The sequence below is a fragment of the Heptranchias perlo genome, chromosome 9 (genome assembly GCF_035084215.1).
Source record: "Heptranchias perlo isolate sHepPer1 chromosome 9, sHepPer1.hap1, whole genome shotgun sequence".
Classification (NCBI taxonomy): Eukaryota; Metazoa; Chordata; class Chondrichthyes; order Hexanchiformes; family Hexanchidae; genus Heptranchias; species Heptranchias perlo.
Window position 1 is genome coordinate 71506547 of NC_090333.1, and position 72089 is coordinate 71578635.

General features: G+C 44.4%; 1 long non-coding RNA gene across 1 annotated transcript; it reads left to right on the forward strand.

Moving 5' to 3' along the window:
- Positions 1-9235: 9235 nt before the first annotated feature.
- On the forward strand, positions 9236-44278 carry LOC137325066 (uncharacterized). Its single transcript, XR_010963800.1, has 3 exons — positions 9236-9609; positions 41552-41668; positions 44001-44278. It is a non-coding gene; the product is annotated as an uncharacterized lncRNA (long non-coding RNA).
- The last annotated feature ends 27811 nt before the right edge of the window (positions 44279-72089 follow it).

A 72089-nucleotide genomic window follows, 5' to 3' on the forward strand; every position in this document is an offset into this window, starting at 1 on the left:
TCCCAGAGTACCAGCCCCACTCCCTCACACTCTGCCCATTCTCCCAGAGTACCACTCCCACTCCCTCAAACTCTCCCCATTCTCCCAGAGTACCAGCCCCACTCCCTCACACTCTCCCCATTCTCCCAGAGTACCACTCCCACTCCCTCACACTCTCCCCATTCTCCCAGAGTACCAGCCCCACTCCCTCACACTCTCCCCATTCTCCCAGAGTACCACTCCCACTCCCTCACACTCTCCCCATTCTCCCAGAGTACCAGCCCCACTCCCTCACACTCTGCCCATTCTCCCAGAGTACCATTCCCACCCTCTCTCACTCTCCCCATTCTCCCAGAGTACCACTCCCACTCGCTCACACTCTGCCCATTCTCCCAGAGTACCAGTCCCACTCCCTCACACTCTGCCCAGACTCCCAGAGTACCAGCCCCACTCCCTCACACTCTCCCCAGCTCTATCACTACCGATTCCACTCTCTCGTACTCTGCCCTGGCTCCCATAAATCCTTGCACCCTTTCCCATCTCCAAACTCAGACTACAGATCAGTGGGCGCCTACTTAATCCATAGGGTTTATAGCACACAGAGTACAATTGATTAAGACAGAATTTTCAGCGCACAGCGTATAGTAAGTTTGAGAGTGGACTAGCCCCATCATTGGCACACTAAAACTGCCAAGTACGAGTGGATAAGCTGGTATAGAAGGACATACTGATAGATTTAGATGACGAGGGGTGGGAAGAGGCTCATGTGGAGCATAAACGCCGGCACAGACCAGTTGGGCCAAATGGACTGATTCTGTGCTGTAGACTAAGTAACTCTACTTAATGCATTGGCACCAGTGCTAATTCCAACCAACATATCTGCATTTGAAACCTCCAGTTCACTGTGTTTCTCGATTACAATAATGAGGCACTGCTGGGTTCTGCAGTACATGCTGATCCAGCACTATCTGGGTACAGATCAAACTTGGTGAGAAGAAGATGTTCTGTGTGCAACAGAGGCACAGGAAACGTCTGTTGTACCTTCGCCCTTACAAATTAATACAGGAGTAAGGAGAGGTAAGTGGGCCATGGGGAATCATATTAAACAGTTGAATGCTGGTTCTAGTCAGTCGTTACAATCTCTGTCCATTTGCAGTGTTCCGGAGAGAGTGCCACGCAATGATATGGAATCTCACAGGGAATACAGGATAACTAGGAGACACCAATTAGTGAGAGGAAATGCGTACTCTGCGGCTAACTGGGAGGGCCGAGGGAATTATCACCAGGTTTCATGCAGCCTTTGCAGGAAGGAGTGATCTGTCTGTCAGGCTGTACGGGCAGAGCTATCTGACTGAAGAGAGCATGTGTGCTGCCAGTGCACAGTAATCACCAGCCATTGTCACTACTGAACAAGGGCTATTCAGAAACAGTGTCGAAGGACGGAAGGCGGGGGTTGGAGGGGGGGTGGGGGAAGATATCCCATGCGTCGGAGAGTTTTGTTCAGCAGAAAGCCCCAGTCTGATTGCTGGCACGCGAGGCAGCCCCACATCTCCCTCCAGTTCCAAATGTCCACACCACAAATTAGCTTTCACCTGACTGTGTAAACTGCTCCCATTGCCTTCACTTCAAGTGGTACTGCTTGGAGAATGGGGAGAGTGTGAGGGAGTGTTTATTTGATCCCCCCTAGACCCTGGTTGCACTGACTCTGAATGCTCTCTATTATTTTGCCCAAGGGGCCAATGTTCAGGTGTGAGCTCGGCATTGAGTGTTGATAAGTTCTTTGACCATGGATGGCACCACAGCTGAGCCTAAAACTGGCCTCAACCAACATCGACCCTTAGTTTCCAGCGCAAATCCCTATTCGGTGACCCCCTACCCTGTTAGAAGTGCAGGTTGGTGTCTCAAGGCTGAATAGCCCACCGACACACACTCCCTGAGCTCACACATGAAGAAGAGACATTTGGCTGAGGTAATAACGGTCGACCAGCACCTCTGGATCTATACCCCAAGCTGAGCTACTGCCTTTGGACGAAGAGCGGAGACATTGGGAAAATATAATAAACTCAGCTTTGTGTTTAAATTTGCATCCGGTCTCACTTCTTATTTGTACGGCTCACCCTCACCGATTCCCTGGTGTGCATGGAACTACCATTGTGTAATGACATTGAACATAGAAGGCAGAAGGTGAACTAGGGGTTGAAACAGTGGTTGTGTTTAAGTTCCTGTTTGTGCTGTGCTCTAATTGTGCATGCTGCTTAATTATTCAGTTCTTGTAATTTTAAATTTCATCAATCTTAACCCGTTTAAATCAAACTGCACATTGCTGGTGATACTTATTCATGGGCATACTTTCCATCTCCCTCTCCTGCCTACCTCCTCCTGGTTAATGAACAGCATGCTACCTTATGTTGTTTTGCACTGCCTCTTTTTCTTAACATGCACGGGATGCATTTTGTAGATTAAAAAGACTAACTGATGTTTTGAACATCCCCTCTCACTGGTGGATTTAACGTCGAAGAACTGAGAATTCCTGTTTCTCGCTGCTAGCCTGAGTAACGAGGGCTGCTTTCTTTCTCGCTGGGAATCTTCTGGGAATAGAAAGCTCCGTGGCCTCACTAACTGTGTATCTTCATATTGTACCTGCCTTTGCGTTAACACTTAATATGGATTTAATTTTTGAATTTCCGAGGCAATCAGAGTCTGCCCCAACTCTCTCCCCCTACCAAAATATTACGCGTTCACATTACAACTTTGGAGAGTTATTTTCAACTCTTGAATTTTGCTGTGATTATCTAACCCGTATGCAGTTCTCACCAAGGCTTTACAGACGACGCAGCAACCATTTTCTGCCTTCGCTCTTTACATATCTCAAGCTTCACTCTTTCGTTAATTGCATTCTGAATTTGAGCCCTCTCAATACAGTTGTAGATTCTTGAACAGTGAAGCCCAGAAGCTGAACACAGGCGCTTTCAAATAAATGTGTCAGCGATTGACAACTTTGTAACCCCAGCGCTGTTATTCTCATTGACTTTACTTGATGGGGAGGGGGAAGAGGATACATAAGGAAATGTAGCACACTGAACCCAAAGTTGGCCAGAGGATTTCTTCAATCATATATTTCATCTAATTTTCTGAAATTTATAAATCTGTGGGGAATGGAGATTAGAAATGAATATTAAATGAGTTATTGTACAACAGCAGTCTGGTGATCAGGGTACACCACCTCTGTAAGGTGATTTAAATACAGGCATGAAATGGTCTGCAATTATTATACCTGTACCCATCTGTCTCATCATCCCACTTGTGGCACGTCAGTACCTGGGGAAAACCCCTCAGACCTCAATACCAGTCCCAGTCTCTGCACCTCACGTGGCAAATCTTACATGCTCCTACCCTCTGTATTCCCAATCCTATGCATTCGAAACCATCGTCATTCCCACTCCCTTGCTCCCCAATCCTCTACAAGAATGGCAAGAGAAGTTAATCCAATTATAGAGTGATGTCTGCATGAAAAGGCAAAGTGAAGGGAGTGAGATGGGAAGAGGAAGGAATGAAAGATGTCTTGAGAGGGGGAGAGGAGAGAGCAAAGAACGCCTGAGAGGGGAAGCAGAGGGAGTGAGGAATTCCTGAGATGAGAAGGAGTGAGGAATTCCTGAATTTCCTATTTAACAGGACAGAGCTGAAAACCTCCATTTGTCCAGATTCCTTGGTCAGTGTTGGGAAAAGGTCTTGGAAAGACAATTGGGCAGAATCCGTGTGAATTAAATTCATGTGAAAAGAAACATTTGTGCTCAACACAGAGGGAAAAGGAAATGACAAACTTGCAGCAAAAGTGGAATCAAACTTGAGTAGATGTCAGAAAATGTTATCTTCGTTTACAGAATTTGCAGCTTTTGCAACTTTCTGGATAATTGAATTTTTCCTTTCAAACATTCACGATTCCCAAGTGTGGAAGTTTGCCCTCTGCTGCAGCTTTTATTATTATTGTAGCTATTGGCACTGCTCATTACTGCAGTGGGAATTACCGACGCTGCATTAAATCGACACCCAGGCAAACCTCATCAGTAATCAGGGCTTTGTTTTCAACCTGGGAGAGGGGGAAAATGAAAGGGATCTCTTCTGCGGACAGGATGGTAATATGCGAGGATCGTGCTGCGTTGGCCTAACCCCTTCAGTACTGCAAAGAACAAAGTAGACACTGCAGGAGACTTCAGGTTTGCAGAGATAAATGCTCTGTGCTGACAGAACAAAGAGCCAACATCTCCACTCTTTTACAAAACTTGAGGCATCTTCCCTTTTTAATGAGCACATCTCCCATGAAAACACTATTGCATCATGGAAAAGATTTGTTGGAACTCCAAGCAAGGGGAAAAAAAGTCAAGGTGCAACCATGGTAGTTCGACTGGTCCATTGCTTATTTCCTAAGAAGATGTGCTAACCTGGTGTTGAGACTGGTAGAATAGTCATTGCTTGCCCCAACGGTTAGGCTAGTAGGACAAATGATTCCCAGCCTGGCTCCTAATGGCCAGGCATTGACAGTGATTGAATATCAGTGCTCGATCCGCAAGGGCAGACCGGCAGCATGAGCAACAGAATGCTAGACTCCTACACACCTGCAGAGTCTGGGAGCACAAAGAGTAGAAGGCTTGACAATTGAAGGCCAGTAGTAAAGACGTTACAATGCACACGTCCGATTTAAAGGGTCACACATTTCAAACCCATAACTGCTGACAAACAATTTCCTCAGTCTGGTGTGGAAGACAAATAAACATTGAGGAAGGATCGGTAAGGTACTTGTTCCATCCAAATAAACACTTTAATTGGAGTGGTAATACTTAGCTGCTTTTATTTCCAGACCCTCTAGAATTTCCTGTCAAAGAATAAAAAAAAATACAAGAGAGACCTTAAAGTGTAATTGCTACAATATGTTTACTCCCATCAGGAGGCAATTTAGTGTTCAGTTAACAACATGCAAGTACGATACACATCACTATCAAACTGAAAGCATCTTCTCTTGTCTCGAAGCTCAGCATACATCAACTATACACTTAATCTCTTGAAATCAAAATTCATAATTTTTCACCGCCTGGATAGGTGAGATATTCATACCTCCACTCTGATTGACAGGTCACTACGTGGATAGGTGAGATATTCACATCTCCACACTGAGTGACAGGACACTACCAGGATAGGTGAGATATTCATACCTCCACTCTGATTGACAGGTCACTACGTGGATAGGTGAGATATTCACATCTCCACACTGAGTGACAGGACACTATGTGGATAGGTGAGATATTCACATCTCCACTCTGAGTGACAGGACACTACCAGGATAGGTGAGATATTCACATCTCCACTCTGAGTGACAGGACACTACCAGGATAGGTGAGATATTCACATCTCCACACTGAGTGACAGGACACTACCAGGATAGGTGAGATATTCACATCTCCACACTGAGTGGCAGGACTCTCCTATCCTGGGAGTGTCCTGCCACTCAGTGTGGAGATGTGAATATGTCTCCTATCCAGGTAGTGTCCTGCCACTCAGTGTGGCGGTGTGAATATCTCACCTATCCTGGTAGTGTCCTGTCACTCAGAGTGGAGATGTGAATATCTCACCTATCCACGTAGTGACCTGTCAATCAGAGTGGAGGTATGAATATCTCCACACTGAGTGGCAGGACACTAACTGGATAGGAGAGATATTCACATCTCCACACTGAGTGACAGGACACTATGTGGAGAGGTGGGATATTCACATCTCCACTCTGAGTGGCAGGACACTACCAGGATAGGTGAGATATTCACATCTCCACACTGAGTGACAGGACACTACCAGGATAGGTGAGATATTCACATCTCCACACTAAGTGACAGGACACTACCAGGATAGGTGAGATATTCACATCTCCACACTGAGTGGCAGGACACTACCAGGATAGGTGAGATATTCACATCTCCAACATTAGGGATAGGACACTACCTGGATAGGTGAGATATTCACATCTCCACACTGAGTGACAGGACACTATGTGGATAGGTGAGATATTCACATCTCCACACTGAGTGACAGGACACTACCAGGATAGGTGGGATATTCACATCTCCACACTGAGTGACAGGACACTACCAGGATAGGTGGGATATTCACATCTCCACACTGAGTGACAGGACACTACCTGGATAGGTGGGATATTCACATCTCCACACTGAGTGACAGGACACTATGTGGATAGGTGAGATATTCACATCTCCACTCTGAGTGACAGGACACTATGTGGAGAGGTGAGATATTCACATCTCCACTCTGAGTGGCAGGACACCTCATGGATAGGTGAGATATTCACATCTCCACTCTGAGTGACAGGACACTATGTGGAGAGGTGAGATAGTCACGTCTCCACACTGAGTGGCAGGACACCTCATGGATAGGAGAGATATTCACATCTCCACTCTGAGTGGCAGGACACTACCTGGATGGGTGAGATATTCACATCTCCACTCTGAGTGACAGGACACTATGTGGATAGGTGAGATATTCACATCTCCACACTGAGTGGTAGGACACTAACTGGATAGGTGAGATATTCACATCTCCACTCTGAGTGACAGGACACTATGTGGAGAGGTGAGATAGTCACGTCTCCACTCTGAGTGGTAGGACACTAACTGGATAGGAGAGATATTCACATCTCCACTCTGAGTGGCAGGACACTACCTGGATAGGTGAGATATTCACATCTCCACACTGAGTGACAGGACACCTCATGGATAGGTGAGATATTCACATCTCCACACTGAGTGACAAGACTCCACGTGGAGAGGTGAGATATTCACATGTCCACACTGAGTGACAGGACACCACATGGATAGGTGAGATATTCACATCTCCAACCTTGGGATATGACACCACGTGGACAGGTGAGATATTCACATCTCCGTACTGAAGCTACATTAGGTAGCCGAGCTTTCTCAATGCACATGCCTGAAGGCAAGATATAACAGTACCGATACACTACCTGTCAATGCCTATAGTTACATACTACTCAAATGGGATAAACACGTCAGTTTTGAGTATCAGTAAAATCTTGGAATGAACTGTCCATGTTTCTGAAAAGACCAATTCTTGATTCTTTGCCTTGTACCTTTGCACTGACTGTCACCTAAACTGAACAGTTCAGGTAGCGACTGGACATGGCTTGGTTTGTCAGCAGCTCAGTAATGTGTCAAGAGTACTGATGTGAAACACTGGACTCTGCAGTGAGTGTAGAGACCTCCACAGTGAACCATGATGGTTTTTGATGATCTTCTTTCACCCCGACTACAATTCCTCCCAGGACTTGCTGATGGAGCTTGCTTGTGGAAATCTCATTTCCATGGTGGATTTAACTGAACATTTCTTTTTTCTCCCAAAAATTAAATAACGCCGGTGCATCATTTACATAAAAAGACTCAGTCCACTCTCAAGAACAAAAACAAATAGCTTGCATTTATATCACACCTTACATGACTTCAGGACTTGCCAATGAAGTAGTTTTTTTTGAAGTGAAGTCACTGTTGTAATATATTATAAAAAGCATTAGATCTCAGTGTAAAAGGCCCAGATTCAATCAACTTGATATCCATAATACCAGGTACATCAGTGTGTGGCAGAACAATAAGCCCACCAAGGGGTTCAGATAGGTATATATAGAGGGTACCTCTCAGTGAATTGTTGGGGCAGAAATAATTTAAGTTCATAATGACTTAATAAAGGCTGGTATACGAGTCCCAAGCACTGTGCAGTGCACTGAAGAGTAAATACTTCAATATATATTTCTTCTGGCTTCATTATGCTGTGGGATTTTGCAGCACAGATTTGATTAGTTGCACCCTTATATATATATATTTATGTAAAATCTTTGTCTGTACTTTTCCTGAATACACTGTGGATACTGCAATACATGATCCTTGAATAATGCATAAGATTAAAACATAACCAATTAGCTTATAATAAAAAAACTGAATATGCCCATTATCAGCAGAACCCACACAGCTGATGCCATTTGTCTTTCATCAATCCCAGCCCAGGTAGGAAATAGCATCTGCCTGTATTTCACTGTTCTCTCTATCTCCTCTTTCTTTCCCTTAGTATTGATTCCCCTCCTTCCCTCCCCTCGCCATGTTCAACAGCTGCATTATCTTTTTTCTGCAGCGAGGGGATTGAATTTATTCTTCTTGCTCGTTGGTTTGTCATGAACTTACAATCTGAGTGTTGAGGAAATCGGTGAGCTGCTGTATCCCTGCCTGTTTTCCTTTCTGATCTCCACTGGGTTTTGGTGAATGGTGCTGGACCCATTGCAGCCAGTGCTGTAAGGTTAAAATGCTAGCGGGGCATGTCCAGGCAGAAAGCTGTGCTTTAACACAATGTGACAGATCACAACTGCAGGAGACCTACTGTCACTTCCAGGCCTCTGGTAAGGTGATACACAATGTCTGCAGCCAGGTTTCTTGATGATAACTGTGCTCTGAGCAAAAGGGCAGATGTCCTGTAAACATGTTTACAGGAGCTTCAGTCTACAGCCTGATTATTTGAAATGAAATGTAATCCTGAAGATGGCCTCAATGTTCGAAGAAGATTGAGCTCTCAATGATTTTGCTTATTTACTGTAAAAACAACTTAATTACAAAGCATGCATGAGGCCTTTTGCTTGGGTCGCCATTTTGTATTTAGCATGGGAGGCGGAGTTAACTCATCAAGGGAGCTCCGCCCACACACAATTCCTCAGAAACCAAACGTGCATCAGTACTGAGATGTCACCCTCTGCTTTCAGAGCTGGATTTGTGTCTCAGTTCGAAAGTGCTAAACTTCCACATTGAATAACGTACATTCAAAACCATTTTAAATAAAGTACATTCATATAGTGTGGTATAGTAGAGAGCCAGACTCCGCCTCTAACCCCCCCGCCATCTGTGTATCTGCACTGTGAGTGTTTGAGGGGTGTTGTAGTGTAGTAGACTCTACCTCTAACCTCTGTAAGACTACAAATATGGAAAATACTGTAAAAACACTGTAAAACTGCAAGACATGAAACAGGCTGTGAGATATGAAACAGTTAACCCCAGGTGCCAGTCAAAGAGACTCCAGCCCATGATCAGTTTCGGAGACTCATTTACATCAAACAATGATCCCCTAGCGATGACACATTAACATCGAGACAATGTATAATCAAACTGAGCCTCTGAGCCATGCTCAGTCTCGGACAAGAACGGAATGCCTTTCATACCTAAACAACGCTCTCATCCAAGGGCCCATCAGAATGAGGAATTCCGCATTGTTCTGATGCTGTGCAGGTAGCAGGGGAGGAGATAAGGAGTCGTTTCTCAACCTCACAGCTCTGCACAACTAAGGAGTTTTGAATCACCGAGATGCCCAGATGAAGAGGTGTGAATGTCAAGCAATCCAACAGATTGATAGCTGAAACCAGGGATGAGGCCCAGGTGGGGGTTTGCATGACTGGAACACTATAGGAAGGTACAACAGCAGCACGTGGAGGCTGCAGTCAGGTGAAGACGGGCGGAGACCAGTCACCTCCAGATCCAGGCCAACAATCAACTTTGGTAATGACCAGCCACGTGAGTGATTGTAAGTTTCAGTCAAATCATAGAAGGGTTTGTACTGGGGTTTTGTTGCTTTAATAAACTAACAAATTTAGGTTGAGCGAAAGCCTTTTTGTCGCATGCAATTTTGTTCTTTTAATTCTGAGGTCCAAGAACTGGTGTAAGGCGGAAGGGAATAGAACACCTTACACCCCCCCTCGATGTATCTGAACTGGAGCAAAAACTGGGAAACAATCAGTTCTTTAGCGGTGTGTCTCCCTCAGCTGGATGAACAAACGGGGCAACAGGTTTCAGTAAACTCTGGGTCCACACAGTCAGCCCAGTGCCCGCACTGGAGAAGCAAGCTCAAGATTAAAGTTTAAAAACCAGAACTACAAGGGTCAGTAGCAGCACGTTTTCAAAATAAATACGTTTTTCACTGATGCCAGAAGATCATCAGCTAAAGCACATGGCAAGTAAAATCAGAACCACCTGGTCGCAGCTCCTTGTAAAGTCCCAGCAGTGACTGCTGTCTCTTCCCAAGGCCTCAACATGTCAGCTCACACCAGCTGCAAATGTAAGACATGCACTGCATTGGCTGCCTGCTGTTTTATTGGATTGAAATGGCCACGGTCACCTCTGCACACGTAGATTATAGAATAACCATTACCAGCTGGGCAAAATGCCATTCAGCAGCAGAATGATGTGACACTGAACCCCACTGCCCTGAGCAGAAGGCATGAAGTGAATGTTTTGCTAATGCGGCTATTAACCTTCAACCTGCAGCTCTGCGCAGCAGCGCAACAGAGGAGCACATTAACCCTTAGCCTGCTGAATAAACTGGACTCCACACAGTTACACAGTGAGCTGTCCTTATGATGCTGAGTAAACAGGAACCTCAAAGTTAAAGAGTGAGTAACCCTTCCTGCTTAATAACCATGAACTTCAGATATTAAGGGATACAGAACCAGGGTGGATGGATGGAGTTAAGATACAGATCAGCCGTAGTCTAATTGAAAGGCGGAACAGGCTCGAGGGGCTGAATGACCTACTCCTGCTCCTATGGTCTTTGATAGCTCCACAGTAAGTAATCCTTATCCTCCCAAATGAACAGACACCAATTGTTCTCATTGAGAAACCAAGATGAATGACCGAGGCCCATAGTGCAGAATACCACCGAGGTTGAAACGAGGTGATAAACAGCAAATAGGGTTTAAGAGACATTAAGCTTGGGGTCCTTGTTCAGCCCCCACCAGGAGGCCAACTGCATTCCCCTTTCCAGCTGCTTTTTCAGGGTGAATCCAGCACCATTCACTCAGTCACCAAGACAGCCTTCGTCCAGCTACATCGCATTGCTCACCTACATCCCCACCTCACCACTGCTGCTGCCTTATCCATGCCCTTGTTACCTCAAGTGTTGATTTGTCAAAAGCAACTCATTCAGAACTCTTCTGCTCATATCCTTATCCAATACCAAACCCTGCACACCTACCGCCCCACCTTGAACTATCTCCATCAGCTCCCCGTCCCAAGCCCATTGACTTCAAAATCCTTCTTCTCATTTTCAACTCCCCTCCACTGAATTGTTCGACCTTACCTCTGGTAATCTCCTCCAGTCCTGCGACCCAGCGTGCAGACTCCATTCTTTTGACTCTGGTCTAACTCTGTGTCCCTCGCATTCATGGGGGAGAAGGGAATAGAGGCACATGGGGGCAGGGTGGTAAGAGGTAATTAGTGTGGGAGAAGGCTCGTGTGGAGTATAAACACCAGTAAAGACCATTTGGGCCAAACGGGCTGCTCCTAGTGCTGTAGGTTCTATGTAATTCTATGTAAATCCCTCCCGCCCTCTGCTCGACCATCAGTGACAGGTCCTTCAGCCAACAAATCTTTTTCCTGAACACCTCTTCCCACTTTCAATAACATCTTCAAGCATGATATTGGTCAATCCTCCCATAACCTCTGTCCCACTACCACTTGCTATCCCCTGACCTCCTGTAAAGCACCTTGGAACATTTGTCATGTCAATGTTTGCTGTGGCTCTGAAAGGAAAGACTGGGAAACGTGAAGAGTTTCACAAGTTTCAGGTCCTTTCAAAGAGAGAGTTAGAGCAAGAGACCTTGCCTTGAGTCTTGATCTTAACACAGAAGGGACGTAGGGAAAAGGAAGAGGATGGAGGATGGTGGACTTGGAGTGTAGAAGGAACAAGAGAGGAAAGTTCAGAGGTCACTGACCACAGTGGTATCGGTAAAATAGAGAAAGGATAGAATGATTGTGGCATAGAGAAGGAAGTTGGAGATTATAGATCAGAGAAGGTTTACCTATCAGATGACATATTTTTCTTGTTTTCTGACCAACAAAATGAGACTTTAATGCCAATTCTGTGCTATGGTCCTATATGAGATTTCAGTGTCAATCAAGGCCAATTTTGTGCTGGGTGCCCATATCTGCTAGGAAACTGGCTGGGACTGCCTAAATCAATTTCAGCCAGCAGAGAGAGGAGATTTCCATCCCATCAGCCTGAGGTGGATTAGAAAGCAGATCTCAGAAAATGAAAGGGCGGTCTGGTAACCCACCACATCACCCAATCCTCAATCTACCTTCCTTTGTGAAGAATCCAAGGTGATTTAAGGGGAATACGTGTATCAAAGGGACACAATCTTAATTTCTATGGAAAGGTCATTGAGACAGTCCCTCATTCATGTTCAGGATATAGCTGAATTGCATTTAAAGCCTTGGGGCTGAGTAGCCCTCCTGATCACAAACAGACATTGGAACAGGAGTAGGCCATTCAGCCCCTTGAGCCTGTTCTGCCTAACTTCTCGCATCTGCATACCTGACTTTCATGCCACCGGCCACTCTCATCCAGTCACCCAATTCACCTGGGACAGACTGGTCTCATCCATTCCCTTGGTTCACACAGGCACAGACAATATCCAGCTGTCTGCTTGGTGCCACAAACCAATTAACTAGAAATAATGGAAATCGATGGATATGATTTATAATGAGGTGCGTATCTCTACAAGGTTTTTCTGTCCTGCATCCATCTGGAACTCAAGATGTCATTGCATTTTTCATTAAATGTCCAAAATAAAGATTAGAATAACTGGTTTAATGTTTTCAGCAATACACATGCACAATGTCTTAGGGATAATGACCCAGAAATTGCTTTAAAAAAGAGGATTGGCTAAAAGACAGAAAACAGAGAGTAAGGATAAACGGATCATTCTCAGGTAGGCAGGCTGTAACTAATGGGGTGCCGCAAGGATCGGTGCTTGGACCTCAGCTATTTACAATCTATATTAATGACTTAGATGAAAGGACGGAGTGTAATGTATCCAAATTTGCTGACGATACAAAGCTAGGTGGGAAGGTAAGCTGTGAGGAGGACCCAAAGAGTCGCAAAGGGATATAGACAGGCATATAGAGTGGCAAGAAGGTGGCAGATGGAGTATAATGTGGGAAAATGTGAGGTTATTCAATTTGGTAGGAAGAATAGAAAAACAGAATATTTTTTAAATGGTGAGAAACTATTAAATGTTGGTGTTCAGAGAGACTTGGGTGTCCTCGTACAAGAAACATAAAAAGTTATCATGCAGGAACAGCAAGCAATTAGGAAAATGAATAGCATGTTGGCCTTTATTGCAAGGGGGTTGGAGTACAAGAGTAGGGAGGTCTTACTATAATTATACAGGGCTTTAGTGATACCACTCCTGGAGTGCTGTGTACAGTCTTGGTCCTTAGCTAAGGAAGGATATACTTACCTTAGAGGCGGTGCAATGAAGATTCACTAGATTAATTCCTGGAATGAGAGTGTTGCCCTATAAAGAGAGGTTGAGTGAATGGATCTATAATCTCCGGAGTTTAGAAGAATGAGAGGTGATCTCATTGAAACATATAAGATTCTGAGAGGGCTTGACAGGGTAGATGCTGAGAGATTGTTTCCCTCGGCTGGAGAGTCTAGAACTAGGGGGCGTAGTCGCAGGATAAGGGGTCGGCCATTCAAGACTGAGATGAGGAAGAATTTCTTCATGCAGAGGGTTGTGAATCTTTGGAATTCTCTACCCCCAGAGGGCTGTGGATGCTGAGTCATTGAGTATATTCAAGACTGAAATCGATAGATTTTTTTGACTCTAGAGGAATCAAGAGATATGGGGATCGGACAGGAAAGTGGAGTTGAGGTTGAAAATCAGCCATGATCTTATTGAGTAGTGGAGCAGGCTCGAGGAGTCGTATGGCCGACTCATGCTCCTATTTCTTATGTTCTTAGAACAGAGAGCTCAACAGCGCTCTCTATTGTTAGTGGTGAAATGGAGGAGCAAATTCTGACGTTCACACATGCACAATGAACTGCAGAAATCCAGAACTTGCTCCTCCTGGTTTGCTGGCGATTTGACAGCTTCGCCTTAAAGGAATGTCGCCGGCTGGAATCAGTGGACTCAATGGACCCGCGCCAACTTGCTCTTCTGCCCAGCTGGAAAGTAGCTAATATCGACACAAAACAGATACGCTTAGAAATACCAGGTCTGAACTAAGTTTTAACAGTGTGATAAGTCTTAATGACTGCCAAACAACTAAAGTTAACTTTTAAAAATGTGGAGTCTCATTACTCCTTATTTTAATAGTTTTTGGACATTTAAAAAATGTTATTTTACTTTTTCCTTCTGCCTCTTATTTAATTTGATTATTTCTCACCCTCTCTTTTTTTCACTGTCGATAACTCTTTTTACAAATGTTTTTAATGTTTCACTTCCTGGATTTAGCATTCCAGCCTGCAGAAACACTTTGCAGCATGTCAAAAATGTAGCACTCTGATTGGTCAAGGGGAGAGTGTGATCCTTTTGCTTCTCCCATGGGTCCCAGCTTCACTGGATCTAACACTGAAGCTCTTCTCCGCTTTCTATTAAAGAGAATGCACCCAGTAAAGACCACGGTATGTTAGTGGGTTAGTATAAATCTATGGAACGACGAACACTGTTGGTCACTGCTCCGAGCAATTTCTGGGTCAATGTCTTTACTGGCTCACATCATCACCCAGTACTGCTGAACAAAGAGGAGCATTTCAAATTGGTTATTGATTCCTTGGGAAAGTAGATTTAGTACAAATTTCCTTGGCTCAAAATAGTTCTTCAAGAGCACTACTATGCACCATTGTAGGAACAAAAGGAATAGCTGCCGTTGTCAAGTGGGAATCAATACAGTGTAACAATTTGGAACATTTCATTGAATGTGGTGGAAATCTGGAACTTTCTCCCCCAAAAAGCTGCTGAGACTAGGTCAAGTGGAAATTTCAAAACTAAAATTGATAGATTTTTGTTAGGCAAGGGTATTAAGAGTTACAGAACCAATGTGGGTAGATGGAGTTAAGATACAGATCAGCCGTGATCTAACTGAATGGCAGAACAGGCTCAAGGGGCTGAATGGCCTACTCCTGTTCCTACGTTCCTATGTATCCACATGTGACTGACTAGAAGGTGCTGTGAAGGCTGGTGAGAGGACAATGCACAACTCGCCAGCAGCCTGAGCAGACACATGCAAATAGACTAAAGACAGAGATGCCACTGTAGTACTATGCAGTGTTTGTATTTGCCATTGTGAAAGCCACAGTAGTGTTTACAAGATGCATTTTATAAGATGTACTGCACCAGTACTCAATTAACATAGACAATGCCTATTCTGGGAATAAACCTATTCGCTACTGAATTGAAATTCCATTCAGGAACAATTTCTGTGAATGCTGCACAGGAAGTTGGGCACGCTGCAATTATTTTTTTTAAAGTTTATCTTGTTGGGATCTCCAGACATTAAAAAGTGAAGATTAGACCAAATGAGGCCAGAAATAATCGAGACAATGGCAGTTTTGGGGGTGGCCTAAAGATTTGCAGTGCATGGTAATGGAGCAACATTTTGGTGCTTGTTTGAACTGGATTCATCAATATTTCAAAGTGAATATCAGGCAAAATGATTGGAGAACACAAATTGTGCTTTTGGTATTCAATACTGAGAAACCAGATTGACAGGATTTAATAACTATGATTGACGTGCTCAGAAGCTATCATGTCAAGCTAATTCCATTATTGAGTGGTATAAGTTTCATGTTAACAATCAATTGGAAGGAGAGCTAATTGTTGGATAGGCAGATAGTTTAAACTTTTGTACACCAAAGACGAGACTTAACAATTGGCAGCAGGTCTCTGATCGATGTCTTAAAATACATCAGAAGTTGACCAAGTTGCATCCATGAAATGACTATTGATGTCTAGAGCTCTGGCATTGGATTGGTGGAAAATAGAACATCCTCGCCGACTGGAATTCAGCCAAATCAGAGACTAAATCTTTTTCAACGTGGGTCCGAGCACCAAATGACTAGTGGGAACTGGGTGACACAGAAAGTAAGGTCAGAATAAGTAGTTGAAGTTATTGTTTAAAGAAAACAAGAAATAGAAATTGGATGTTTTGTTAGAACGATATATAAAAAAGGGGAAAGTAAAACCAGCATTTATACAACACATTATCACATCACTCAAATGACGTCTCAAAGTGCTTCGCATACTGGGAAATGCAGTGGCATGTGTTGGCAAAGGAGGCAGCCATTTTGAACAAAGCAAGATTCTACAAACAGCAATGAGATGAATGGTCAGTCAATGGAGCAAATATTAGTGTCCATTACGCCCCAGAATCAGGCATAGTTGGGCCAAGTCGGATCCTATAAACGTGCGATCAGTCCCGATGGATCTCCGCCCACTTCTCCAGTGAGGCTTGGGGTGAGGAGGGGAAATTACCGCTCTAAATAGGCAGGAACTTCATGTATTTAAATGATGCAGGCATGATGTAATAACACCTCTAACATCATTCTGTGGCTATTAAGCCCACAAAGCACCCGATCGTAATGGCACCCCTATAAAATATATATGGACGTAAGTTTAAAAGGTTCAGTCAGAGGATTTGTTCAGCTGATTCAAGGCCATTTCTGTGCCGCTTTCATTCCTTTACGGTAATTGCTGTTCTGCTTCTCTTTTTCCCATTCCATTAATGTCACCAATGGGAATTCCCCCAACTTATCTTTTTAGAGAGGACTAATGCAGCAACGCCAGACCGTACCAGAGATGTTCTGCACCCACCCATAGAATGTATGACTTTGAGCCTTTCTTATTCAACCGAATTCAAAACATGCTCTCTGACCCAGACACTGTTGAACGCAGCATACTCAAAAAAAATGAATATTGTTCCGAACTCCGGATATGGCAAATTTTGAATTAATAAAATGGCATCACAGCAGTGATTTGGAGAAAAAGTATGGATTAAGACTTTTCACCATGGAGTAAATCATGAGGCCACAATACATGGATATAAACAGCAGCACTGTAAAGGCGGTGGAGAAAGCAAACATGCTGTTAGGGTGTGTCGTAGAAATCAAAACAGAAACGTGCAGCTAAAATACTGTGTATCTCATTAAGATGAGCCCTCGGTGCAACTATGTGTGATGAAAAGCTCAGCAATATTTAATTGGTTTCGTGGGCTCCTGTCTATCAGTTGTAGACGAGATACAAGTAAAAGCTAGTCATCTGACAGGACAGCCTTCTCTCATTGTTAACCTCCAGCCTCCCTCTCTTGTTTCATCAATGGTCCTTGCTCCTCTGAACTTTCCTCCTTGTTCCTCAAAGCTCCAAATACACTGTCCTACACACTCTTGTACCTCCCTGCATTCTCACCATGTTACATTCAAGTCTCATTGAACCATCTCCTACGTTTATCTTCCCCAGCACCTCAAAACTGTGGTACCCTTTCACTTCTTGTCCTACAATCTGCTGGTTAGCTTGGCAGAACGTAACCACCAATTCTCTCTTTCTTCTACTTTTTCCAACCTGCAACATGGGCCGTGCTTGGCCTTCAACCAAGATTTCTCAACATTAAAAAGCCCCGTTTACCACTTCCCCTGTTCTCTTTGTTTTATCGATTGTTCTTTAAATAACGGTCAACACATGATTCTTGATCAGCTCTGTGGAGGGTGACCCTTCCCCTGAGGTAAGGACTCTAGGGTCCTGTAATGGTTGACCTTGGCCTTGTCCAGACTCTTCGTTCTGTTGTCAATCTTGACCCTATGGGGTTCCTGGTAACTGTCTAGAGTGATTGACTTGTCAAAGAGCTGATTCAATCAAAGAAATGTAGGCTCCAAATTCCCAGCCAACACTTCTATGCTTCTGACTATCATTTTAATGAATCATTAAAATACTGACTTGAATAAATAACTTATCATAGTAGGTAGAGCACAGGAGGAGTCCATGTGGCCCATCGTGCCTGTGCCAGCTCTTTGAAAGGGTGATCTATTTAGTCACATTCCCCTGCTCTTGCCCCATAGCCCTGTAAATTTTTTCCCTTCAAGTATTTATACAACTCCATTTTGAAAGTTACTGTTGAATCTGCTTCCTCCACCCTTTCAGGCAGTGCATTCCAGATCATAACAACTCGCTGCGTAAAAGAATGTTTCCTCATGTCGCCTCTGGCTCTTTTGCCGATCACCTTAAATCTGTGTCCTCTGGTTCGCCACCCATCTGCCACTGGAAACAGTTTCTCCTTATTTACTCTGTCAGAACTGTTCATGATTTTGAACACCTCTATCAAATCTCCTCTTAACCTTCTCCGTTGTAAGGAGAACAACCCCAGCTTCTCCAGTCACTCCACATAACTGAAGTCCCTCATCACTGGCACCATTTTAGTAAATCTCCACTGCACCCTCTCTAAGGCCTTGACATCCTTCCTAAAGTGTGGTGCCCAGAATTGAACACAATACTCCAGCTGAGGCATAACCAATGTTTAGCATGTCTTCCTTGCTTTTGTACACCATGCCTCTATTAATAAAGCCCAGGATCCCGTATGCCTTTTTAACAGCCTTCTCAACTTGTCCTGTCACCTTCAAAGATTTGTGTATGTGCACCCCCAGGTCTCTCTGTTCCTGCACTCCCTTTAAAATTGTGCCATTTCGTTTATATTGCCTCTCCTCATTCTTCCTACCAAAATGCATCACTTCACACTTCTTCTCTGCGTTAAATTTCATCTGCCATGTGTCTGCCTATTTCATCAGTCTGTCTGTGTCCTCCTGAAGTCTGTTACTATCCTTCATGTTGTTTACTGCATTTCCGAGTTTCGTGTCATCTGCAAACTTTGAAATTATACACTCTATACCCAAGTCCAGGTCATTCATATATATCAAAAAGAGCAGTTGGGAACTGACCCCTGGGAAACACCACTGTGTACTCCGCTCCAGTCTCAAAAACAACCATTCACCACTACTTTCTGTCCCTTAGACAATTTTGTATCCATGCTACCACTGTCCCTTTAAGCCCATGGGCTTTAATTTTGCTAACATATCTGTTATGTGGTACTTTATCAAATGCCTTTTGAAAGTCTATATACACAAACTCAACCACACTACCCTCATCGACCCTCTCCAATCCTTCATCAAAGAACTCAATCAAGTTAGCTGAACATGATTTTCCTTTAACAAATCCGTGCTGACTTTCATTTATTAGCCCATACTTTTCCAAATGCCAATTTATTTTGTCCCGGATTATTGTCTCTAAAAGTTTCCCCACCACCAATGTTAGGCTGACTGGCCTGTAATTACCAGGTTATCCCTGTCCCTTTTTTTGAACATGGGTGTAGCATTTGCAATCATCCAGTCCTCCAGCACCATCCCCATATCTAGATTGTGGCCAGAGCCTCTGCAATTTCCACCCTTACTTCCCTCAGTAACCTAGGATGCATCCCATCTGGACCGGGTGACTTTTCTACATTGAGTACTGCCAATCTTTTGAGTACCTCCTCTTTATCTATTTTTATCCTATATCCAATATCACCACTACCTCCTCCTTTATTGCTACATTGACAGCATCCTCTTCTCAAGTGAAGACCAATGCGAAGTATTCATTTAGTGCCTCAGCCATACCCTCTGCCGCCACAAGATCTCTCTTTTAGTCCCTAATCGGGCCCACCCTTCCTTTGACTACCCTTTTACTATTCTTTTTTATTCGTTCATGGGATGTGGGCATCGCTGGCGAGGCCAGCATTTATTGCCCATCCCTAATTGCCCTCGAGAAGGTGGTGGTGAGCTGCCTTCTTGAACCTCTGCAGTCCGTGTGGTGAAAGTTCTCCCACAGTGCTGTTAGGAAGGGAGTTCCAGGATTTTGATCCAGCGACAATGAAGGAACGGCGATATATTTCCAAGTCGGGATGGTGTGTGACTTGGAGGGGAACATGCAGGTGGTGTTGTTCCCATGTGCCTGCTGCTCTTGTCCTTCTAGGTGGTAGAGGTCGCGGGTTTGGGATGTGCTGTTGAAGAAGCCTTGGTGAGTTGCTGCAGTGCATCCTGTGGATGGTACACACTGCAGCCATGGTGCGCCAGTGGTGAAGGGAGTGAATGTTTAGGGTGGTGGATGGGGTGCCAATCAAGCGGGCTGCTTTGTCCTGGATAATGTTGAGCTTCTTGAGTGTTGTTAGAGCTGCACTCATCCAGGCAAGTTTAGAGTATTCCATTACACTTTATATGTTTATAAAAAAGACTTTTGGGTTCCCTTTTATGTTAGCCGCTAAACTCTTCGCGTACTCTCTCTTTGCCCCTCTTATTCCCTTTTTTAGATCTCCTCTGTACTTTCTGTATTCAGCCCTGTTCTCTACCATATTATGAACCTTACATTTGTCATAAGCCTCCTTTTTCTGTTTCATTTTAATCTCTATATCTTTAGTCATCTAGGGAGCCCTAGCTTTGGATGACTAAATTTCATGAATAATTAAAATGCTGACAATTAATTAAATAAATTACTGTTTGAATGCATTGAACCCTTTGAATGCATTAAATCAATAAATTCCTTTCTGCAATTAATAAATAATGAAATTAGTGGTTGAATTTATTAATTGAGCTTTGATCGCAGGAACCCATGCCTCAGCAGGATTGTTCCCATTATCCGTTAGCAGGTCAGTTCTGGTAACTCGTCTTCTTACTCTTCCGGATTCTTCCATCAATTCATTTATTTGGCCACTGTTCTCCCAGGTCACTCGTTCCTCCTTTCTGTCATGTTGCACTTCATCCTTTAAATCTAGGTGGCCTGGGCTCACTCCCAATCCTCTCTCCCGTTCTTGTGCACCGTCTTAAACGCAGACAATTTTTGCTGTCAATTATATGGTGCTATATTCGGGCACAAGGTCCCTGCCAGTGTAACGAGTCACCTTATTTAAACCATGGATGTGGTAGACACAAGCTTATTTGCTCCTGCAGGGCAGTGACTGCCCTTCAACTGCTAACCCCAACCTGATGAATCAAATTTCTCACAGCAAACCTCTCTCAAAATGCCTCTCAGGAAAATCAATTTTGCATGAAGTTGCCGACAGCCTGGGGTTGCACAAGATATCCTTTGGGCTAACATTTCCTTACATATTTACAATATGGTTCCTCGTGGACTCCACTGTTACTTGGAAGAAACAACCCTGCCCTTCCACAATGACCAGCCATTTCCAGCTTGCCCTTTGTTTGTATATCCACTATACCATCGAATGTAGAATTTCTGGCACTCAAGAATGAGGTAAATTAACCCAGATTCCTATTGTAGATTCTCTCTCCCATTTCAGCTGCCCGTGAGAGTTGTGGATTCAAGCTGCATAGCCGGAGTTTGAGCTCACAACCTAGGCCGCGTTCCAGTGCAAACCGAGGCCCCGTCTGTCAGTTCCGATAGTTCAGGTGGATGGTAAAGATCCCATTGGAATCGATTCAAGGAAGAGCAGGCAGGTCTCCCGGTGTCCTGGCCTTCCTCAGCAGAAAGAAATTCATTGGGCGTTCATCACATTTCTGTTTGTGGGACCTTGTTGAGGAAATAAAGAAATTGCTGCTACATTTGTCGACATAACAGTCACCGCACCTCAGTGTAATTCATCAGAGCAGCTTCTCCCCATCGGTAACATCCAATTAAAATACGTCAAGTGGGAATTACCAATTAGAGAAATGGGAGGGAGGAGGGGGGAATCCATTTTGCCAGATTTCCACCCATTTGAAGTCCAATCCAATTTTCTGTTTGGTTTTTGTTCAGATGCGAGAAGCATCCATCAGTTTGCAGTTAATCATGTTAAAATTAGACCCCCATTACATCATTTAGATGGGCACACAATTTCCTGGCATTTAAGTTGGCATAATGCTCAGTCCTTTACCCATCCACATCCAATAGGCATCCAGAACTGGGGGTGCTGTTGATGGAAGTGGATTTGAAGAGCCCTGTCGTAAAATTTATAGCAATATTTTGAGAACATTTTCCTGAACCCTTTTCTCTTGCCATTTTTTTGTTACTTTCCCGTTTGCACTTAGTAGGCGAGAAGAATTTGCGCCACGTGTTCTGGCACTGCCAATTTATTTTGGTACGCCTATGGGTTTGGTGCAACTGGCTTCTTTGAGAATCCTCCTCTTCTTGTGATTTTGATGAAGGACAGGAGGTGTGGAGGGATGTCAGTCAGATCAGTCTGCACCAGAGAGACTGTGCCCACACACCCACCAGTACCTACTGGCAATGACCACGCGGAGATGGCGACCTAGGCTCTGGGTCAATGAACACAGGAACAGGAGTAGGCCATTCAGCCCCTCGAGCCTGTTCCGCCATTCAATTAGTTAATGGGCTGATCTGTATCTTAACTCCATCTACCCACCTTGGTTCCATAACACCTAATACCCTGGCCCAACAAAAATCTGTCAATCTCAGTTTTGGAACTTTCAATTGACCCCCAGCTCTTTGTGGGGGGGGTGAGTTCCAGATTTCCAGTACCCCTTTGTGTGAAGAAGTGCTTCCTGACATCACCCCTGAATGGCCTAGCTCTAATTTTAAGGTTATGCCCCCTTGTCCTGGACTCCCCCACCAGAGAAAATAGTTTCTCTCTATCTACTCTATCAAATCCTTTAATCATCTTAAACACCTCAATCAGATCACCCCTTAATCTTCTATGCTCAAGGGAATACAAGGTTTGTCTATGCAATCTGTCCTCATAATTTAACTTTGAGCCCTGGGTGCAGACAGGTGCACAGCTGTGCCTTCTACTGCAAGGTCACCTGAAGCCAACATGTACTGTAGGGCACTGCCAGCAGTAGCAATGACCAACTGCCCCCTCAAGTACAACATGCTGTCCTATGGGGAGATGTCCTGGTGTGGCAAACGGGGCCAAACTCCTCACTACCACCCCATTCTGCACCAGCGATCAGACAGTGGGCTGGGGTGTTTCACTGCTTTGGCAGAAAGACTCGTCTCTTGCTATTGTTGTGGCAGGCACTGGGTTTTTCCAGACATTTTTATTACCCAAACAACCTTTGTAAAGGCTACCTTAATTTGTGCTTTACGTAGTCTATCCCTTTAAATTTACCCATCGCTGCTTGTAAGCAGCCCCTTAAGGGCTGTGTTACGTTTGTGTTACCATCTTTACTCTAGATATTTTGGGCTTGTATTTTTCAGACGACTCTTGTGCATGAATCTTAGCTCCCAACATCATCGAGAGTCATCACTTGTCCTGATACCTGGGTGAAATTCGTAGCACGCTAGCAAACTCTCTTCTGATTAAACTACCAGTTCTATTCTGTGCCTTCATGTGATGCCGCTTGTCTTCGGAAGGTGGCAGAGTAAGACTACTCTACATTCTAGTACGTTCCAACCTGGACTTTAGTACATTGTGGCCAAAACGTAAGTGGCTTCTAGATCGGACCATAATCCGTTCTAAGCCCTGACTCAGTGCATTCTAACTTGGACTTTAGTGCATTCCACTCTAATCCAAATAAGCGTTTGTAATTTCATAGAATCATAGAAAGGTTACAGCACGGAAAGAGGCATTTGGCCCATCGAGTCCGTGCCAGCTCTTTGCAAGAGCAATCCAGCTAGTCCCACTCCCCCGCCCTATTCCCGTAGCCCTGCAATTTTTTTCTTTTCAAGTACTTATCCAGTTCCCTTTGAAGACCATGATTTAATCTGCCTCCACCACCCTCTCAGACAGTGCATTCCGTAAAAAATATTTTCCTCATATCACGTTCGGTTCTTTTGCCAATCATTTTAAATCTATGTCATCTGGTTCTTGACCTTCCGCCAATGGGAACAGTTTCTCTATATCTATTCTGTCCAGACACTTCATGATTTTGAATACCTCTATCAAATCTCTTCACAACCGTCTCTGTTCCAAGGAGAACAACCCCAGCTTCTCCATTCTATCCACGTAACTAAAGTCCCTGGAATCATTCGAATAAATCTCTTCTGCACCCTCTCTAAGGCCTTCACATCTATCCTAAAGTGCAGTGTCCAGAACTGGACACAATACTCCAGTTGTGGCCGAACCAGTGTTTTATAAAGGTTCATCATGAGTTCCTTGTTTTTGTGCTCTATGCCTCTATTTATAAAGCCCAGGATCCCATATGCTTTTTTAACTGCTTTCTCAACCTGCCCTGCCACCTGCAATGATTTGTACATATACCCCCAGATCTCTCTGTTCCTGTACCCCTTTTAGAGTTGTGCCCTCTAGTTTATATTGCCTCTCCTCATTCTTCCTACTGAAATGTATCACCTCACATTTTTCTGCGTTAAATTTCATCTTCCACGTGTCCACCCATGCCTTCAGCCTGCCTCTATCCTCTTGAAGTCTATCACTATCCTCCTCACTGTTTACTACACTTCCAAGTTTTGTATCATCTGCAAATTTGGAAATTGTGCCCTGTACACCCAAGTCCAAGTCATTAATATATATCAAGAAAAGCAGTGGTCCCAGCACCGACCCCTGGGGAACACCACTGTACACCTTCCTCCAGTCCGAAAAACAACCGTTCACCACTACTCCCTGCTTTTTGTTACTTACCCAATTTTGTATTCATGCTGCTACTGCCCCTTTTATTCCATGGGCTTCACTCTTGATGATAAGCCTACCATGCAGCACTTTATCAAACGTCTTTTGGAAGTCCATATACACCACATCAACTACACTGCCCTCGTCTACCCTCTCTGTTACCTGATGAAAAAACTCTATCAGGTTAGTTAAACATGATTTGCCTTTAACAAATCTGTGCTGGCTTTCCCTAATCAATCCACACTTGTTCAGGTGACTATTAATTCTGTCCCGGATTATCATTTCTAAAAGTTTCCCCACCACCGAAGTTAAACTGACTGGCCTATATTTCTCCTATTAAGATCGAAAAAAACAATTGCGCAAAGAGTATATTCACAGTAAGTAGACTTTACCATTCTCCCCGAAATGCCACAACAATAAAGACACTTTTCCTGTGCTTACCCTCAACATAACATCAATCCATGAAGCATAGTTGTTCACTCCTTATGTACCAAAAGGCTGTTCAGTCTCTCTGCTGTCTGGCACAAATGTGTCATTCAAAAATCTTAGAACATATATTGGGACAAAGGACATTGGCAACTGGATCTCTCATAATTACAGGTTAACAGCCATTGACAGGTTGCCAATTACTCAGTGTTTTGGCCCCACACAAATACATCTGCCATATACAGTGAACGTTCACTGCCACAGTGCCTGTAGTCAGCACATTGCCTCAGTACAGTCTCAAGACTGCCTCAGGGCCTGCACTCTGTACAGTCTAAAAACTACCACAGGACCTGTACTCGATACAGTCTGAAAACTGCCTCAGGACCTGCACTTGATACAGTCTGAAAACTGCCTCAGGGCCTGTACTCGATACAGTCTGAAAACTACCTCAGGGGCTGTACTCGATATAGTCTGAACACTACCTTAGGGTCTGCACTTGATATAGTCCTAACACTGCCTCAGGGCATGTACGCGATACAGTCTGAAAATTACCTCAGGGCCTGTACTCGATACAGTCTGAAAACTGCCTCAGGGCCTGTACTCGATACAATCTGAAAATTTCCTCAGGGCCTGTACTCGATACAGTCTGAAAATTACCTCAGGGCCTGTACTCGATACAATTTGAACACTGCCTCAGGGCCTGTACTCGATACAGTCTGAACACTGCTTCGGGGTTTGTACTCGATGTAGTCTGAACACTGCTCCGGGGCCTGTACTCGATACAATCTGAACACTACCTCAGGGCCTGTACTCGATACAGTCTGAACACTGACTCAGGGCCTGTACTCGATACAGTCTGAGCACTACCTCAGGGGCTGTACTCAATACAGTATGAACACTGCTTCGGGGCCTGTACTCGATACAGTCTGAACACTGCCTCAGGGCCTGTACTCGATACAATCTGAAAATTACCTCAGGGCCTGTACTCGATGTAGTCTGAGCACTACCTCAGGGCCTGTACTCGATGTAGTCTGAGCACTACCTCAGGGGCTGTACTCAATACAGTCTGAACACTGCTTCGGGGTCTGTACTCGATAGAGTCTGAACACTGACGTCATGGGTCCTGGAGAGGAGATGAATTCTCCCTCAGTCCGTAAAGGCAGAAGATGACACAGCTGACACAAACAGCTTCACCTTTACAACTTCTTTAGAAAGGCCCAAGAATGGTTTTGATCATCCTGCAGTTGCTCAGAGCAACCGGTTCAGAGTACAGGTTTAAAAGATTTATTCTGTGGTGAGAAGAAATGTTTGATCATTGAAATATTTGCAGCACTGATGGAACACTGATCTTCCATCCAATATTTCACTACGACTGTTATCTCTGATCTTTTGGACACCGTCAAATTGACAAAGGGATAAAAATGACATTTTGCATTTGTTTGCTGCATATAAATGATTCATTAAAGCAAAATGGGGAATGTTTAATGTTAAATAACAAAACTAGCTGGAGTGTAAACACAGCTTTGTATTTCTTCTACTATGTCTCTAGGGTCTACTGAGATTTCATTTCAGAGAAACCAAGGAAGTCACACAAAAAAAGCAATTATTTAGAAATTGGTTTGTGCGTGTGCCAATTCTCCACATGTAGTAGTTAAACCAACCCAGTGTGTACGGCAGGATCCCCTGTGTACTGAGATTGGATTGGAACTTTGCAGTGAAGTACCAGAAGCTCCTGAACTCTGACCTCCGATGGACAGCTGCGGTGCAGCAATTAAGATGGTTGCACAGTCAAGAGCACGTTGGTTTCGGCCGGAGGTATTAGGCTCTCTGTTAGATGCTGGCATGTAGTGCACCATGAAGGGTCAGAAATGGAAGCAACTTGCTGCGAGTGTACCAGAAAGTTTTGGAAGGGGATACGGATGTAAAACAAAGAACATCTGAATACAGAAAATCCACACTTGCTCAAAGCCTACATGCCTTTCAGCTGAACTGACAGATACTGTATTTACTGTGCGTCAGTACTGAGTCTGCCTCATCTTTTTAAACTCTAGAATTACATAGAATTTACAGCACAGAAACAGGCACTTCGGCCCAACTGGTCTATGTCCGTGTTTATGCTCCACACGAACCTCCTCCCTCCCTACTTCATCAAACCCTATCATCATAACCTTCTATTCCTTTCTCCCTCATGTGCTATCTAGCTTCCCCTTAAATGCATCTATGCTATTTGCCTCAACCACTCCTTGTGGAAGCTCATTCTGTATTCTAACCACTCTCTGGGTAAAGATGATTCTCCAGAATTCCTTATTGGATTTATTAGTGACTATCTTATATTTATGGCCCTTAACATGTTGTATCAGTCAGTAGTTTTAAGACTAAAATGTTTAAAAGGCTAAGCTACTCTACTGGCCTTTGAGCCTGTCATTCAAAATATTCACTTCGAGGCAAAACCAGACACAGAAGGCAATCTAACAAATAATTGGAAAAGACTTAGTAGAAAATGGAGCATCAATGAGATTGCATCACGTCTAGTTAAGCAGCCGAAAGATGTCAGAACTATTGTGCTGATTACCCGTATTGGCAGAGACACTGAAAGTCCTTGATGGTCTGCAGTTCCAGAGATCAAGGTAAGATATTGGTGTTTTTATCAAGATGAAACATTTCTGTGTTGGGGAAGCCAATGAAACCTATTAATGTTACACTTCTCCTGGGATTAACATCCTGATTAAATGTTAGGATCATGTGCGACTCTCTGCACCTTAGCCAGAACGTTAATAAGGAGCTCTAGAGGAAAGCTTACAGTCACAGACTGAACAGTTATTGGCACGGAAAGTAATGGTACCAGTAAGAGACTTTTTTCCTAAGAACCAAAACTGACACTGAAATCTTGCAGTGACAGATGTAAAGCTTGTGAATTGACAGCAAAGCAGCTGAAAGAATTAAGTACCAAAGTCAAACTGCAATATTTAGCTAGGATAAAAGATTTTAAAAAAAAATAACTTCAGATATTAAGTCCAGGAAGTTTTTGAAAGCTTCTGAAATAGTGTCAGGAAGAACTTCTTCACAGAAAGGGTAGTGGAAATCTGGAACTCTCTCCCTCAAAAAGCTGTTGAGGCTAGGTTAATTGAAAATTTCAAAACTGAGATTAATAAGATTTTTGTTAGGCCAAGGTATTAAGGATTAAGGAACCAAGGTAGGTAGATGCAATTAAGATACAGGTAGATCAGCCATGATCTAATTGAATGGAGGAACAAGCTTGATGGGCTGAATGGCCTACTCCTGTTCCTATGTTCCTACGATTGTAAATATTAAGGGAAAAGGTAATGTCTTTCGGCTTGGAATCAGAAGTGTAATAATATTAAAACACAACCATATCTCAGCCATTCAGCCCCTTGAATCTGTTCCGCCATTCGATTCAAAGTACAGAAGAAAGGTAAACAGCAGCTACTTGCAATAAAGGATGCTGATGGCAACCTTGCTTGAAGTTGTTTGAGCAGTAAAGAGCAGTCTGTCAAGAAATTACGCAGCAAGGTGCACACAGGCAAAAGGCAGCTCAGGTTTCAGCCAGGCTATGGTGTTAATGTCAGTGTTCAGCTTGAGAATGAATATGCGAGACTGTTTGATGGTCCAAAAGGCCGAGAGCTTCAGGTTTCTAATACTTTAATGCTCATTTTCAATGAAACAGAATTAAAGATATTGGGTAAAAGAGTCAAGTGTTAGAAACCCCAAAAGCAACAAGAGGTACAGCCCTGATTGGCAGTTCCTTCCGAATTGGCCAGTTATTTAAACTCAGTGGGTCCTGGTGACTGAAGGTCTTTGTCAACCTGTCCTTTTCAAGAGAGTGAGCCTATCTGAAGCCTTCCAAGGGGGATAGTCAGACCAGTTAGATTCTGCAATCAGTCAGAAAGAATTGCTAATTCAGAAAATTCCATTTACATAAGAACATAAGAATAAAAGAAATAAGAGCAGGAGTAGGCCAATCAGCCCCTCGAGCCTGCTCCGCCATTCAATAAGATCATGGCTGATCTGATCCTAACCTCAAATCTAAATTCATGTCCAATTTCCTGCCCGCTCCCCATAACCCCTAATTCCCTTTACTTCTAGGAAACTGTCTATTTCTGTTTTAAATTTATTTAATGATGTAGCTTCCACAGCTTCCTGGGGCAGCAAATTCCACAGACCTACTACCCTCTGAGTGAAGAAGTTTCTCCTCATCTCAGTTTTGAAAGAGCAGCCCCTTATTCTAAGATTATGCCCCCTAGTTCTAGTTTCACCCATCCTTGGGAACATCCTTACCGCATCCACCCGATCAAGCCCCTTCACAATCTTATATGTTTCAATAAGATCGCCTCTCATTCTTCTGAACTCCAATGAGTAGAGTCCCAATCTACTCAACCTCTCCTCATATGTCCGCCCCCTCATCCCCGGGATTAACCGAGTGAACCTTCTTTGTACTGCCTCGAGAGCAAGTATGTCTTTTCTTAAGTATGGAGACCAAAACTGTATGCAGTTTTCCAGGTGCGGTCTCACCAATACCTTATATAACTGCAGCAATACCTCCCTGTTTTTATATTCTATCCCCCGAGCAATAAAAGCCAACATTCCGTGGGCCTTCTTGATCACCTGCTGCACCTGCATACCAACCTTTTGATTTTCTTGCACTGGCACCCCCAGATCCCTTTGTACTGCAGTACTTTCCAGTTTCTTGCCATTAAGATAATAACTTGCTTTCCGATTTTTACTGCCAAAGTGCATAACCTCACATTTTCCAATATTGTATTGCATCTGCCAAATCTCCGCCCACTCACCCAGCCTGTCTGTATCCCCTTGTAGGTTTTTTATGTCCTCCTCGCTCTCCACTTTCCCTCCCATCTTTGTATCATCTGCAAACTTTGATATGTTACACTCGGTCCCCTCCTCCAAATCGTTAATATAGATTGTAAAGAGTTGGGGACCCAGCACCGACCCCTGCGGAACACCACTGGCCACTGGTTGCCAGTCCGAGAATGTACCATTTATCCCAACTCTCTGCTTCCTGTTAGATAACCAATCCTCCACCCATGCCAGAATATTAGCCCCAATCCAGTGATTCTTTATCTTGAGCAATAATCTTTTATGTGGCACCTTGTCGAATGCCTTCTGGAAGTCTAAATACACTACGTCCACTGGTTCCCCTTTATCCACCCTGTACGTTATGTCCTCAAAGAACTCAAGCAAATTTGTCAGACATGACTTCCCCTTCGTAAAGCCATGCTGACTTTGTCCTATTAAATTATGTTTATCCAAATGTTCTGCTACTGTCTCCTTAATAATAGACTCCAAAATTTTACCCACCACAGATGTTAGGCTAACTGGTCTATAATTTCCAGCCTTTGGCTTACTACCCTTTTTAAATAAGGGTGTTACATTAGCAGTTTTCCAATCTGCCGGGACCTTTGCCGAGTCCAGAGAATTTTGGAAAATTATTACCAAAGCATCCACAATCCCTACTGCCACTTCCCTCAAGACCCTAGGATGTAAGCCATCAGGTCCAGGGGATTTATCCGCCCTGAGTCCCATTAATTTACTGAGTACCAATTCCTTAGTGATTTTAATTGTATTTAGCTCCTCCCCCACTAGAGCCCCCTGTTTGTCCAGTGTTGGGATATTCTTAGTGTCCTCTACCGTAAAGACTGAAACAAAATATTTGTTCAGCATTTTTGCCACCTCCATGTTTCCCACCATTAATTTCCTGGTCTCATCCTCGAAGGGACCTACGTTTGCCTTAGCCACCCTTTTTCTTTTTATAAAACTATAGAATCTCTTGCTTTTCTCATGGTTTAGCGCAGCTGCTGTGAACTATTTACTTTTTCCACCAATTAAGCCTATTAACTATATGAAGAATGTACGCCGTGTTACTGCTACTGTTCACTTATTCTTTTACCGTTTAGTAAGTTTTTCTAGCAGTTAAATCCGAAGACTCCAGTGCAGAGTTATTCTCCCATCTTCAAAGAGGATGTCGATCGAGTGAAAGCAGGGAATCAAATAAATAAACTGAAAATGGTTCTCTGTTCATCTCCTCGGCATGCTACAAATCTTGCCTAAATATCGGAGCAAATGAAAACACTCTGCAGGACGTAAGGAGTTAGGTCTCGGCTACAAGCATAATCTGAAACACGGAAGCCAAAAATATCTAAGCCCCAAAATTCCGATGGATCAGTGAGGTGCAAACCTGGCAGATCTATTCGGAGAAGGTTGGAATTTGGGGAGGAGGGATGATACGCCAGTTTCGCGCCCATTTATGTTCCTCCCTAAGTTCCATAAGAAGTGAGGGAGAGTGCAAGATGCAGGTGTAATTCATGGAATGACTAACTTTCTGCTTCAATTTTCTCCCAACTGCTTCTCTTCATGACCTGCTGAAGAAAGCACATGATGGGTTTAGGGCCACAATTACATAGAATTACATAGAATTACACAGCACAGAAACAAGCCATTTGGACCAACAGGTCTATACCAGTGTTTATGCTCCACACAGAGCCTCCTCCCAGCTTGCTTCATCTCACCCTATCAACATATGCTTTTATTCCTTTCTCCCTCATGTGTTTATCTAGCATCCCCTTAAATGCATCTATGCTATTCACCTCAAATACTCCATGTGGTAACAAGTTCCACATTCTCACCACTCTCCTGTTGGATTCCCTATTGGATTTATTAGCGACTATTTTATATCTATGACCTCTAGTTTTGGACTCCCCCACAAGTGGAAACATCCTCTATACATCTATGTCTACCCTAGCAAAGCCCTTCAAAGCCTTCTTTTTTCCAGAGAAAAGAGCCCCAGCTTGTTGAGACTTTCCTGATAGTTATAACAATCATATGTCCTAAATTCCATCATTTCCATCCTCGGATCTGCCTATTTAGGACATACCACTCTAAAACAGGGGTATCTTAGAACAGCAGCTTAGGAAGGGTGATGTTGGGATCATAAAGGTAAATTTCTGTATTTCATTGTGGTGTTATATAGAATCATTCTCTGAACATTTTCTTGGAAATTATTTTGCATTTTATTTTTGAAGTTCCAAGCTTCATTTACAAATTTCCATTGAAATTCTTTCTTGGTTGGGGAATTTCCCTAAATGAAAAAGGAAGGCGGCAAAATGACTTTCCCTATTTTGATTTATTTGTGGGAACAGGAAGTTAAGGAGGAACCAAGGTATATAACCCCACATCGTTGTTGCTCAATAAGAAATAAAGACTTGCATTTATATAGCGCCTTTGAGGACCTCAGGATGTCCTGGAGCACTTTACAGCCAATGAAATACCTTTGAAGTGTAGTCACTGTTGTAATGTAGGAAATGGGGCAGCCAATTTGCACACAGCAAGCTCCCACAAACAGCAATGTGATAATCTGTTTTTTAGTGATATTGCTGGAGGGATAAATATTGTCCAGACACCAGGGATAACTCCCCTGCCCTTCTATGAAATGTTGCCATGGGATCTTTTACGTCAACCTGAGATGACAGACAGGGCCTCGGTTTAACGTCTCATCCGAAAGACGGCACCTCTGACAGTGCAGCACTCCCTCAGTACTATGCTGAAGTATTAGCTTGGATTATACCTGGAGTGGGACTTGCTGGTTGAACCGACAACCTTCTGACTCGGGGCCAGAGTTCTACCATGGTGACATGATAAATATATCCATGAGTTATGTGTCAGGAGGCCTCTGTATTCTGTGGGACGTATGAAGAAGTCCTTGGAGCTGCCACTCACTCCAGGATCTTTTGCATTGTAGAGTTAGCCATCTCAGAATAGTGTATTCGCACATAACAGATTAGTTTGAGATACTGGGGAGACATCCAAGTGATGTTCACACCTTTAACGTTAAAATTGCTTCCATCACCCAGCAGGGAGTTTAGCTAAAGAAAGAATGCAGTTGCCATGGCTCCCACACCAAAGGGGTTTCTCTTAATAACATAAGAGAGAGAGTCTGAAACAGATAGAGTGAAGTATCAAGGACTCTCTTTCCAGTGTTAGGGCCATTCAGTTCAGAGATTGTGAAGTTAGTTAGGCCCACTTCAAAGCGCGAAGTCAGATATTTTATGGTATGAGGATGGATAGAGGATGGATGAATCTCACTGAAAACAGTATTTTGTTCATTGCTAAATTTCATATAAAATAAACCCGTTTGCTGGTTCACAATTGACCTTGTTTCACTGGACCATTTTCCACAGTCCACCTCCTGAACGACAACAGAACACATGCTGCACATACAACATTGTACTAGTCAGTACATACAACAAGGGCTTCCACTGCTATGACCCATGTGTCACACGATCATCTAACTAGATATTGGGCAGTAAAGGTACTGCCGAGTTCGTAGGGGACACAAGGCCCACTTACGGGAATGACGGGTGATGCTGAACCCGAAAGAATACCTAATGCAGACCCGAACTTTCTAACACATACAGAATGTTCCTGTCATTAAACAACAGTATATCCTCCAACTTACTATGAGCAACATCATAGGAAATCTGCTAGTTTTTCACATTATACTAGAAATGCAGACATGCACAAAAAAGGGCACATTTTATTCTCCTCATAATTTGACCCATTTTGTGGGCCATGGACATATGTAATTTTAGCCATCTTGTGTTTATCAAAAGATAACTTATGACTTTTCTCCACTTGTTCACATCAACAGGTATCTGTATCTTCCCTCTGATGGGCATCCGCCACATCATATATCTCCCTACCTCAGATAAATAGAAGGATTACCAGGAAGTACATTTTTCATTTGAGGCTAAAAGACGACCATGATGGAAGATGGTGAGGAGGAAAGTGATTTTGAAGTACTCCCATTTGTGTCTCTAAAGAAAAAAAATCCGTCTGCAAATAATGTGAATGATTATCCCTAGATGAAACGGTTACATTTCCAAGATTACGGTCATGTGACTTGTCCTCTGTACAAAGGCAAAGTGAAAATGGTTTCACATGGGTAACAAGTTTCAGGATTTCAAACCCTTTGATAGAGCCATTCCGAATTCCAATGGAAACGAGGAAAAGAGAATCGATGAGAGCTGTGGTTCGATCTGTCCGAGGTGCCGGGCCAGAAGGGAAGGAAGCAGTTTTCAAAGTCATCTCAACTTGTTCTGTGCTGGGACATCTCAAGTCATCGCAACTTGTTGTAGGATAGAAAGCTGTGAGGAGGACACAAAGAGGCCGAAAAGGGATATAGACAGGTTAAGTGAGTGGACAAGAAGGTGGCAGATGGAGTATAATATGGGGAAATGTTAGGTTATTCACTTTGGTAGGAAGAATTGAAAACCAGAATATTTTTTAAATGGTGAGAAACTATTAAATGTTGGTGTTCAGAGAGATTTAGGTGTCCTGATACAAGAAAGGCAAAAAGTTAGTATGCAGGTACAGCAAGCAATTAGGAAAGCAAATAGAATGTTGGTCTTTATTGCAAGGGAGTACAAGAGTAAGGAAGTTTTACTACAATTGTACAGGGCTTTGGTGAGACCTCACTTGGAGTACTGTGTACAGTTTTGGTCTCCTTATCTAAGGATGGATATATTTCCCTTAGAGGAGGTGCAATGAAGGTTCACTAGATTAATTCCTAGGATAAGAGGGTTGTCCTATGAGGAGAGATTGAGTAGAATGGGCCTATACTCTCTGGGGTTTAGAAGAGTGAGAGGTGATCTCATTGAAACATATAAGATTCTGGGGGGGCTTGACAGGGTAGATGCTGAGAGGTTGTTTCCCCTGGCTGGAGAGTCTAGAACTAGAGGGCATTGTCTCAGGATAAGGGGTCAGCCATTTAAGACAGTGTATTCACTCAGAGGGTTGTGCATCTTTGGAATTCTCTACCCCAGAGGACTGTGGATGTTGAGTCATTGAATATATTCAAGGCTGAGATAGATAGACTGTTGGACTCTAGGTGAATCAAGGGATATGGGGATCGGGCCAGAAAATGGAGTTGAGGTCGAAGATCAGCCATGATCTGATTGAATGGAGGAACAGGTTTGAGGGGCCGTATAGCCTATTCCTGCTCCTATTTCTTATGTTCTTCTGTTCACCAGTAATTCTCAGGAATAATGGATTTTCAGTTTAAAAACTGACTTTGGTGGAAGACTGTAACTGGCTGGAACCTTGTCGTTAAGTGATTCCACGTACAGTGAAGTCATTTCAGTTCTGTGAAATGCTTTTACTCTCAGCCTGATAAAGAAATATTAAACAGATAGTGACAAAGGATCCGAACATGGCACAATCAAAGAAAGGAAAGTAACAGGTGGACAAGGTTCTAGAAACAAAAGTCCTGTTGTTTAGGACAGTTCACTTTTCTTCATGACTTTTATTCTTCATCCGGTCTTCATTTCTTATTTGTAGCTCATTATTACAGAATTTGTACAACATTTACTAAACTTGTTGATCTGTTCTGGTATTGAGGAGAGCCCCATATTCAAAAACTTTACTTGATGCTGCTATGCAATAATTTATTCATTAATTGATACGTTTTGTCCCTCAATATAAAGAGCATTGAGATGTCCCTCGAAAATGTACTGGAGAAGTGCAGTAGAAGTACAAGTTGTTGTTATGTTCTTTTTCTTTAATCGTTCATGGGATGTGGGCATCGCTGGCGAGGCCAGCATTTATTGCCCATCCCTAATTACCCTTGAGAAGGTGGTGGTGAGCCGCCTTCTTGAACCGCTGCAGTCCGTGTGGTGAAGGTTCTCCCACAGTGCTGTTAGATAGGGAATTCCAGGATTTTGACCCAACGACAATGAAGGAACGGCGATATATTTCCGAGTCGGGATGGTGTGTGACTTGGAGGGGAACGTGCAGGTGGTGTTGTTCCCATGTGCCTGCTGCTCTTGTCCTTCTAGGTGGTGGAGGTCGCGGGTTTGGGAGGTGCTGTTGAAGAAGCCTTGGCAAGTTGCTGCAGTGCATCCTGTGGATGGTACACACTGCAGCCACAGTGCGCCGGTGGTGAAGGGAGTGAATGTTTAGGGTGGTGGATGGGGTGCCAATCAAGCAGGCTGCTTTGTCCTGGATGGTGTCGAGCTTCTTGAGTGTTGTTGGAGCTGCACTCATCCAGGCAAGTGGAGAGTATTCCATCACACTCCTGACTTGTGCCTTGTAGATGGTGGAAAGGCTTTGGGGAGTCAGGAGGTGAGTCACTCGCCGCAGAATACCCAGCCTCCGACCTGCTCTTACATCGATGCTATTTGCACTGTTTACATCTGTCTCAATAACTTTATGACGTTATAAAAGAACTTGCAGCCCATTATTGTTCACACAGCACCTCATTCAGCTACAGTATCTTCACACCAGTAGGCCTGCGAATTTATACTCACCGAGTATTGCCTTCTGATGGTGCAAACATCGAGGGGTGGGAGGCGGTGGTGGGTGGAACGCTTCTCATAAGGGCAGAGTTCTGGCAGGGCGCTGACTTCTGCCCACCAGCCTCCCTGGATCCGTCCAGCCCCCACCCACTCTCCAGGCTCGGGATTCGTTTCGTATGTTCAGCCGCTCCCACTTGGATTCCGGCCGTCAAGATTGGAGCCCGCCAGAAGAAGACCAAAAAATAGGGGGCATGGTGGGGGGGGGGGGGCGGGGAGGTGAAGATGCTGCTGCTGCTGTAGCACTGTTGGAGGCCGAAGCGCCCTGAAAATGGAAGCAAGACTCCCTGCTGAAGGCATTGCTCGTAAGTGGGACAGATAGGAGGGAAATCCACCAGGGACTTGGGACCCAGTCCCCCGCTGCTGTTTGCACAGTACAGGTGGGCAAGGAGCGGCTCGTGGAGATCGGGACAGAGGCAGGGAAATCCCAGTTGTGATGGTGAGACAGAGGTAGGCCTCACTGCCTGCATTTTCCATAACTCTTCGCCATTATCCGGTCCAATTTAATGCGGGATTGTGGAAAGGTAGTTCGCAACACAACTCAATTGTAACAACTACTTTTCATTTCTTAAATATCAGTTACTTTTCCCAAATAAATTAATTTTGGCTTCCAAGGCTAAAAACTTGCTTCTGTACTGAGGGAGTGCTACATTATCAGAGGTACTGCCTTTCTGATGAGATGTCAAACCAAGGCCCTACGCTTCTTGGTCAGGCAGATGCAAAAATGTTCCACGGCAAAAAAGAAGAGGTAATTCTGGCCCATATTCATCTCTCAACTAATGCCGCTAAAACAGATTATCTGGTCATTCATTCATTTGCTGTTTGTGGGATCTTGCCATGCACAAATTGACTGCCGCGTTTGCCTGCATAACAACGGTGACTACAGTTCAAAAGTAATTCATTGGTGTGAAGTACTTTGGGACTCCCTGAGGACATGAAAAGTGTGTTATAAATGCAAGCTCCTTCTTCCTCCGAAATGTTGGAAAATGGACCATAAAGTGCGTCAAAAATCAAAACTTCCTGTAAGTGGCACATCCCAGACTCCTCTCGGTGAGAAACTTCAGTGCTCACACCCCCCTTCACAAATCTTTCGAAGCACCACAGCAAAGAAAACACTTTGCGTACTTCAGTTTCTCTCTGCAACGCGGTTGGCTATTTTGGGTATAGCTGCAGCTTAAAGTCGAAGGGGCTTATGTCCCGCTATACTTGGAGTGTCTGCACATCATTTGGCAAAGCTTTTAGATTTTGTTTTTCACAGAAAAATGGATCTGAATTGTGATCTTGAAATACTGGTGGAAGTTCTGGAATCCCACATAATGGAAAAGAAGTTAACAGTCGCCATTAGCTCCAGTCATAGGCCCGGTTGTTATTTGAATTCTCAGCTATTTCAGAAATGCCAGCTTTTGATGAGTTTTCGAGGTTGGTCTGTATGACTAAAGCTCCACCTGAGAAAAGACTGGCTCTACAGTAAAGGTACTTGAGAACTTGGAACTTGGAATGGTTAAAAAAAACAGAAGGAGTCCTAATTCAGCCAACAGGGATGGGAAGATGGACGCTCGCAAACGTGCAACAGCCAGTTGACGTTGGAGCCTACTAAGGACAGAGGATGGAGAGATCTTTCGGAGGAATCAGAGCTACCTGCAGAAGACCAGCAGAACCGCCATTTGGGACATCCCAAAAAGCAGTGAAGCTACCCAAGCAGTTCACAGTCAAGAAACCATGGGCAAACCAACAGAGCACAGCAGATGAAAAGGTGAAAAGAATGGTGATCAGTACAAGTGGTGCGCCAACACAGTAACAGGAACTGAAGACAGAAAAGGCTGTCAGTAACTTCACATTGAATCAGCCCGCTGCTCTAAGATGGAGCGGCAGAGTGCTGCAGAACCACACAACAATTTTACAGACCAATGACTTGGTCTTTGTTTAAATTGTTCACACCAGAACTGTTGGAAAGCTGAGATTTAATAGTTTGTTCTTGTGCAAATGTTTACTTCCTTTTGAGGACAACGATGTATTAATATTGTCGTGTGTGAGACACGAGTCCAAATAGTCCTCCTTCATAGTTCAGGACACCAAGGCGTGACACAGCAGAGCTTCCTCCAGCCCATTTGCAGGATCCATGACCACAGTACTCCACAGCACAATGACTGACCAAATCAGCCTGGCCACCTAATGGACCACGCAGCGGTATACCTGTTACTCCTTGTGCAGAATTCTTCCCACTCTGTAACCGATGACCCTGAGAGCCAATGTTCAAATAGGGAGGGTAGTCCTACAAGCAGTGGGCAGCTTGCCAGCACATTTTTATCTGGCTAATCTCTGACAGTGCAGAACGCCCTCAGTACTGCACTGAGGTATCAGCCCAGCTTAACTACTCCAGAGACGTAGTACCCAGTAAGGAACGAGTTCGAGTGCCACGTGCAGTAACCAGTAAGGAATAAGTTACTCAGAGTGCCATGCGCAGTGTGCAGTAAAGAAGGAGTTTCCCATGTGCAGTACATCAAGCTCAGCTTTAATAATTTGCCACATGGACAAATAGCCAGCGAACAATCATTAATTCATACTAAAAAATGGCCTCTTGGGTGATATGCAGGGCAGGAGAAAGTAAAAAAAACTTATAGTTAGCGGAAGCAGTTTCCCCTCCCCCATTCCAGCCCCCCTTGAGAACCAGTCAAATCAGGATGTCCCTCTCCTTGTATCCTGTCACACTGGGTTCATGTGTTGTCATTTACGTCTGGTAATGTAGGTCAGTAGGTGATGGAGAGTCTCTGACACCACTTGGAATCCTCAATCCTCACCTGCGTGACTCCAGCTTTGTGTAAAGCCACACTGTTGTATCTGAAGGGATTGATCTGGTTGAGATAAAGCGAGTGTGTGTAATGCGGGATGGAGACAATCAGAGCACAGAATGAAAATTAATGAAGAAACCGTCTGTTATGATTTGCTATTTCTTCAAATTCAGCCTCTTGGTGGGAAATAAAATGTTGATGGCTTGAAATTAGTTTCCTGAATGCATCCATATACTTTTTAAAAACATGGCCACATCATCATTAGCTGAACCAGTTGTCCGAACGCATTAAGGGAATGAGCTTTCTTCCAAATCTACCAAAGGAAAATAAATTGAGAATCTCCACTTGCTGATGGGTTTTATGTCTCACACATTAAAGTTATAATGTTTTGTCGTGAAGCAGCATGGTGAATTCAGTCATTACTTAGCAGAGAAATCAAACAGAAAATTGCAGCAGAAAAGCATCCCGTGCACAACCCCTCACATCGTCACCTGTAACGTACTGTGCCTCTACGCCATCCAAATATGGCTTTGCAGTGCAATGAACTGCAGTTAGGGTTGCCAGCTCTGGTTGGACATAATCCTGGAGGTATCATCACATGACCTCCTGCCCCCACACTCCCGCCATTGGTCGCCCGGCACGTCCTTACTCACGATGCACCGCCTTCCCAAGCCAATTGGAAAGTGAACAGACTCATTACCCAATTGGACGAATCTGGACTGTCAGTCAAACAAACTTGTTTTCCCCATGTCCAATATTTTTGTAACTAATAAACAAAAGTGTTCAACAAATCTTTAAAAAAAAAAATCACAATTTTTTATTGCCCCTATGAATTTTCTCCCGGGTTGCTCGCAGCATTGTCCTGGAGAGTAGACTTTGATTCCTGGAGACTCCGGGGCAATTCTGCAGGGTTGGCGACCCTAACTTCAGTGGGGGCTGTCGAGCACAGACTGAAGCAGTGCTGGTCTCCTGCACAACTGATGAATCGAATGATGCTGCAGATTCTGCACAAATTCCATTAGCCAATTGATGTAGTGCCTGCAATATTAATGCGCCAATCTCAACCTAGCTCTGTTTGCCAGGGGCCTTGAGGCCACCTCGGCAAAGTAGTCTGACAACATGGTAGACTGTGCACCAGCTGCTGCCTAACTACAATTTTAAAAACGTTTTAGTGCAAAGAGCCAACAGTAATGTTGTTTTTCTACAAATCTGTTTTCAGATGATACTGTCAAGGCCGCATTTATTGCCTGTCTCTAGTTCAACAATAACAATTTGCATTTATACAGTGCCTTTAACATAGTGAAGCATCCCAAGGCACTTCACAGGAATGTTATCAAACAAAATTTGACACTGGGCCACATGAAGAGATATTCGTTCAGGCGACCAAAAGCTTGGTCAAAGAGATAGGTTTTAAGGTGTGTCTTAAAAATTGGAGAGAGAGGCGGAGAGGTCTAGGTAGGGGATTCCGGACCTTAGGGCCGAGAAGGCACGGCCACTAATGGTGGGGCGATGGAAAACGGGGATGTGCAAGAGGCCAGAATTGGAGGAGCACAGAAATCTCAGAGGGTTGTAGGGCTGGAGGAGGTTACAGAGATATGGAGGGGCGAGGCCATGGAGGGATTTGAAACAAGGATGAGAATTTTGAATTTGAGGCGTTGCTGGACCGGGAGCCAATGTAGGTCAACGAGCACCTAATGGTGGTGGGCCTTCTCTTTGAATCCCGCTGCAGTCCCTGTGGTGATGGTGCTCCCATAGTGGTGTTGGGGAGAGAATTCCAGGATTTTGACCCAGCGACAATGAAGGTGCAGCGATGTGTGTCCAAGTTAGGATGGTGTATGACTTGGTGGTGAACTTGGAGACAATGGTGTTCACATGACATTGCTGCTCTTGTCTTTCTCAGCAGTAGAGGTCCACAACTTCTGGGCACCAGTGATATGAGCTCTTCTTTCTCCAACCAGACAATTGTCAGTTATACAAAGTTTTGGGTCTTCCACTAGAGAAAGGACAAAGTACAGCATAGATTCACCAGCTGATTCCACAAAGGAAAAACAACAGTTATGAGTAAAGACTTGAGATAATAAGATCAATTCCACTGGAACAGAGAAGGCAGAGGAGATTTAATAGAGGCATGTCTTCTGGTTGGGGAGTCATTGAAGATGGGTCATCAATTTAAAATTGTCAAGAAAGTGAGGAAAGAAGTTAGGGAAAATCTCTTTATTCAGAGAGTTGTTGGAGCATGGAATACTTTGGTACAGGGAACATTTGAGGCAAAGACCATTTCATCTTTCATGGGAAAATTGGATAAACATTAGCAGAGGAATGTACAGGACTATGTGGAGAAAGCAAGGCAGTGGGGTTAGTTTGGATTACACTAGCAAAGAATCGGCATGATGGAGCTTATGAGTTCCCTCTGTGTCGTAACCCTTTGTGGCTCTTTGGCTCCAACTAACCTAAAGCAGATTTTGAGTCTAATGGGTCCCACAGGAGCAGTAAAGATGCTGAACACTAATGCAGATTCTCTTGTGCTGTCCAATTCTGACTCTTTCAGATGTTACCTAACTTTGGCAGTAGCTGGTGTTAATCCAGTACAGCAAGCTCCGAATGTTCAGCATTCAGATCCAGGGCTGTTCAAGTAACCAATGGCTCCAAGTTAAACCATCCAATGGTAAGTTAAAGCAAGTTAAACCATCCAATGGTAAATTAAGGCAAGTTAAACCATCCAATGGTAAGCTAATGTAAGGGGTTTCTTTTTTTACTGTTTCTCGGGCTTATAATAGGTCAGCCAGTTATGTTTTTTCTGAGCTGCCCTGCCCGCAGTGCGGTTGCGAATCGCTTACCCCTTCCTGATTCTGAGCTGAGGACTTATCGAGTGGTAACAAAGACAGACAAACAGACCAGTGGATTGGTACAAGGAAAACCAATGTTTATTAATAAGAAAACTAAAACTACAAGGTAAACAGTATAATACAGAAGATAAAGAAATCGCTATGGATGTAATACAGTCTTACACTTATCGGGTTGAAAGAAACGGACACATCGAGGGAAAATTCTAAAATCACAAGTTTAGCAATATCCCTTAACCCCCAACCTTACACTTATGCTAGGTTGTCTTGTGGCGGCCAGAAAATTAATGCTCACCGGTGAAAACAGATGAAAAGACCTGGCCCCTGTGCCTGCTGTTGCCGTCGACATGTGGTTGCGAGGTTTACTGGATGGCCTTCCTTCTTAGTTGCTAGCAGACAGACAGGACAGGGCCAAGAGGCGAAGAGAGCAGCTACTCGCCAGAGATATACTGGGCAGCTTCAGTTATACCCTCTTGGTAACAGGTTTGGTAACAGATTTTTTCATACCTTATCAGCTTGCTTCATTGTTTGATTTAAGCACGAAACGTAAGACAAAGGACCCCAACTCTGGCCCATTTACATTAATGGCCGGTTCCTGTATCGATCTGTTTGCTAACTGCTTTACCATTGTTCCGAATGTACCTTGATGGTTCACCTTTTGTCCTGCGATCACTTCCTGCTCGAATTTTGATGTGTTGACCGGCCATGTTGATAGCTTGCCTCAGGGCTAGAAAGCAGCTGCATTGTTTAAAGAAATCTGTCTAGACACGAAAACCTGCCAAGTTGTTGAGAATGCAATTTCAAATCTGCCGGTCCTTGGCCATGTGTCTGACTGCAGCCATTTTGAGAGACCTTGGATTTTTTAAAACAGTCACACCAGGGTTACTTTAATAACTCCAATAAATCTTCGGGGTGGGGGGAACATGTGAAATTTTGCGAATCCCTTCACTAAGGCAAGTTAAACCATCCAATGGTAAGTTAAGGCAAGTTAAACCATCCAATGTGAAGTTACGCACTCTGCATGCCTTCATGAGGGAGCTGGACTGGTTCTTGACTAGGCCAGAGATTGCATCATATAGAAGGTAAGTGTCTTTTTAAATAACACTCAGTCCATGTGATCTCCTGGATTGATTTTGGTTGCTTGTTTTGGAGGGGAGGGGGGGTTTGGAGGTTGGAGAGGAATTTTCCAGAATATTTTTTCCCTTACTGGTCATGTGATGCTCCGGCCAACAGGGTGTGGGACAGGCTTGATGGCCCAGCTGGTCTTTTCCTACCCATCAATTCAGTAGGATCGTATAATCAGAGCTGACCGCAGACACGCAGCTCTCCAGCTTTCAACTCCACTCCCAAGTATAAACGACAAGAGCTGCAGGGGATCACATGGACTGAGTGTTATTTAAAAAGACACTTACCTTCTATATGATGCAATCTCTGGCCTAGTCAAGAACCAGTCCAGCTCCCTCTGCCGACCCCAAGGAAATTGGGAGCCCACAAATCTGTCTGACCAAGTGCCTCTTGTGGGAGATAAATGCAGGCAGCCGGTTCCCAGTGGCTTCGTGTCTCCATATAGCGTATCGGAGCCCAGAAAGTCCGAACAGAGAATGGGAACCAACAACAAATCTACAAGAACAGCATTTTGTACAACTTCAATGTATTTGTTTTATTTCTTTATGAATCAGCCTACAATTATGAAGGCCAAGACAGCACAAGGAGATCTCTCTCCTGAGCCCAGAAGATGATAAAAGAGAGAAGAAAAGAATCACAGAATCGTGCAGCACAGAAGGAGGCCATTCAGCCCATTTTTTTCTGTGCCGGCTCTTTGAAAGAGCTATCCAATTAGTCACACATTCCCCTGTACTTTCCCCATAACCCTGCAAATATATATCCAAGTATTTCAAGTATATATCCAATTCCTTTTTAAAAGTTAGTATTAAATCTGCTTTGGCAGAGCCAATTAAAACTTACTGCTTTGCCAACTGGAAATGGCTGACTTGGGCCTCCGTAGATTATCTGTCACTCTGGTGATAAAGGATGGATAGTTGTGACTGAGGAAAAGGTATGATGCAGATTACATGTCACTGAGACTCAACTGTACGTCCCTGTGACGGAATACAGAAAATGGAAAAAATGCTATTTTATTTTTTTCTTTGGCAGCGAAAATCCAAATGCTTACAAGAGAAGCCTCCGGCAATGACACTGAACAAGAACCAATCAGGTTTCCAAAGTACAGAACTGCAGAAAGAGAATTAATGATCTGAATCGTAATGCACAATAAAATGGAATTATTGATAGATAAGCAGAGTGACAGGCCCTCCATCTAATGCTCTTCTGGCCACAAAAACATAAGGATTGCAAATATTTTCCGATACTCTGGGGAAAAAGGAGCCAAAATGTTCACCGATTCTTGCAATTAACTGATTTTTGTTTTTAAATGTGCTCGTAAATAATAAATGATGAATTTAGCAACTTGAGTGCCTCTTCCATAACATGTTTGTCAATATTCAGAAAAGTCTCGCAAATCCGATGTGTAACATGGTCGGTTGTTATACATGAAGCAGATTAATTATTGGTCCTCTGCCTTCTGGGAAACGTATGGTAAACACATCTTGAGATGACAGGCAATCAAAAGTCAATTCATAAAAACTTTCCTTTCCAGATTCCTCCATGCCCCCAGGGTCCTCACTGCAAGAAACCTTGATCGTTTTTTTTATGTGGTTGGGAGAGAAGGGGAGATGCACATGATGATGGTAAGACATCTATGCGAAAAATCATCCCATAGCCTCCGAAAAAGAGTAAAGCGATGTCTGCACTTGCTGTGCATTATTTGATTATGAATCAAAGCCTGAATATTACAATTTTAAATTCCAGAGGCAGCGATTACAGCAGCATCTGAACAAGGTCAATTCACTGGCCCCGAGGATACATTCAGGTTTATGTGGTCAAAGGTTGTGGGAAGTCCTCACGGCTTTGACACTGAGACACTGCCCCACATGATACACTGTGATTGGGTGCAGAGACACAGTGACACTGCCCCACATGATACACTGTGATTGGGTGCAGAGACACAGTGACACTGCCCCACATGATACACTGTGACTGGGTGCAGAGACACTGTGACACTGCCCCACATGATACACTGTGACTGGGTGCAGAGACACAGTGACACTGCCCCACATGATACACTGTGATTGGGTGCAGAGACACAGTGACACTGCCCCACATGATACACTGTGACTGGGTGCAGAGACACAGTGACACTGCCCCACATGATACACTGTGATTGGGTGTAGTGACACAGTGACACTGCTCCACATGATACACTGTGACTGGGTGCAGAGACACAGTGACACTGCCCCACATGATACACTGTGACTGGGTGCAGAGACACTGTGACACTGCCCCACATGATACACTGTGACTGGGTGCAGAGACACTGTGACACTGCCCCACATGATACACTGTGACTGGGTGCAGTGACACAGTGACACTGCACCACATGATACACTGTGACTGGGTGCAGAGACACAGTGACACTGCCCCACATGATACACTGTGACTGGGTGCAGTGACACAGTGACACTGCCCCACATGATACACTGTGACTGGGTGCAGAGACACTGTGACACTGCCCCACATGATACACTGTGACTGGGTGCAGAGACACTGTGACACTGCGCCACATGATACACTGTGACTGGGTGCAGAGACACAGTGACACTGCCCCACATGATACACTGTGACTGGGTGCAGAGACACAGTGACACTGCCCCACATGATACACTGTGACTGGGTGCAGAGACACTGTGACACTGCTCCACATGATACACTGTGATTGGGTGCAGTGACACAGTGACACTGCCCCACATGATACACTGTGATTGGGTGCAGTGACACAGTGACACTGCCCCACATGATACACTGTGACTGGGTGCAGAGACACAGTGACACTGCCCCACATGATACACTGTGACTGGGTGCAGAGACACTGTGACACTGCCCCACATGATACACTGTGACTGGGTGCAGAGACACTGTGACACTGCTCCACATGATACACTGTGATTGGGTGCAGTGACACAGTGACACTGCCCCACATGATACACTGTGACTGGGTGCAGTGACACAGTGACACTGCCACACATGATACACTGTGACTGGGTGCAGAGACACAGTGACACTGCCCCACATGATACACTGTGACTGGGTGCAGTGACACAGTGACACTGCCCCACATGATACACTGTGACTGGGTGCAGAGACACAGTGACACTGCCCCACATGATACACTGTGATTGGGTGCAGAGACACTGTGACACTGCCCCACATGATACACTGTGATTGGGTGCAGTGACACTGTGACACTGCCCCACATGATACACTGTGACTGGGTGCAGTGACACAGTGACACTGCCCCACATGATACACTGTGACTGGGTGCAGTGACACAGTGACACTGCCCCACATGATACACTGTGATTGGGTGCAGAGACACTGTGACACTGCCCCACATGATACACTGTGATTGGGTGTAGTGACACAGTGACACTGCCCCACATGATACACTGTGATTGGGTGCAGAGACACTGTGACACTGCCCCACATGATACACTGTGATTGGGTGTAGTGACACAGTGACACTGCACCACATGATACACTGTGACTGGGTGCAGAGACACTGTGACACTGCTCCACATGATACACTGTGACTGGGTGCAGAGACACTGTGACACTGCCCCACATGATACACTGTGATTGGGTGCAGAGACACTGTGACACTGCCCCACATGATACACTGTGATTGGGTGCAGTGACACAGTGACACTGCACCACATGATACACTGTGACTGGGTGCAGTGACACAGTGACACTGCACCACATGATACACTGTGACTGGGTGCAGAGACACAGTGACACTGCCCCACATGATACACTGTGACTGGGTGCAGAGACACTGTGACACTGCCCCACATGATACACTGTGATTGGGTGCAGAGACACAGTGACACTGCTCCACATGATACACTGTGACTGGGTGCAGAGACACAGTGACACTGCACCACATGATACACTGTGACTGGGTGCAGAGACACAGTGACACTGCCCCACATGATACACTGTGACTGGGTGCAGAGACACTGTGACACTGCTCCACATGATACACTGTGATTGGGTGCAGTGACACAGTGACACTGCCCCACATGATACACTGTGATTGGGTGCAGTGACACAGTGACACTGCTCCACATGATACACTGTGACTGGGTGCAGAGACACAGTGACACTGCCCCACATGATACACTGTGACTGGGTGCAGAGACACTGTGACACTGCCCCACATGATACACTGTGACTGGGTGCAGTGACACAGTGACACTGCACCACATGATACACTGTGACTGGGTGCAGTGACACAGTGACACTGCCCCACATGATACACTGTGACTGGGTGCAGAGACACTGTGACACTGCCCCACATGATACACTGTGACTGGGTGCAGAGACACTGTGACACTGCGCCACATGATACACTGTGACTGGGTGCAGAGACAAAGTGACACTGCCCCACATGATACACTGTGACTGGGTGCAGAGACACAGTGACACTGCCCCACATGATACACTGTGACTGGGTGCAGAGACACTGTGACACTGCTCCACATGATACACTGTGATTGGGTGCAGAGACACAGTGACACTGCCCCACATGATACACTGTGATTGGGTGCAGTGACACAGTGACACTGCCCCACATGATACACTGTGACTGGGTGCAGAGACACTGTGACACTGCCCCACATGATACACTGTGATTGGGTGCAGTGACACAGTGACACTGCCCCACATGATACACTGTGATTGGGTGCAGTGACACAGTGACACTGCCCCACATGATACACTGTGACTGGGTGCAGAGAAACAGTGACACTGCCCCACATGATACACTGTGATTGGGTGCAGTGACACAGTGACACTGCACCACATGATACACTGTGATTGGGTGCAGTGACACAGTGACACTGCACCACATGATACACTGTGATTGGGTGTAGTGACACAGTGACACTGCACCACATGATACACTGTGACTGGGTGCAGAGACACTGTGACACTGCCCCACATGATACACTGTGATTGGGTGCAGAGACACTGTGACACTGCCCCACATGATACACTGTGATTGGGTGTAGTGACACAGTGACACTGCCCCACATGATACACTGTGATTGGGTGCAGTGACACAGTGACACTGCTCCATGTGATACACTGTGACTGGGTGCAGTGACACAGTGACACTGCCCCACATGATACACTGTGATTGGGTGCAGAGACACAGTGACACTGCCCCACATGATACACTGTGATTGGGTGCAGAGACACGGTGACACTGCCCCACATGATACACTGTGACTGGGTGCAGAGACACTGTGACACTGCCCCACATGATACACTGTGACTGGGTGCAGAGACACAGTGACACTGCCCCACATGATACACTGTGACTGGGTGCAGAGACACTGTGACACTGCCCCACATGATACACTGTGACTGGGTGCAGAGACACAGTGACACTGCACCACATGATACACTGTGACTGGGTGCAGAGACACAGTGACACTGCTCCACATGATACACTGTGATTGGGTGCAGAGACACAGTGACACTGCACCACATGATACACTGTGACTGGGTGCAGAGACACAGTGACACTGCTCCACATGATACACTGTGATTGGGTGCAGAGACACAGTGACACTGCCCCACATGATACACTGTGACTGGGTGCAGAGACACAGTGACACTGCCCCACATGATACACTGTGACTGGGTGCAGAGACACTGTGACACTGCCCCACATGATACACTGTGACTGGGTGCAGAGACACTGAGACACTGCCCCACATGATACACTGTGATTGGGTGCAGAGACACAGTGACACTGCTCCACATGATACACTGTGACTGGGTGCAGAGACACTGTGACACTGCTCCACATGATACACTGTGATTGGGTGCAGAGACACAGTGACACTGCCCCACATGATACACTGTGATTGGGTGCAGAGACACAGTGACACTGCCCCACATGATACACTGTGATTGGGTGTAGTGACACAGTGACACTGCACCACATGATACACTGTGACTGGGTGCAGAGACACAGTGACACTGCCCCACATGATACACTGTGATTGGGTGTAGTGACACAGTGACACTGCACCACATGATACACTGTGACTGGGTGCAGAGACACTGTGACACTGCCCCACATGATACACTGTGATTGGGTGTAGTGACACAGTGACACTGCCCCACATGATACACTGTGACTGGGTGCAGAGACACAGTGACACTGCCCCACATGATACACTGTGATTGGGTGTAGTGACACAGTGACACTGCACCACATGATACACTGTGACTGGGTGCAGAGACACTGTGACACTGCCCCACATGATACACTGTGACTGGGTGCAGAGACACAGTGACACTGCCCCACATGATACACTGTGATTGGGTGCAGAGACACAGTGACACTGCCCCACATGATACACTGTGATTGGGTGCAGAGACACAGTGACACTGCTCCACATGATACACTGTGATTGGGTGCAGAGACACAGTGACACTGCTCCACATGATACACTGTGACTGGGTGCAGTGACACAGTGACACTGCTCCACATGATACACTGTGACTGGGTGCAGAGACACAGTGACACTGCCCCACATGATACACTGTGACTGGGTGCAGAGACACTGTGACACTGCCCCACATGATACACTGTGACTGGGTGCAGTGACACTGTGACACTGCCCCACATGATACACTGTGACTGGGTGCAGTGACACAGTGACACTGCCCCACATGATACACTGTGACTGGGTGCAGTGACACAGTGACACTGCCCCACATGATACACTGTGACTGGGTGCAGTGACACTGTGACACTGCCCCACATGATACACTGTGACTGGGTGCAGTGACACAGTGACACTGCCCCACATGATACACTGTGACTGGGTGCAGTGACACAGTGACACTGCCCCACATGATACACTGTGACTGGGTGCAGTGACACAGTGACACTGCCCCACATGATACACTGTGATTGGGTGCAGAGACACAGTGACACTGCCCCACATGATACACTGTGACTGGGTGCAGTGACACAGTGACACTGCCCCACATGATACACTGTGACTGGGTGCAGAGACACAGTGACACTGCCCCACATGATACACTGTGATTGGGTGCAGTGACACAGTGACACTGCCCCACATGATACACTGTGACTGGGTGCAGTGACACAGTGACACTGCCCCACATGATACACTGTGACTGGGTGCAGAGACACAGTGACACTGCCCCACATGATACACTGTGACTGGGTGCAGAGACACTGAGACACTGCCCCACATGATACACTGTGACTGGGTGCAGAGACACAGTGACACTGCTCCACATGATACACTGTGACTGGGTGCAGTGACACAGTGACACTGCCCCACATGATACACTGTGACTGGGTGCAGAGACACTGTGACACTGCCCCACATGATACACTGTGACTGGGTGAAGTGACACAGTGACACTGCCCCACATGATACACTGTGACTGGGTGCAGTGACACAGTGACACTGCCCCACATGATACACTGTGACTGGGTGCAGAGACACAGTGACACTGCTCCACATGATACACTGTGACTGGGTGCAGTGACACTGTGACACTGCCCCACATGATACACTGTGATGGGGTGCAGAGACACTGTGACACTGCCCCACATGATACACTGTGACTGGGTGCAGAGACACTGTGACACTGCCCCACATGATACACTGTGACTGGGTGCAGAGACACAGTGACACTGCCCCACATGATACACTGTGACTGGGTGCAGTGACACAGTGACACTGCCCCACATGATACACTGTGATTGGGTGCAGAGACACAGTGACACTGCCCCACATGATACACTGTGACTGGGTGCAGAGACACTGTGACACTGCCCCACATGATACACTGTGACTGGGTGCAGAGACACAGTGACACTGCCCCACATGATACACTGTGACTGGGTGCAGAGACACAGTGACACTGCCCCACATGATACACTGTGACTGGGTGCAGTGACACAGTGACACTGCCCCACATGATACACTGTGACTGGGTGTAGTGACACAGTGACACTGCTCCATGTGATACACTGTGATTGGGTGCAGAGACACAGTGACACTGCCCCACATGATACACTGTGATTGGGTGCAGTGACACTGTGACACTGCTCCATGTGATACACTGTGATTGGGTGCAGAGACACAGTGACACTGCCCCACATGATACACTGTGATTGGGTGTAGTAACACAGTGACACTGCTCCACATGATACACTGTGACTGGGTGCAGTGACACAGTGACACTGCCCCACATGATACACTGTGACTGGGTGCAGAGACACAGTGACACTGCCCCACATGATACACTGTGACTGGGTGTAGTGACACAGTGACACTGCCCCACATGATACACTGTGACTGGGTGCAGTGACACAGTGACACTGCCCCACATGATACACTGTGACTGGGTGCAGTGACACAGTGACACTGCCCCACATGATACACTGTGATTGGGTGCAGAGACACAGTGACACTGCCCCACATGATACACTGTGACTGGGTGTAGTGACACAGTGACACTGCCCCACATGATACACTGTGACTGGGTGCAGTGACACAGTGACACTGCCCCACATGATACACTGTGACTGGGTGCAGTGACACAGTGACACTGCCCCACATGATACACTGTGACTGGGTGCAGTGACACAGTGACACTGCCCCACATGATACACTGTGACTGGGTGCAGTGACACAGTGACACTGCCCCACATGATACACTGTGACTGGGTGCAGTGACACAGTGACACTGCCCCACATGATACACTGTGATTGGGTGTGGTGACACAGTGACACTGCCCCACATGATACACTGTGATTGGGTGCAGAGACACAGTGACACTGCCCCACATGATACACTGTGATTGGGTGCAGAGACACAGTGACACTGCCCCACATGATACACTGTGACTGGGTGCAGTGACACAGTGACACTGCCCCACATGATACACTGTGACTGGGTGCAGAGACACAGTGACACTGCCCCACATGATACACTGTGATTGGGTGCAGAGACACAGTGACACTGCCCCACATGATACACTGTGACTGGGTGCAGAGACACAGTGACACTGCCCCACATGATACACTGTGACTGGGTGCAGTGACACAGTGACACTGCCCCACATGATACACTGTGACTGGGTGCAGAGACACAGTGACACTGCCCCACATGATACACTGTGATTGGGTGTAGTGACACAGTGACACTGCCCCACATGATACACTGTGATTGGGTGTGGTGATTTAGCATCAAAAGATTATCTGTGGCTCAGTGCAGTGAATAAATGTCACATGGGTGCAGTTCTGGATATTATTCTCATGTTGGGGCTGAGGAGAGTGAGCTTTACACTGCCTCAGGATTATGCCATACATGAGCTGGGATTGCTTAATTTTGTATGATCTATTCCCCAGCACTGATACCCCTCACCCCGACTAGCACAAAATTCACAGAAAAGTTTTTTAAAATCCTGACATGTGATGATCTGGAATGCACTGCCTGAAAGGGTGGGGGAAGCAGATTGACTGGTAACTTTCCAAAGGAAATTGTATATATAGTTGAAAAGGAAACATTTGCAGGGCTCTGGGGAAAGAGCAGGGGAGTGGGACTAATTGGATAGCTCTTTCAAAGAGCCGGCACAGGCATGATGGGCCGAATGGCCTCCTTCTGTGCTGTATGATTCTATACATCTAGTGCCTTTTTTCCTCTTCCATCTCACATTTTTGAGAGAGATAAACCTCGACAGCCAGTGCCTCTTACAATGCCTGACACACATGGTCCTGCCTTCACTAATAGGTTCCTGCAGAGGTTGGTTTGCCCCATGCTTCTTGGAAGATATAATTGAAAAATGTTGTTACTGCAATTTTTTCCCAAATGTCCATTCAACTCACTGCAGTAATACAGAGTCATGAGAATATGTTTGTTGCATCTTTGATAGAAAATGTGCTCGGACTGCTTAATGATGATTCTCAGTGCATCATTCAGCTTTAAGCAGTACTTTATATTTCAAAATCTGTCAAATGTAAAAAGAAATTGAATGAAAATTTATTGGCTTTACACTGGCATCGGTAATATAAACTGGTTGATCTAACCATTGAGAGTATTCGCGGTTTAAAGTAACAGAAAATGGCAGACTAACATTAATGCAATTTACCCACTAATATGCTAAACTGATGCTTAAAATTAAGTAGCAGAAGATGTTTAACACATTGTTAAACTCACTCGTACTGAGCTGATCTGTAGTTGTGTGTGTGTCAGTTAGGTTCAGTGGCCTCTGAATCAGAAGATTGTGCATTCAAGGCCAACTCCCAGATCTGTGCACAGAATCTAGGCTGATAGTTGAGTGCAGTAATTAAGGGAGGTGCCGTCCTTTTAATTGAACTATTTGACCCAGGCCCTGTCTGCTGCTCAGCTGGATGTCAGCGTCCTGGCCAACATTTATTTCTCAACCAATATCTCAAAAACAGATGCACAGCAGCGACTTGCCAAGGTTTCTTCGTCAGCACCTCCCAAACCCGTGACCTCCATCGCCTAGAAGGACAGGGGCAGCAGGTGCACAGGAACACCATCACCTCCACGTTCTTCTGTATGTCACAAGCCATCCCGACTTGGACATATATCGCTGTTCCTTCATTGTCGCTGGGTCAAACTCCTGGAGCTTCCTAACTAACAGCACTGTGGAAACACCTTCACCACGCAGATTGTAACAGTTCAAGAAGGTGGCCTACCACCACCTTCTCAAGGGCAACTAGGAGTGGGCAATAAACGCTGGCCTTCCCAGTGATGCCCACAAACCGAGAATGAGTTAACAAAACGTTAACTGTTTGTCGTATCTTGCTGTGTGTACCTTGGCTGCCACATTTGCCTGCGTAACAACAATGACAACACTTCAGAAATAATTCGTTGACTGTGAAGCACTTTGGAACATCTTGAGGACATGAAAGGTTCTATATAAAGGCAGGTTCTTTCTTTGCTCAGTTGGTATATGGACTGCCCAGTACAAAGCTGAGGAATATATAGACCAAGTAGATCCCTTCTTCAGTCCCCAGTGCTGAGTTAACAGGTACTAGTTAAGGTGATGGTAGGAATGCTGTGGTTAGCCTCAGCAAACCATAGTCATAACCAATTTTAACTTAAACCACTCTAATGGCTATTTTTCCCGTACCGATTTTCACCCCTCCCTCTGCTTTCCTGAAGACATGGAGTCTTTTCAGAGGTACAGTTCCACAGTCAGCAGGAGCCTTCCAGCACCTTACCAAGACAACATTACTCACGGTGTGCTATCAGACTATTTGATGGGGAGGGCATTGGGGCCAAGCCCACTCCTGTTGTGCTGGATGCCTCACGTACACTGCCCTTAGAGGCGGTTGGAAAGGGAACAGGAATAGGAAATTTTTTCCCCTCCTTAACGCAGAGTCAGAGAGACCAATTACAGCAACCTGTCCTGTTACAATTCGAGCTTCCTCCCAACATTTCATGCTCATGCACACAGCAAAAGGCTGGCCCACAGAAACGGAAACTTGCTCCCTTATTCATGGCATGAATGGGATAACTTGCCACCGAGCTAACAATTCTGGTTTTACCATGGAATGAAGCACTTAGTATCACATAGGCTGCCCACCATGGTCCATTCTCAAAGATGGTACCACACCATACCAAACTGGCAAATCATATCTTTCAGGCTTAAACCAATAGTCAAATGTATTTACATGTAAGGAAATTGCACAGAAACAAAAAAAATAAGAGTACAGCAAATAACCAGCAGTACAATATTTGGCTTAAACAATACTTAAACTTAAGAGTTCAATATCTCAGCAATCTTTTCCAAAATCCTTTAACTGAATCTTTGACGCAATGTTGCAAGCAGTCAAAACAGGTAACTAAAGTCCTCAAGAAAAGCCTCCATACAGTTTTCTAGGATTCCAAAGACAGGTTTCCCTTCAAGTTCAAAAAGATGCTTCGCAATAATCAGCCATTTATGATTGCTACAGATGTGAACTTTGAGACTACTTTATTCCTTTCAAATATCTTCCAGTGTAATCTTGCAAGTGATAACATTTCAAAGACATGAGGTAATTTCTAATGCAACTATCAACACACACACACTGGAGAATTGGCTAGCCCAGATAGTCCTACAAATGGGGATCTCTCTAGACAGTTTCATTGTTTTTTCTCCCCTGACACCAAGACAACAGAACTCTATGCCTCAGCCACAGCTAACTGAAAGACAATTCTGCATTGGCATGATTCTATCTAAAGTCACATCAAATATGTCTGGCAGAAATGTTGCTATTTGGGCATGTTGAAACTCTACCTCCATCACACCAGTCTCTGGTAGATTAACATAGATTGGGGATTCAACCTGAGACCTCATGGTCGACAGGGGTCAGCCATGGCTCAGTTGGCAGCACTCTCACCTCTGAGTCAGAAGGTTCTGGGTTCAAGTCCCCCTTCAGAGACTTGAGCACATAATCTAGGCGGACACGCCTTTGCGGTACTCCTGAGGGAGTGCTGCACTGTCGGAGGTGCTATTCTTCAGATGAGATATTAAACCAAGGCCTTGTCTGCCCTCTCAGGTGGACATAAAAAATCCCATGGCACTATTTGAAGAAGAGCAGGGCAGTTCTCCCCAGTGTTCTGGCCAATGTTTATCTCTCAACCAACATCACTAAAACAGATTATCTGGTCATTATCGCATTGCTGTTTGTGGGACCTTGCTGTGTGCAAATTGGCTGCTGTGTTTCCCACATTACAACAGTGACTACACTTTGAAAGTAATTCATTGCCTGTAAAGCACTTTGGGATGTCATGAGGTCATGAAAGGTGCTGTATAAATGCAAGTTCTTTCTTTTTCTTTTGTATGATTCAGCTTCTTTCTATAGAGAACCGCTGCAGCACTAGAGATGAACTTAATCTGATTGGTTATATTGTCATTTGTAGATCAAACCATTCTTCATTCATCATGCTAGCCCAGTTTACCAAGTTTGCGTTAATATCATGTGTCCAATTTCAGGAATATTTGATTATTTTTTCAAGCACTCAATCTATCCTTCTTTAAATCTCATCACTATTGACCAGATTTTCAGACAAAATTGCATTGAATGCTGAGGAGGAAAGTTTGCTTTGAACCATAATCAGTTACCTAAAAAATAAGCCCAAGGGTTTGATAGAAACACTAAACACCTGAATCTTGGAATGCAATCTGTAAAAAAAAATGCAGGATTTTTTCAATCTCTGGCATTTTCTTTTCAAATGACCATCTTCATAATCAGTATATTAAAAAAAATGTGTTACCTTGGAGGAGATGTTTCCACTTGTGGGGGAGTCCAAACCTAGGGGTCATAAATATTGGATAGTCACTAATAAATCCAATAAGGAATTCAGGAGAAACTTCTTTACCGATGAATGGTGAGAATGTGGAACTTGCTACCACAAGGAGTAGTTGCGGCGAATAGCACAGATGCATTTAAGGAGAAGCTAAATACGTATGTGAGGGAGAAAGGAATAGAAGGGTATGCTGATGGGGTTAGATGAAGTAGGGAGAGAGGAGGCTCATGTGGAGCATAAACACTGTCATAGACCAGTTGGGCCGAATGGCCTGTTTCTGTGCTGTAAATTCCATGTAATTTGATATAATCAGCAGGAGGGATGGAAATCAGATCAGCCATGATCTTATTAAATGGCGGAGCAGGCTCGAAGGGCCGATTGGCCTACTCCTGCTCCTATTTCTTATGTTCTTAAATGACATGATCCTGTGCTGATGCCCTGTGCTCCTCAGTTTAGAAGTCAGCAGTACCATCTAGGAAGCTGTCAGGTTTGGTCCTTGATCTGATCTGTGCTGTGTTACCTGATCTCAGCCAGGATATCACAAAGGGGCACTACAAGTGGGCACAGGATACTGGGCCAGGGAAGGGGGGAGAAATCCAGTCAGTATTCACAAACCTGACCACTGCACCTTGATCTGTGCACGTGTTGGACACAGTGATGAAAAGTTGCAATCACATTAGAGGACTAGTCTCTTCCCCCTGAGGAAAGTCAGCTTTGAGAGAGTCAGGTGGCTGACAAAGAAATGTTCCAGAATTAAAGAGTCTCCGTAAAGACAGTCAGCTTGTAAAAGCGAAACTTTTTGTTAACATAAAGCAACTTAACCAAAACAAGCCTCAATCTAGTTTTGTGACAATGCTGGATGAGGACAGGATGGGGCTTGGCCATGACAACACCCACAGTTAGACCACCTGCTGACCCACAGGAGCATGACTCACGAAGGATGGCACTGAGGTGAGTTGGCAGAGGGCAACCAGCGCTCATGGACACAATCCTTTCAGGAGAGGAGAAAGCGGGAGAAAAAATGATGCCAAGTGCCGAAATGAGATGCAAGTTTTGCCCTCTGTTGTGTTGACAAGTCATCGAATCTGAATTGCACACTAACCAGTAACCGAAATGACCCTAGCTGAGAGAAATTATAAGATGTTAGTACAAACTTCATAGTGAAAAGTGTCAGTGCATAAATGACAATGAATTTCTGACCTATAATAATAATACAAGCGTCAAGTGGCAATAAGAGTGAACAATTGAGGTCACAAAAGCATCAGTTTGCTTCAGGAGATGATTCCTGTGTAATACATGGCTCACTAATCTCGAAGAAAAGAATATTTTGTGCCATGTAGATCTTCAGACTGATTATCGCGCTCCAATAACATGACTGCTCTGCGTCCCTTCTTTTTAAACAATTTTTCTGTACCACAGAGGCAAAGGATGGACTTGACCAAGAAAATAAGTAAAAAGGCTGGTGACCAAAGGTGTCATGGCATAATACAAAAAAAAGGTAGAAGGCCATTAGCATTCTGCCACCACTGTAGTGTGGTAAGTTGAGGCAGGGTCAGAAAGGCTATCTCAATAGCAAGCAACCAATAGTTAAAAGGATATGGACCTGTAAATCATCAAAAGGAAATACAGTGGAGATTCTTAGAAAGGGAGAAGATAAATGATGGGCAAGGTAAAAGCTGTTGATTAATTGGCATCTTAAAGGAGCCTCACAAGCACTTGGGGTGGTCATGATAATCATTTCAAAAATTAATTAATATCTGCCCCTCTACACAGTGAAAGTAATCATTTCTAACAATGCTTCATTTGCTCAATTCATCATTCAATTCATTATTCAATATATTATTCAATTCACCATTCAATAAATCATTCAATACATTATTCAATTCATCATTCAATTCATCATTCAATTCATCATTCAATTCATCATTCAATTTATTATTCAATTCACCATTCAATAAATCATTCAATGCATTATTCAATTTATTATTCAATTCATCATTCAATTCATCATTCAATTCATCATTCAATATATTATTCAATTCATCATTCAATTCATCATTCAATTCATCATTCAATTTATTATTCAATTCACCATTCAATAAATCATTCAATACATTATTCAATTTATTATTCAATTCATCATTCAATTCATCATTCAATTCATCATTCAATATATTATTCAATTCATCATTCAATTCATCATTCAATTCATCATTCAATATATTATTCAATTCATCATTCAATAAATCATTCAATATATTATTCAATTCATCATTCAATTCATTACTCAATTCATCATTCAATTCATCATTCAATATATTGTTCAATTCATCATTCAATTCATCATTCAATTTATTATTCAATTCACCATTCAATAAATCATTCAATTCATTATTCAATTTATTATTCAATTCATCATTCAATTCATCATTCAATTCATCATTCAATATATTATTCAATTCATTATTCAATTCATCATTCAATTCATCATTCAATTCATCATTCAATATATTATTCAATTCATCATTCAATACATCATTCAATTCATCATTCAATACATTATTCAATTCATCATTCAATTCATCATTCAATACATTATTCAATTCATCATTCAATTCATCATTCAATTCATCATTCAATTCATCATTCAATACATTATTCAATTCATCATTCAATTCATCATTCAATACATTATTCAATTCATCATTCAATTCATCATTCAATTCATCATTCAATTCATTATTAAATATATCATTCAATTTATTATTAAATACATCATTCAATTCAACATTCAATTCATTGTTCAATTCATTATTCAATTTATTATTCAATATATTGTTCAATTCATTATTCAATTCATTATTCAATATATTGTTCAATTCATCATTCAATATATCATTCAATTCTTCATTCAATTCATCATTCAATTCCTCATTCAATGCATCGTTCAATTCATCATTCAATTCATCATTCAATATATCATTCAATTCATTATTCAATTCATTATTCTATACATCATTCAAATCATTATTCAATATATCATTCAATTCATTATCCAATTTATTATTCAATTCATCATTTAATACATCATTCACTATGTCATTCATCATTCAATTCATCATTCAATTCATTATTCAATTCATCATTTAATACATCATTCAATACATCATTCATTATTCAACTCCTGTTCAGAATGACTTTGTTTTGGCTACCTGGAGAGAAAAACTCAGGCTCCCCTTTCAGCAGCAGAGAGACAGGATTTAGCTAACACAGTACCTAGAAAAAGGAGGCTCTGGACATGAAATAACATCTAGAGAAATGAGTAAAAAAACATCATTACAGAACTCATCTGTATGAGGCCATTCCCACAACTCGTCCATCAACATATCCTTACTTTGCTCATCCAACAATCTCCCTTTGGTTGAACATCCATCTTATGGAGTCTACTGATATTAACCTGAACTTAAGTTAATCGTAACTGTACACTGAGAAAGAACTGGCAGGCTGTTCGACACATTTCTCCAACTGGTACAGCAGTTCTGTATTCCACGTTGAGCTCTCACAAACATGCTGAGGATTTCCAAGAAGAAACAGCTGTCGCTCAAAATAAACTATGCTGTGTGGCCACAAAGCAACATAATCAACGAGATCTCAAATTTGGAGCTAGACGAGAAGATTAGACGTATTCTTGTATTCAGATCCGACATTCTTTTCCAGGATCTTTATACAAAGGAAGTCCTCACACCTCCTCTCCCCCCACCAGTCTACTCTCCTGCCTTCAGGTTTTTGAAGTTATTTAAACACGACATCCCAATTGACCTCGCTTTCAGTCCTACTTAACATTGGTGGTCTCTGGACTATGGAACTTGGCTTTTCACCAAGCGAGCTCCAATTGTTGTTGATGGGGGAAGTGGCCAGGGATAAAAGAAACTTATCAGAGGATTCATTTTCGACATAGGCAGGGATCATCAGAAGTTAGAGATTTTAGAAAGTTCCATTCTTCATGAAACCTTCCAATAATCTTAGATAACTAAAAACATGAGCAAATCATTTTCTCCTCTTTCTGGAATACTTGAGAAAAGTTTAATCTGAAGTGACACTTAGAAGTTCTGATCCACCAGGACTGAAGATACTTTGCAACAAAAACTTTTCAGCTGCTTCTGGAATTCACACTGGGAATTAGTTTGCATGGACTACAATGCTTTAAATTTCGGTTCATAGAATCCAGTTAGATGCCACATTCTGCACATTACTTTCATTTTTTTCAAGTCTTTGTGCCCTTCCAGCATGGGAGATGCTGGCAGTGACCAGCACAAAGCCTGATTGTATTATTAGAGCTTTGAAGAGAATGAATAAAATCCTTTGTAATGGGAGCTAGCAGGTGTATGTGACCTGCTCTAATGCAACGTAACTACTTTCCGCAGATTCCAGCATTGAAAACATTCAATCTCATTATGACCAATCTGATTTTGCTCTCTTGTTGAATGTATGTGATTCACTGGGATAGGAGAGGGGTAAATAAATGGATTCTGTCCTTTCCATAGCCAGGAAACATGCACATTGAAACAGCCATGCTAAAACTCAACAAAATAACAAAATACATGCCTTGATTTTCCAGTATTGCTGTTATTTAGATGGATGACTATTGACCAGGTTTTGTTTTAAATTCTCTTTGTGGTGGGAGTAGAACTGTTGAGGTTCAAATATAAAGAGTTAGCTTCCACCACTCGCTTAACGTAACTTCAGCAGAAGAGCTGCAGAAATCCCGAAATAACGGCGTAAACGGCATTTGCACCATTTTTCCGGCATTTTCACAGCTCTCCTGCCGAAGTTATGGTGGGCGAGCGGGAGAATCCCCATGGAAATTCACCCCCACAGGGTTTTCTGCTTATCAGGCTCTCTGCTGTGTTATTTACACCCAGTTTTCCAAGGTAACTCACCAGCATTGCTTCAGGTGCAGATACGGATGGGTCCAGGGAGCACTCTGGTGCGGAGCGAAGAATTGGCTGTCAGTCAAATTTAAAGAGGTGAGAACAATTAAAGGAAAAGTGTCAAAAAATTCTGAAAGACTCAAGTGTCCCAAAAGGCATCCCAACCATACCTGCTGCCTTTGTCAAGGGTGAAGGGCAGGGGACTAAAAGGAGACAGGCAGGAAGAAATTAAGGAAAAGGAACACGAGGTGGAGGTATGAGCCTACAGGTAAGTGACCAAACAGTTCAGTGCTTGACCCTGTTTGATGGCTGATGAGGTCAAGGGGATGACGAACGAGCTGTCCTCTGTACTTCTCCAGAGAAGGTTCCCCATTGGTCGGTACTGCAGCACGCCTGAAAAAGAGGTGGATCCAAGTTTCAGGCCGTAGCTGACTGTGACTATCACAACGTGCGAGCCCTACGCTGGATGGTACCCAAAGATGTCCTTGCTGCAGATGGCACAGCGGGTGCAATCAGACTTTGCCAGCTCTTGACCATGTGCTTTCTTTCATGCAGTGCCACTGAAAGTATGATGGGAGTGCTTGCTTGTGAGGAAGCATTCAAACATATGGTCAGTTAGGTATGCACATATCTTAAGAGTTGCCCATCGGTTCACTGTGTCAGCTTCCTTTGGGAAGAGGAGCTTCCACATGAACTCACTTGCCAAAGTGAGTTATGCTGTCCTCTGTCTGGAGTTGCAGTTACCCACTGGTGGGCACAGAGCATCTCTTGTGCTAGCCTGAACTGCCTGACATTCCTCGGTAGGCCCTCCTCTTCTATCAATCACATGAGGCATTTTCATTGGGAGATCCATTGGTGCCAGGAATGGTGCTTGGGACAAAACAATTTACATCAATTGGCACAAAGATTCAAACCAAGAAAAGTGCCAACAAGAAAAGTAGGGAAACTAATGAATGACTAAAATACACTTCCCTTTATGATTGTGTGTCCTTTTCTTAACTTCCAAGGTACTTACCACCATCTGGTGGTTGGATCCACAGTGGTAGCAATTCAGCCGGCATTCATCAGAAGATCTGGGCCCAAGTATTTTGGCAATGCTGAAGTTCTGACCCTCTGCAAGAAACAGTCCATTCGGGCAAAAGCACATGAGCTAGCAGGCAATTCAGTTATTTCGCATTGACAATCATGGTCTAACAGGCTAGATGATGTAGTATCAGGCATGGTTTCTGCCATATGGTAGGCACAAAGCAAATCCCTCTCCTTCTTATTTTCCCCTCCAGCAGCACTTTTATCAGGCAAAGACCCAAAGAGTTGTGAAGCATAATCTCATTTTTAAGTGTCACCATCAGTCTCTAATCCTCTGTCTCATATCTACCAACAAAACAAGGACAGTAGAGGGTTTTCCTCACATCCTACTACCACTGATGTAAACAATGGTGCCTTAACACCTATCCATCAGAAATATATTGCAGCAATTAAACCTGAAACAGGCAGCCAATATGGATGAACAGAATGAACCACATAACTTGCAGTAGGTAACATTTAAACAATATTTGTAGCCAACCATAAACCACAGCAGTGATGAAGACAATAACTGTCATGAACCATATTACAAAGGAGTGATGAAGACAATGACTGTAATGGACCATATTACAAAGGAGTGATGAAGACAATGACTGTCATGAACCATATTACAAAGGAGTGATGAAGACAATGACTGTAATGGACCGTATTACAAAGGAGTGATGAAGACAATGACTGTAATGGACCGTATTACAAAGGAGTGATGAAGACAATGACTGTAATGGACCATATTACAAAGGAGTGATGAAGACAATGACTGTAATGGACCATATTACAAAGGAGTGATGAAGGCAATGACTGTAATGAACCATCTTACAAAACAGTGAAGAAGACATAGATTGTAACCAACCATTTAACACAGGAGTGATGAAGATACCAGCATGTTAAATCCTGTTACCTTCACACTAACTAACTTGACATTAATTTTTAAAATGCGAAAAATGACAAATTCAATAGGGGACCTTCTATTTATGGCTGGCATCACAGAGAAATACTGCAGACGCATACAGTGTCTTCACTCGTATGATGGCAGCTGCCCCAGAGTCAAACCCAAGAGGTACCTGCAATTAATACAGTTGTCTCCAGCTACACCATTACACCACATAACCTGTTGAAGCAGAAGAAAGGCACTAGTTTGCATCATACGGAATATTATACTGGACTTTCTATCTCCACATATAAATGCATGACACGGCGAAGACTCGGTGTAACAGGACTGCCAACAAAACAAACTGTTGAACTTAATTAGGTTCGCTTGCTCCTGGGTTCAGTTTTAATATTTATTATTACAATTTCCCTCCAGAATGAGTTGCTTTCCATTCACCCCCACCCAAACTACTCACTCCTCCTCCCTCCAATTTCCAGTATCAGCTAAATGCTCCTTCTGGATCTGGATGGGTAATGATTCAAAGCTTGCAGATAAACATGACCTGTCAGGGAATATGGAGAGATGCACATAGGTAAGGAGAGAAAAGTGGGTATGGAGGGAATATTCCCCGGCTTCTCTTCTCCACTACAAACTGTCTTCTTAAACCCCTCCCCCCTGCCTCCTCCACCCTCACCTCTTTGTCACTAAGATCGAGACCATCCGTACAGCTGCTTCTGCCGTTTCCCTCCCTTCCCCTACAGTCCCCCCTGCCCTAGTACTGAACATGCATCTTTCTCTAATTTATTTCCTATCTCCCAACATGCCCTCTCCAAGCTCATCTTGACCATGAGATCCACCTCCTGCTGACCACCCAACTTCCCTTCCTGGCCCCCCTGTTAGCTGATATTGTTATCTGTTCCCTCTCCTCAGGTACTGTCCCCCTCCCCTTCAAATCTGCTGTCATCACCCCTCTCCTCAAAAACACACTCTTGACCCCTCTGTCCTTGCTAACCCATCTCCAACCTTCTTTTCCTCTCCAAAGTCCTTGAACGTATTGTCGCCTCCCAAATCCGTGCCCACCTTTCCCGCAACTCCATGTCTGAATCCCTCCAATCGGGTTTCTGCCCCTGCCATAGCACTGAAAAGACCTTTATCAAAGTCACAAATGACATCCTATGTGACTGTGACCATGGCAAACTATCCCTCCACATCCTTCTCGACCTGTCTGGGATGGCAGGACTGTCGTATGAGGAGAGATTGGGTCGACTCGGCCTGTATTCACTCGAGTTTAGAAGAATGAGAGGGGATCTCATTGAAACATATAAAATTCTGACAGGGCTGGACAGACTGGATGCAGGGAGAATGTTTCCCTTGGCTGGGGGGGGTCCAGAACAAGGGGTCACAGTCTCAGGATACGGGGTAGGACATTTAGGACTGAGATGAGGAGAAATTTCTTCACTCAGAGGGTGTGAACCTGTGGAATTCTCTACTACAGAAGGCTGTGGAGGCCAAGTCACTGAATATATTTAAGAAGTTGCTAGACAGATTTCTAGACACAAAAGGCATCAAGGGGTATGGGGAGAGAGCAGGAATATGGTATTGAGGTAGAGGATCAGCCATGATCATATTGAATGGCGGAGCAGGCTCGAAGGGCCGAATAGTCTACTCCTGCTCTTATTTTCTTATTTTCTATGTTTCTATGTCTGCAGCCTTTGACACGGTTGACCACACCATCCTCCTCCAATGCCTCTCCTCCGTCGTCCAGCTGGGTGGGACTGTGCTCGCCTGAGTCCATTCTTATCTATCCAGTCGTAGCCAGAGAGTCACCTGCAATGGCTTCTCTTCCTACTCACGCACTGTTATTTCTGGAGTCCCCCAAGGAGTTATCCTTGGCCCCTCCTATTTCTCATCTACATGTTGCCCCTCAGTGACATCATCCGAAAACACAATGTCAGGTTCCACATGTACACTGACGACACCCAGCTCTACCTCACCACCACCTCCCTCGACCCCTCCACCGTCTCTGATTTGTCACACTGCTTGTCCAGTACTGGATGAGCAAAAATTTCCTCCAACTAAATATTGGGAAGACCAAAACCATTGTCTTCGGTCTCCACCACAAACTCTGTTTCCTAGCCACCTACTCCATCCCTCTCCCCAGCCACTGTCTGAGGCTGAATCAGGACATTTGCAACTTTGGCGTCCTATCTGACCCTGAGATGAGCTTCCGACCACATATCCGCTCTATCACCAAGATCGCCTACTTCCACCTCCGTAACATTACCCGTCTCCACCCCTGCCTCAGTTCATCTGCTGCTGAAACCCTCATCCATGCCTTTGTTAACTCTAGACTTGACTATTCCAATGCTCTCCTGGGCAGCCTCCCATCTTCCACCCTCCATAAACTTCAGCTCATCCAAAACTCTGCTGCTCGTATCCTAACTCATACCAAGTCCCGTTCACCCATCACCCCTTGTGCTCGCAGTCCAAGAATGACTCGATTTTAAAATTCTCATCCTTGTTTTCAAATCCCTCCATGGTCTCGCTCCTCCCTATCTCTGTAACCTCCTCCAGCCCTACAGCCCTCCGAGATCTCTGCACTCCTCCAATTCTTGCCTCTTGCACATCCCTGATTTTAATCACTCCAACATTGGCGGCCATGCCTTTGGCTGCCTAGGCGCTAAACTCTGGAATTCCCTCCCTTATCCTCTCCGCCTCTGTTTCCTCCCTTAAGATGCTCCTTGAAACCGACCTCTTTGAGCTTTTGGTCACCTGTCCTAATATCTCCTTATGCGGCTCAGTGTCAAATATTGTTTGATAACCCTCCTGTGAAGGGCCATGGGACGTTTTACTGCGTTAAGGGCGCTATATGAATGCAAGTTGTTGTTGTTATTATATTCAGGATTCCGAGGCGAGTTACTGGGCAGATTGTAAGAGATATAAAAAGGATCAGCAAACCAGCAAAGATCATCCCCATGAATCAAAATCTGACCCACATCCTGTCTCTCTTGCTTCATTAATATCATTAACATTTTAAAAACAGAATATTAAAATTGAAACTGTTAATTACGCAGTTAACAAGACCCCAGAATCAAAATGAGGAATCAATAAAATGTATGCTTTAAACAGTGCATTTCCTGGACAGAAACTGTAGTGGGAAAGATCGTCTCTGTGACTTGATAAGAGGTTCATGGGTTACAAATGCTGCATTGCATAATGCATGTGGTGTGGCTTTTTAAAAGTAATGATGATACCCACAGGGCTTCACATCATTCGCCTGCCAAGTCCCTTAGCAGAAACCTTTACCATTACATTATGTCACGTCCAGCCCATGGGAAGGCAGTTCGACAGCAATACAATTACCAGGAAGGGTATTTTTTTAACTTTACTTTAACATAATTTGAAGAGACTAGTTTCACTACACTCGAGAAGGAGCCAAGTCTTTGAGTATTAAATGTACTATCATAAAATAGCTGCAAAGAAAAACCCTTCAGTCTGTAGAGATGATTGTTGTAAAGTGAAGGAAAGGAATCTAAACTAGATAGTTCAAGTCACAATGGTTGCCATTTATTCTCTATGATTGTCCAGAAGGAAGTGTAATACCTTCCCCTCTCCTGTAGTTCACTGAAGATTTTCCTTTAGCTTCACAAAAATACAAAGAGCCATAAAGTTCTTCCTATGGAGCCAGACCAATGTTAAATCTCCAATGACTGTACAATCATAAGACCTAAGGTGGGTTTGGATCAGACTCAAGGTAATGCTATGAAGTCAACCAAGACCAACTCCATTCCAATGAGTGTAAAAGACACAGGATCTGACTCTAAGGGCTCGATTTTCCCAGGAAATTGCTGGTGCATTGGGGGCAGGGGTCTCCCAAAATTGGGGAAATCCCGTTCGGGTTCAGAGCCTGGGTCCAACCCGCCAACGTCCGAAATCCCCACGGACACACCTGTGTGCGCGCGGGCGTCCCGAATCTGGAAGTCCCACTGGCAATTAAAGCTGGTGGGATGATAGTTAAAGAATCAAATGTACCTCATTGAGATACTTAAGGGACTTTACTTGTGAAACCAATTGTGAAGGGCCAGATCAGGAAAAATGAAATAAAATAAATTATATAAAACCATTGTACGAAGTGAAAACACAAAATCAACCTACCTTTCCACCCTGCTCCGATGTCCAATGTCTCCCTCTCCGATCTCCCCTTCTTCACCCCCACCAAAGTCCCCCCAATCTTCCCTTCTTCACCACCCATGTCCCTCCGATCTCCCCCTCTCCCCCACTGATCTTCCACTCTTCCCCCGCCCCCCATCTTCCGTTCCAGCGACGGATGACGTCTTGTTCTCTCTCTTTCTCGCCCTCCCCCCTCGTGTTGCAACTCCTGACAGCAGCCAGCACGTCAATCAGTGTGCGAACCCCGGAGAGCACGTTAAATCACCATCAATTACGATGCGATCATGTTGGAAATGGTAAGTTTTATTTATTTGGGTTTGCCAACCCCCCCCCCCCGACCCAATGCTGCCAATCCGCCACCATTTCAAAATTGAGCCCTAATACTCTTCAAGGCTGCTTAGCACTCCTCCTAGTGGACAGTATTTTCATTAACTTGCCATTGCTCCATCGACTTGGACAGATATGCTTCTGTCTCCAGCTCCAAATCATTTATATGTACTGTAAACGGCAATGGCATCAGCACTGATCCCTGTGACATCCCACAGATGGTCCTTTGGCATGGTAGCACAACTCCTTTCACAACCACCTTTTGCTTTCTCTCATTTAGCTAACTTTCAATCCACCTCAGGAGATTTTCCCAGTGTGCGGTCAACATTCCTCCCTCTAAAATATTGGCTAAAAACAGGCTGGTTTTGCCATTCTCTTTATGTCCATCGATTGTTGCTGGGGCACAATGGCTGCCTAACGACTGTCTTTTGTATTTCAGTGCGAAGCACTTTGAGATGTCGTAATCTGAAAGGCACTATATAAATGTGTTTTTATATATATATATATATATATACACGCACATACATATATATATTATTACAACAAATTAACAAACATTTTGGGTTCTTGATGTCTAATTCAGTTCATTTATTTGAATATTTTTCTTGAACTACTGCGTACAAATACAAAGTGGCATCATGAAAGACATTGGCTTGGGATTACCATGATGTTAAAGTTGATCAAAATCCTTTCTAATATTCTGATCTTTAAAAAGAGGTCCCCATGGTCCAACTCACTCCTTAAAATAAATCAGGAATGAGAGTCTGTACAGATAGCACTTAAAACTTTTTGACTGGTTGGTGACATGTTCAATCAGTAGCAAAATACTGCTCGTGATTCCCAAAGTGCCTTTGAAATATTAATGGTATAAAATGTTTGTGTCGAAGGGTGATCCAGCAGAGGTGAGAATAACTGACCTAGCAGGAGAGTCAGTGCAGTTCGCCCACACAGTATCAAACTGTTGTCTTTACCCCTTCAAAGGGACATGGCAGTTAACAGGCTGAAATTATTCCACTTCCTGAATTACTGATGATGATTTAAGAACGTCTTGCCTTAAACCATCCCTGCTCAGTTTCATACACATGCACGTTAAACCCGTTCTCCATGTAAGTGATGCCGACACAACTAAGTTTGATCATTTCAATACTAAAAGCAAGTCACTTCCAGTGTAGCTACGGTATGTTATGTGATTCCCAGAGTCTTATTTCTTTAGATGAGAGGGTTTTTACTTAATGGAGCCCAGTTTTGTCATGTAGCCTGGAGTCTGTCTGACTGCCCTGGGGCCAGGATGCATTTCAAATATAATGATATTGAAAAGCAAGAAATGTAAAATGCAAATATTCGTATCTCAAGCTCAGAGAGAACATCCCGGAACATACGTATTGCACTTTGGATAATGGTTCTCTTAGCTGAGAGTGGAGGTTGACAAGACTAGTATAACCCGACATTGCTGGAGAAGGGAAAATGACCAGTGCGGCTGATTGAAGGGGAACAGAAAGTCTATGAGGAAGAACTTTCAGTTCAAAGTGCTTTCTCAGTGTCAGTGAAGAAATACTCACAAATATACAGTACCTTTAAACAATATACTTCCAAATTTGTTGGTCAACAAAGGCATCCATTGCTAATGGCCTTCTTGTCTCCTGAGCTGGCTCAGTGATTTCACTGACAAGTGAGGACATCACTGGAACTTCCGGGTAACTTCATCCATTTCAGTGAGAGTTGCCTGGGAGCTGATCCAGAGCCAGCAAAACTCTGAAAGCACCCTGCCAGCAGAGTGTGCAGGATCTTATACCCTATCTACACTGCGGAACTGATTCCAACTGAAGCTCCCCATGTTCCGAACTTTTCCGTACACATGGTGCAACAGATTAGAACAAGAAAAAAAAGACTGCAGATGCTGGAAATCTGAAACGACAACGGAAAATGCTGGAAACACTCAGCGTCTGTGGAAACTTGTTTTTTTAAAAGTTACTGTTTCAGGTATATAAGTTTACGTCAGAACCCAGATTAGTCCTGGTTCAGCAATGCCAGGACAGCTATAAAGGCCACAGCATTTGAGTACGTTGCAGTTGCTCTACAGTCGCAATCCTGACTTTAGGATTCTGGCTGTGGATTGCACCTCCCTGATACCAGGCCGAGGACACAGAGCTTAGCAACGGCAGCTTATAGTTATGTCGTGCCTTTAACATGGAAAATGTCCCAAAATGTGCGTCACAGAAGGGCAGAGGAAATGAAACAGATAAAGAAAGCCATGGAGTGAGAGGTGAGCTGAGAGGCTTGTCGAAAAGATGGCTTCTGAGAGGGGTTTTTAAAAGGTGGGGTGGGGGCAGAGAGGGTTTAGGGAGGGAGCACCAGAGACTGGGGCCTAGGTGCTTGAACGCTCTGCCACCAATGGCGGGGCAAAGGGAAGACAGGAGGCATAAAAGGCCGGAGCTGGAGGACCAATGAATGCTGGATAGGCCAAGAGCTCAGTCCATACGTTAAGTTTGCCAACCCTCCAGGATCGCCCTGGACTCTCCAGGAATTAAAGACTAATCGCCAGGACACAGCTGTGAACAACCCAGGAGAAAAATCATAGAGGCAATAAAAAATTGTGCTTTTAAAATAAAATGTCTTTGAACAGCTTTGTTCATTAGTTATAAAAATATCGGATTTGGGAAAAAAGGCTATTTGACTGACTGTCAAGAATCATCCAATCGAGTAATGAAGAGTCCATTTGCTTTCCAATTGGAGTGGGAAGGCGGTGCCGAGAAGATGGATGTGTTGGCCGACCAATGCCGGACGTGTGGAGGCGGGGCAGTTGGACATAGGAGGTCATGTGATGACACCTCCAGGAATATGTCCAACCAGAGTTAGCAACCCCATCATACATTGAAAGGGCCTTTAACGTCAAGCACTGCAAGTGGCAGCCAGTTACATTCACTTTAGTGGCATTTTTTCACTAACTGTAACCAGTGGAGGAACATGTACACCATTTTGTTACAGATTTACATTCCTAAAATGGAAGCCCAAATTTCTTCTTCCTGTTCAACACTTCCAGCACTTATTAATTGTACTGTTTCATTCAGAAACAGTTCTTTTTTTATTCGTTCATGGGATTTGGGCATCACTGGCAAGGCCAACATTTATTGCCCATCCCTAATTGCCCTTGAGAAGGTGGTGGTGAGCCGCCTTCTTGAACTGCTGCAGTCCGTGTGGTGACGGTTCTCCCACTGTGCTGTTAGGTGGGGAGTTCCAGGATTTTGACCCAGCGACGATGAAGGAATGGCGATATATTTCCAAGTCAAGATGGTTTGTGACTTGGAGGGGAACGTGCAGGTGGTGGTGTTCCCATGTGCCTGCTGCCCTTGTCTTTCTAGGTGGTAAAGGTCGCGGGTTTGGGAGGTGCTGTCGAAGAAGCCTTGGCGAGTTGCTGCAGTGCATCTTGTAGATAGTACACACTGCAGCCACAGTGCGCCGGTGGTGAAGGGAGTGAATGTTTAGGGTGGTGGATGGGGTGCCAATCAAGCAGGCTGCTTTGTCCTGGATGGTGTTGAGCTTCTTCAGTGTTGCTGGAGCTGCACTCATCAAGGCAAGTGGAGAGTATTCCATCGCACTCCTGGCTTGTGCCTTGTAGATGGTGGAAAGGCTTTGGGGAGTCAGGAGGTGAGTCACTCGCTGCAGAATACCCAGCCTCTGACCTGCTCTTGTAGCCACAGTATTTACATGGATGGTCCAGTTTAGTTTCTAGTCAATGGTGACCCCCAGGTTATCGATGATGGGGAATTTGGTGATGGTAATGCCGTTGAATGTCAAGGGGAGGTGGTTAGGCTCTCTCTTGTTGGAGATGGTCATTGCCTGGCACTTGTCTGGCGCGAATGTTACTTGCCACTTATCAGCCCAATTCTTGATGTTGTCCAGGTCTTGCTGCATGCGGGCATGGACTGATTCATTATCTGAGGGGTTGCGAATGGAACTGAACACTGTGCAATCATCAGCAAACATCTCCACTTCTGACCTTATGATGGAGGGAAGGTCATTGATGAAGCAGTTGAAGATGGTTGGGCCTAGGACACTGCCCTGAGGAACTTCTGCAGCGATGTCCTGGGGCTGAGATGATTGGCCTCCAACAACCACTACCATCTTCCTTTGTGCTAGGTATGACTCCAGCCACTGGAGAGTTTTCCCCCTGATTCCCATTGACTTCAATTTTGCTAGGGCTCCTTGGTGCCACACTTGGTCAAATGCTGCCTTGATGTCAAGGGCAGTCACTCTCATCTCACCTCTGGAATTCAGCTCTTTTGCCCATGTTTGGACCAAGGCTGTAATGAGGTCTGGAGCCGAGTGGTCCTGGTGGAACCCAAACTGAGCATCGGTGAG